The sequence below is a fragment of the Pteropus medius genome, unplaced genomic scaffold (assembly GCF_902729225.1).
Source record: "Pteropus medius unplaced genomic scaffold, Ma_sr-lr_union100, whole genome shotgun sequence".
NCBI lineage: Eukaryota > Metazoa > Chordata > Mammalia > Chiroptera > Pteropodidae > Pteropus > Pteropus medius.
In genome coordinates this window covers 23136058-23208146 of record NW_024351730.1, presented here as the reverse complement: position 1 = coordinate 23208146, position 72089 = coordinate 23136058, and the positions used below count along the sequence as shown (strand labels likewise).

Sequence of the window (72089 nt, the reverse complement as noted above, 5' to 3'; positions counted from 1 at the left end):
GATAGTATAGTCTTCCTCATTTAAACTGGGCAAGAGGATGCATGCCAATTCCCTACAGTTTGAAGCCATTCACCAGGGAGTGGCTATTGAGGAGTTTGACCCCATTTGCTGAAAAGGCTATATACGGGTGTGGTTGAAGATGGTGAGCATATAGGTCTGATGGGGTTGAATCTCTGGCATGAAGACAGAACCACCTGGCTGTCCTCCAAATTAAATATAGTGAAGCATTCCATTGTATTAGCAATGATAGAGGTAAGAAATTTTGAACTTTACTTATATATTTAAATAAAAAAAGACAGTATAATTTGAATTCTGGTTTTCATTGTTTTGGACATTAAATTCTCTGAAAATATAACTTTTGAACTTTAATTTCTCCCTGGTAATTTGACAGAGAAGAAGGCTTTTAAATGTTGACATTTTATTAATCGAATATCTCAGTTTTCTTTAATTTATTGAAGATTAACAAGCTATTTTGGACAATAGATATCAACATAATTTGGAATACAAATTAAAATGGAGGGTGAAGAGGCATGAGTATAACATAACCTTAAATTTAATTAGTGACTGCTCTGACCCAGCTCAACACTGACTACTAGAGATTTTTGGAGAATATAGAAAGGAATCGTGGTTGGAATTGAGAAAGGGACCTTATGAAGATGGAAAAAGGACTTCCCTACCAGACTGCTCACTTCTTCACCCAAATGAAATAGCCATGATTTGAGTATGTTAGGGGTGAATGTTTGTTCCCCACTTCTCTGGTTTTCATGAGGAAGAATTTGCCTAAGTACAGCTGGCAAATTCACCAAAGGGTGAACAAAGTACACCCTTTGTTCCTCCTCAAGAAGGTGGACCAAGTTACCTGGTTGGTGAAAGACAGATCTAACACTAGGCCACATTGAAAAATACCATTCAGCTTTGTCAGTGTATTAGTTAGCTTTTTCTGTGGCAACAAACAATGCCAATATATCAGAGGCTAACATCCACAAATATTTATTTCTTGTTCATGTTGCATAAGAGCTACAGGCCAGTTGTACCATTGCTCAGTTCTGCTGTGCTTGACTCAGCATGGCTTGGTTATATGTATCTTCTCAGCCTAGAAACCTGGGCAGTTAGAGTATCCCTTATCCAAGTCATGCTATTCTAATATAAGAGGGCAAACACAATGCAACTTGAAGCTGCAACACAAAAATGGCAACTATCACACCTGCTCATATCCCATTAGCCAAAACATTCTCCAGGACCCAGCCCATAGTCAATAAGGTAGGGACATATACTCTTCCCACATGATGCAACATTTCACATGACAAGGAGGAAGAACATATAATCCTGTCATAGGAAAAGAAACAAATAATTGGAAAATTATAATTTAATGTTCCATAATGACATATAAAGGCAATATGTCTTTCCATCTTCCTGAATACTAGGTCTATTATCTAAAAGTAGTGGAGACCATAAGGGTCGTTTATCGAATCTTTTAAAAACAAAATCATTTTCGTCAACATTTCTTAGATCTTTTATCTTTTTGTCAATTATTATTAAATTTAAATATTCTTAATTACACATGAGGCAGAACACATTTTCATATACTTTTTAGCTACTGGAATACCCCTTCTATTGAGTTGCCTGATCATATTTTTTGCCTATGTTTCAGCTTCTTTTTCTTTTGCTTAATGATTTTTGTGTGTTCTTGGCATATTCTAGATATTAGCCCTTCATTAATTAAATATGTGGCAAATAACTTCTCAGACTAAGGCTTTATTTTTTCCTTTTTTAAAAATGATGTATTTTGAAGCACGATATGTTTCATTTAATGTAGTATAATCAATAAATATTTTTATTTTTTTATATCTTGTTTAAAATACCCTTCCTCACACTGCGATTATAAAGGTATTGTACTATATTTTCTTCTAAAACTTTTAAGTTGTGCTTTTCACACACACACAAAAAAATGGATTTTACGAAATTAGAAATTGATGCTCAGTGATTAAGAAACTTTCCTAAGCTCACAGTTAATAAATTAACGAGCCAGAATTTTGACCCCAATCAGATAGCTTAACTCTATAGCAACATGTCATTTCTATGCCAAGTTGCAATTTTTATAGCGGGACATCTACTTATTTTTATTTAGGTGCCCTGCTGGGTGTTCCTCCAACACCTAGAACTTTCTTTACCTTATAACAATTTCTGTTTAATTATCTGCCTCTAATCAAACTCTAGGGTCTGGAAAGGCTGACTGCATCTACTTCCTTCGTTATGTCATCCTAGCTTGTAGTATAAGTAGAGGGGATTCAATTTGCATTTTCCAAATGAATGAATAAGGTAAAAAAAAAAGACCTGTGTAAATGATGTGTTGAGGAGTATGTACTTTTAGGATATTCAAGTCATCTGGAACCTGTAGGCCCGAAGCATTAAGAGGAGGCACCTGTACCCCATATGTAATACCCTGATTTTAATAACAAAATAAAAAGTTTTATAAAAGCTATTTTCATTACTTTAAGTGGAAACACTGTAAGAGTCTTTATCTCATGTATTATTTCCTTGTTTCAAAGGAACAAAGAATGATGTGCATGTATTATAACATTTATCCAGGTTAATAATTGCTGAACTGCTCCAACGACATATTTCCCCAAGTCGTTTGCCACAGTTCCATCACACCGTCATTGGAAAACCACAGACCTGGAGCAGCAAGCAGGACTAGGAAGGGGGAAGAAGTTATTTCCAGCTATTGTATATCTCAGGACTTTAAATGGAAAACAGGCCTTCTAGATGAAAATAAGCACCGGCAACTAACTCTCCCATAGGAATAGAGCAATGTTTTCTGGGCCCTGCACTGAAAAATACCTTGTTTCATGCTTGTGGCTAATGCCACCCAAATGCAAAACTCAGTTTTACTGTGGCGTCCTGATTATGAGCTGTGCCAAGGATTTAATTAGGAATGCGGCTGTGTTTCGACTCTCTGTCCTTGAATCTTAAAATAATTAGTGTGCATCTCTAGCAATCAAAGTTTATTATTAAAATAATTTGATTTGCAAATCAGTAAGCATATATACAGAAAGGTTTATCAGCTTCCATAAATACAGGGAGCATTTAAGACTATCCAACGTTATAAAAACAAAGACTCTGTCTTCAGAAAAAGAAGGCAAACATTTTTTTCAATGGTACTGGTCTTTATTTCTAACTTCTAGCTAATAAACATTGGTATTAATTAGCAATTCTGCACTTTATATCGAATTGTAATTATTTGAATATCTGTTTCTCCTAGTAGACCCTTTATTACAAGAAAGCATCTTATGTATTTCTATTCCCAGCATTCAGGATTATGCCCTGAGAGGTCAACGAATCTTCTGTGAATTTGAGTCTGTAAATATATTTGCATTCTTCAAGCTTTAGTTCACCATAGATTAGAAACTCAGTGTCTACACATGGGAACAGAGGAACTCCTAGTATGACAGGTTATATAATTGCAGATATTGGTGGAAAAATAGGAATGTTTTATTTCGATTTGCTTTTCAGATACCCATGCAAGATGAAGAGATTAGCTGGATTCATTTGGATATTTCTTTGTTGCTTTTTAGAGAGTCAGAGAGTTCGTATGCCTATGAAACTGCTTACAAGAGGATGGAGATTTCCAGGTGCTTGGAAGAAAGAGAAGCTTCTTTCACTGATGCTTGGTTAGAATCTTGCATGTAAAAACCAGAAAGAAATCTTGTCTCCACTGTCTAAATGCTTACTGACTCCAGAAAAAGGTAAAATTTTAAAATAGCAATGGAATGCATTTATCATTGTAGAACACCTATGCAACTGAGGAAATCTCTGTTTAGGCTCCATTACTTTTCAGGCTTTCCTTACATTTTTGTTGTTGAGTTTTGGTATATCTTAGAAAAACTTTAGCATTTTCTGGTTGTCTGATACCTAAAGTTAGAGCAGAGACTACTCTAGATTCTTCTCAATCTAGATTCTTATCCACAGGCTTTGTGTCTTATTTGTGTTGAGCCACAATTGACTTCAAAGTGGACTTTAGATGAAAAAGAGAGATAGCCTGGAGGGGAAGGAGGGGGTACTTGGGTGCCTTGTGTTGTGAGAAGTTTCTCAAATTTTTCCTAAAAATAGGAATCTCTCTATCATATCAATAAAGTATCCTTTTCTGTCATCTCTAAGGAAATAAATTTCCCCAAATCAAAAAGAGAACATTCCTTTAATTTTAAATGATATATTTGCTCTCTCTTACTTTAATTCTCAGTGACCATATAATGTAAAAAATAGGGGCCATCCTTTTATGCTTATGAACTAATCTTAACTTTTAATAAACATCGAGTTCAATTACTAATCCAGGGAAGACATGGGAACAAAAGGAACAACTGTTCCTTTTTGTATTCTGGATGGTGTAAAATGGAGCGTTATCCTGATTTTATGCTCTCATGTCTTCAGTCTCAAACAGATGCTATCTGTGTAAAAGTGCTTTGTAGATTTGTTATTCTACTAGTTCTTCTAGTAGTTAACAGATAATCCACGCCACAAAGAGGACATATTTATTTTTGTGTATAGCTATATCCTGCATATTGTCTATATTAATTTGGGATAATTATAAGGTCTCCACTTCAATTGAACATGCTTATTTACAGCCGAGATTATGGCTTCTTTGAATATATACACATGCTCAGAGAGCTCCAATACAATATCCATAAACATTTGTAATTAGGTGAACTGGTGACGTATACAGGAAAATACATCACTTTATTTGACCAGATGTCCAAAAATTTCACCTTCTCTCTTTCTAGTCTATGACTGTTACAACTGCTGATTTCTAGGTATGTTGTTTCTGAACCACGGTTTGGTGATTTCTGATTTATTAATTAGGTCTCTATATTATCTAGAATGAGATTGCCACACTTCTATGAGAAAGGAGATTATATTGTTTGACAGAGGATTGCATTTCCTTTGCAAACAATACCTTGATCTTAACAGAGCATGGTCTCTTTTCTTGAGCGATACCAAACTTCCAAAAAGCATTCAAATGCACCACTGCTTCATGAGATTAGAAGTCTGTGAGTATAGTTTATACTGTTTGAGGCAAATGCTGGGAAATACAGTTTTCTCTCACTCTCCATGCTTCAACTTCCACTTTACACATGTGGGAGGTGTGATGAGTGACAATTATAACCAGCCAACCTGCTTTGGGAAAGAGTTCCTGGGGGAAAATAATCTGCCTGTTGGGGAGGCATGTGATGTCACATTACTTCTGTCTGAGACAGCTCTTAGTGTCGTGGACTCTACCTGCATGTATCTTAGATGTGCTAGCAAAATCATCTCAGACCACTTGTGACTCATCTCTGCTTCTAGACAAGGCACGTAGATTCTAGACAAGAATGAGAGAAAAGTGTCTCACATTAAAACATCATCTGGAGAAAAGCTAAATGTGCAGTTGCAGCAATATGCTTTCTCAATATTGAAAATCTCTGTCCCCAGTAAAAAAAGACAAGAGATTCTTATCTCCATTTCCCCTAGCCCTTTCTTCATGATTGCCTTCAGTACCTGTAGCTCCTGGATAACTTGTTCTTTGTAATGTAGGGAAGAGGCATGAGAACTAAATGTTAACTCAAGCTATATTCAGAACCTGCAATGTGCTAATCAGCACTACAGCCAGACCATGAGGAAACCTACAGGAAAAAGGAAGATTCCTGCTGGGATTACTGACAAATCACTTACCCATACAGTGAAGAGAAAACAGAGTCTTTAAGTTGTACCTTACATTCATTTCCTATGGCCAAAACTATAAGGAATCTATGGAACAAAGGGTAGCATACCTTTCATACTACATACCTTTACTTTCACACTGTATGCCCATACTGTCAAAGGAAAATAGGTAAACAAAGTCTTTTGACTGTAATTCATAGAAACTAAGAATGATATATAAACTGAATTCCCCAAAGACTTGTCTTTATCTTTTGTCTTTGTCTGTTTGTCTTTCTGTCTGTCTTTTTCTCTCGGTGTTTTCTCTCTGTCCTTCTTGTCTCTCTCATTCTCTGCCTCTCAAAGGAGACTGTACTCTGTCTGTGGAGCATGATAACTTCTCTAATGAACATTCCTTTTGACTCTAACTCTGGCATGTGCTTTAATTCTTTCCTGCACTCAGTCAAGAACCTCTCTCTCGATGCAGAACTTGAATCTCCACTTGCGGAGAGTTGCCCTGCCCTGCATCATTTGTATGAATCAAACCTCATAATATAGATAAGCTCTAGTGTTGGCGAGAGACATACTTTACATGGTTGTTGGAATTCGAAATGGTACAATTTGAAGATTGGGGACAATTTATCAAAATGTAAAGTGTGTATATTTTAGGTATGGCTCTAGGAATGTCCTCAAGAAATGGGGTGCTAGAGCTAGCCAGAAGCTTTCCAGAGCTGACTGTGAGCATTTTGACTCACTTCTAGGTATCTAAAATACTAATAAGCTACTGTGAGTCTGTAAAGATACATACAATGAAAGTTAACATTTTTTGAGTGTTTTTTGAGTGCCAGGTATTGTTTTAAGTATGTGTATCAATTTACTTAATTCTTATGACAATATTAAATACTATTATTATCACTTTCAATCTGCAGATAATGAAATTTAGAGGATAAATAACATGCTTAAAGTCACACACATAGTAGATGGCAGGCCAAGATTTCAACTCAAAAAATGTCTTCCAAGGAATCACTAAACTTAACCACTTTCCTCTTCCTGACCAAGTTGCTTATTTCAACATGTTTGTAATAGGGGAAAAAGTGAAACCATCTAAGTAGCACCACTTCCAAGCTATTACTTGGAATTTTAAGCATCCATTAATATGAGCTACATAGAGCTGAATGAACTAATTGAAGAGATAGCCATTATGTGATTTAACTTAAAAAGCAAGTATTAAACTATATATACTATGTTCTCACTTTTATACATTATCAAAACAAACAATAAAAACAGAAGTAAAAACCCTATATCTATGTTCGAATAAGAATAGGAATAGACCTGGAATGATACACAAGAAATTGTTAACAGTGGTTAATTCTGAGGTGTGCAATTGGAGGTGGGAAGGAAGGGGATATTACTTTTACTTTAAAGGTCTCTATATTGTTTTATTTTTATTTCCATGAGCATTTCTCACTTTATGATTTGAAATTAAAAAAGAAAAGATGAAAATATATCCAGAGAGAATCAATGCACTGCTCAAATATTGAACTTCTGAATGCCATGCTTAAATAAGCACAAAGTGAGATTTCTATATCTCAAAACCCTTTGGGAGTCCATCCTAAAAAAAAAAAGCCTGTATCTGCATTGGTGATTGCTCACAAGTATTTCACACAAGCCAACCTCACAATGTTGAATAAAGATGCAACTAGCCTCCATTTCCTCAACCTCAGGACCCAGCTCAGTCCCTCTGATGATTTTAAAGTGGAATGAGAACCGTGATTACTCACAACAGCAGTGACCGCAACCGGGTAGAAATGAAGCTTCTGAAGAGCTCATGTAACTGGTGGCTAGGCTGCACCTGCTACCTATGACCTCAGTCAAGCAGCGCTTGATCCAGAATGATTAGACTCTGGCGGTTACAGCCTTAGCACTTAAGAGGCCCAGTGAGTAGCTAAAGGTGATTCTGGTTTGTTCTTTCAAAGACATTCAACTTTTCATCTAAGTGGACCACCTACTTTGTTCAGAAAAGGACATTAGAAATATCCTCAAGCAGTGGTGTGCTGAGCCAGCTAGGACTCATTTGTTAAAGCTAGTTCTATGCATTGCTTCCAACTTTGAGTTTAGTGACCTCGCAACACTGAAATTGGTCATAATGGGAATATTTACACCAAACAAGTGTAAAAGCTACAAATCAAGGCTCCCTCAACCAGTTAAACATTCATTTGCATACCACTGTCCTCAAAGCATTCTACATCGTTAACACAGGAACTCTAAAAGTTGTTCGAAGGCTTCAAAGCCATACTACCTATCTTGAGAAGCTCAGAAGATTTGACTTCCACTCTCTTCTTGTAAAGAAGTTACATAGGAATAGAGAAAACATTTAAGTATTGCTTGTCCAAGAAGGTAGCAATCATTTTCCAGAAGGCTTAGAAGTAACACCAGAAGAATTCATCAGCTTCGTTCTTACTTTACAAACTCTCCCACAATGCCTTACAAAGCCTCTATTCCTAAAATGAAAGAAGAAAGAAAAATACTAATCACGATGACCTGGGTGGTAAATGAACTTGGAGGAAAAGAGAGTATGATCATAAATCCACAGTGAACTCATCTGTGCACACCTGAGCCCTGTCCCTCTTGAGGTCCACATACACTCATGAAAAAGTCCCACTCAGAATATTTTCTCCCAATCTTTTTACTCCTCTTATTTGACATTAGTTATGGAGCCCTAACAGACGATTCTTGTGAGGAAATCTGTTTATTTAAAAAAACAAATCATTAGGCAATAGCAGCCAGCACTTTGTATTTTCTCCTTACTGTGAGTATTTAATAAGAAGTAAACAACTTTAAACCAGCAGCAACAGACACTACACAAGCAGCACTTCTCCTCACCAAACCTGTCTAGGAGCCCAGCCTGAGGGGGTACTGGCTTCAATACACCTCTTCACCTGGCACACAGTTCTCTTTGCCAACAATATTCTACATCTCATAGTTTTTATCCAATCAGTCTAAAAAGCCTTAATACCCACCCTTAGATCATTGAGGTAGATAAAATCAGAATAATGAAGTTTTCAATTTTTCAAGTAGAAAGGAACTTGAATCACCTTGCCAGCCACTTCATTTTATAGATAAAAAAGTAAACACAGAAATGTTAGGTGACTTGCCCGAGATCATGTAGTGAAGTAGCAGAGCCCCAACCAGATCTGGGGTTTACTCACTTCAAAGACATGAGGCCCCAAGCAGCTGAAATCTTTATTATCCCTCAGAGTTCATCTGGAAAGACTGCACCTTTTATTTCTTGGACCCCCAATAAGTATCACCCCTGCCTCCACTGAACCATCATTATACTTTGCATACTTTTATCATGCTTTGTCTTATATTAAAATCATTTTTTCTTCATTTTTTTTGTTGGTTTTTTTTTCTTCTACTGGAATATTATTTCTTGAGCTGGAACTGGGTTTTATTTTTCTCTCTCTCCCCAGCAACATCCAGCTTAGTGCCTTCCTTGAACTTGGTAGGTGCTTAATAAATATGTACTGAATGAAATTGAATTAACCTAATATTTGAGTTGATTTTTCTGCAATAGTTCTCGATTACGCATGCATAAGAAGCAACTAAAAAGCATATTAAAATGTAGAATCCTGGAATTCTGATTCAACAGCTCTTGAGAAGGTTCTAGCAACCTCTATTTTCTTCAAACAAGTGATTCTACAGCACAGATCTATCTATGATTTCTTTCTGAGTCTCTCTTGTGACAAAACATATTTGTGAGATAGTTGGCTAAGATTAGAGGCATCACCGGGTTCACAGAGCATGGCAAAAAGTACAGGTCCGCACAGGGTTGAGCCCTAAAATCTTAGCGTGATTACCAGAGATCTCTAACTCAAACGTTCTCAAATTGGCTATGAGGTAAGGAACCTCCAAAGCTGAGATAAAGTTCTCTAGGAGTGGAGAAGGGACAAATAAAGGCCTTCTGTCCACTGAAGTCAATGTGGAAGTCATACCTTCCAAGAGTAGTCAGGCATTTTAGAAAGAATAAAGAGCTCAAAGACAGACTCATTACAACACTGACACTCTGCAATGTGATATGCTCAATTAGTTAATGTTTGCAAAGTGCTTTGATCTCATAAAGCAGTGAGATAATCCCAGGACTTGTTTACTGAGTGCCTCTCTTCCCAAGGGCTTGAAGAGGTTTATAGTCAACAAGCTCAAGTCTTTGCTATCCAGTTCAGAGTGGCACTCAGATTCACTGGGGAGTGGTGGTCGCTTTGGAGCTGCCCTGAAGGAGGGCATCAGGGGTGTAATGGTGGTCCATGTGGAAGAAGATCACAGACTCCTGTCAAGTTCCAGGAGGCACAGCCGATCTTCCATGCTCACTTATCACCCGTAGGTTGCTATCAGGGCATTTATCACACCGTAGTGTAGAGTAAACATTTGTCAGTGAATCTGCCCCCTGCACTAGATGATGAGTTACTTGGGGAGAGAACCCAGGTCTTTTAGCTTTGTATGACCCGGCTATTGCCCAATTCTCCAGGTTTAACTCCTACAACTTTCCTTCTCCAACCTCCAACCAGACTGAGTTTTTGTTGTTGTTGTTGTTGTTGTTTTTCACACATATCAAGGCTGTTTCATCCTTTTGGGTGTTTTATACCAAAGTTATTCACCACCATGGCTGCCTTCTCATGTTTCATATTTCAGCTCATCTGTCACTTCCTCATGTGACTCTGACCATTTTTATCTAAATATGCTACTTCATAGTCATCCTCAATCATATTACTCTGCTTTATAACAGTTTGCTTTCTTCACAGCACCTATATTTTCTGACATTATCTTATTTTTCACTTCATATTACTTATTTATTTTTCGACATTTTGATATTATCATTTTGGGGGAGTGGTTGCTATTTTTTTTCTTTATTTCTTTTTAGTTTATTTCTTCCTTTGCGATCTACAAAGGAAGAATTGTGTAATTTCACTGATTCTTCAAACAAGTGAAGTGCTATTATATTTACTTTTAAAAATTAGCATTGCACAACATAAACATGGATGGTAGAATTCAAGCTAATAATATACAATTTTTGTTTTCTTTACTTTGAAGGACATTTTAAAACACTAATAGGTCAAAAGAGAGACTGCAGAAGAAATGAAAAAGCTTTATGCTTTAGTTCCTTTAATGAAGTTTTCCCCCTGCTTTTTAAACAAACGGCCCCTCATTTTCACTTTGCACTTGGCCCCACAAACTATGTAGCTGCCCATGATGAGTATTAATATGTAACTTCATTTGGAACTTGAGAATATTTAGATTATATACGCATTTTTACTCTGATTCTTATGATATTGACTTATATGACTCAGCGTTTGGGGTAAACTTTAGAACAAGCTTTTATCTATATGTTCTTGGTTTTAGCAGAAAATGATTTTAAAATACGGTTCTTGTTTAGATTTCTTGTTTAGAAAAGAAGAAATCATCTTGTTTATTTTTCTCTTCCTTATTGTCATATTTATGTTCAAAGGGTTATTATATTGATCCTAACCTTACTACAACAAACCCATTGCCATTTTATCAACAAAGCTCATCAAGTCAGGACTATACGTTCTCTGCAAAGTAAATGAGGTCTTTGCTGGACCACAGCAAAGCCTGCTGAAGTTGGATGGCTCTTGACCTAAAGTAAATTCACTGTGCAAACATATGTAAACGTGCCCAAACATAGAAATCAAAGTGTTCAGAGCTTCTGACCTGCTCTTTTCCTCTCAAACATCCTTCTTTTGCAGACCATTTATAGGTGGCATATGTCCTACCTACAAGTGCCAGGCCCTGCTTATGGTACCATGCATAGGAGCACGGCCCCTTTGATATCTTGTATTCTATGACTTCAAAACTATGAACTTGGTTCACTCTTCCCGAAGCCACACCTTCCCCTGGCAAGGCCAAGGACTCAGGGCCATAAGCACAGACTCAACCTGAGGCGGATTATATGAGGGCACATTGCCCTGTTTTAACAAGCTGTCAACAACTTAAGGAGAATTGCAGAACATTTCAGTTGGCAAGGTAAAGAAATCAACCTAACCTGTCAGCTTGCCCAGATTAAGGGAGTCTTAATTACATATATAAAACTGAAAAGATCATAGGATCTTTTCTCTCTTCATCTCTCCCCCTCCCCTTCTCAGGTGTAGCTGCCAAAAGGATTACTGTTGTCTCTTTGTTGACAGCTTGGTTTCCCTCAACCCATCCTTACAATATCTTGCACTAGGTGAACACTGCTAAGTGTTAGAATATACTATTTGAATCAAGGTATATATCTCTCCTTATAGATCACACAAAAGTGGGCTAGATTTGTGGGGGATGAGCTGGAATCAACACTAACAAGCTCTTTTACAAGTCACAACCCAGGTCTGGGTCTGGGTCTGGCTCGTAGAATGATCCATGTGTCTTTAGAGGCCTGATTAATGTTAAATCATTTAATTGACCAATTCCTCCAAACAGAGGAGGGAAAATTCTAGTTCCTCTTCTTCCTCAATGCATGTTACTATTTACAATCACTTCTCTTTTTGTGTATTGGGTCAATGAAGAGCCAAATAATCCTGGACATCAAGGAGAGACAGTAGGCAAAGTTTTTCTGTGAAAACATAAATTACACAAATGGTCACCAATACCAATAATTTCATTGAATGAAAATGAGCCACAAACATGTTATTAAAGACCATAATGCACAAGTATATGCCAAAAAATGTATGTGTATATGAACTCAAAAATATATCAAATTGTCATTTTTTACTAATGTGTGACATTGTAGTAATTAATATTCCTACTTGCATGAATTCTGTACTTGCAAGTAATATATCTACCTACTCCTCACTAAGTGAAATATCTACCTATATGAAGAAATAAGCTGTTGTGGACAACAGTATAATCACATCGCATGCTGCCTTATGGGCTGTGATGCAGCTTTCCATCCACTGTCTTCCTTCCTGTGAGCTCCCATGTCCCCTTGCTCATATATCTGTCACAACAGTGTTTCTCAAACACAATGGGACCTCAACTCTCTGGGGACCTTGTTAAAACGCAGATACAGATTCTTTAGGTCTGGAGTAGGGTCTGAGATTCTGTGTTCCTAACAAGCTCTCAGCTGTCATAGTCAAACAAATATTGTAGTTAGTTTACAATTAGTTGTATGCAAGCCTTTCTCTCCTGTTAGATAAAGTGTGTGACCCAGAGCAGAGAAAAATAAATGTTTATTATTACTTATCATTAAGCTAAGCTTTGAGCCTTTGAAATTCCATTTCATTATTTATAGTTAGTCATCACTAGTTTACTATTTTTAAATTAAAATATGATGGGAAAGTGTGTATTCAGCTCACTAATAGCACGTATGTATCTAGCACTTTTCTTCCTAATGATGCAGGACAGGGCAAATTCTCCCGAGTGGGAGGCACCCAAGCCTTGCTCTGAGAGAGTTCTTGGCTGAGTACAAGAAAGAATTCAAACGTGCACCAGAATTAGAGTCAAAGGGAAAGTTTATTAGAGAAAGGGTAACATTTCACAGACAAAATGTGGTCTCCTCTCAGAGGCTGAGAGTGAAAGAGTCTAAGAGGGACTCAGAGAGATAGACAGAGAGAGACAGAGACAATGAGACAGGCAGAGTGAAACACTGAGGGGGACTGCGAATGTTAGGGGAATTCAGTTTATATAGCATTCTTAGTATCTATGAATTAGTTTAAAGACTTTGTTTACCCACTTTCCTTTGATGGTATAAACATACAGTGAGAAAGGATAAGAGTATGTAGCGAGAAAAGGTAAGACTATGTAGCATGAAAGACCTGCTGGCAATTCTCAGCCTTTGATCCATAGGTTCCCTATGGTTTTAGATGTAAGGAATAAATGATTTTATTTTGTGTATGGAGCTTTAAGAGTTTGTTTTTGTGTTTTTCCTTTATGGTGTGGGGAAATGGTTTGTTAGCAATCTCAGCGGAAATCTTCCTTTATTCTCAGGTTTCCCTGTGGTCTAGCCATAGGGCTAATCGACATATTGCAATCTCTGAATATATTTTGATTTAACATTTTAGTTCTCTTGCCTCCTCCCTACATTATTAAGATTTAAAATAACTTTACTCATTGCACATTATTACATCCCTAGTATACCAAAAGGACAGTGGAGACGGCTTCAGGATGGTGTCTTGTCTGTATCTGCCTCTGTGGCTCCTACCACCATATCCAGGGCTCAGTAGCACGTCAGTAAAAAAACAAAACAAAATGCAAAAACAGACTCCTCTGTCTGACTTTTTTTCTGTTTATTTACTTTTTTTAAATCGATGTATAGTTGACATACAATATCCTATTAGTTTCAGGTGAATATCATAGTGATTTGATATTTATATATATTATGAAGTGATCCTCACAATAAATCTAGTTACCATCTGTCACCGTACAAAGTTATTACAATATAATTGATTTGACATTTAGATTCTGCATCTGGCTGTATTCTTGCTATACAAAGATACCACCCTACCCACTCTAAAGTATACAACATACACCTCTATTCTTTATTGACAGATCCTGCCTCAAGTTTATTTGTACAAATAGCACAGGAGGACACCAGCGCAATGCAGACAGGAACTCAGGGGTCACACTAGTCCTTTCGTCCTCACTTTGGCAGACAGACTTCTACTCTGGAAACTTTGTGGGTCCTGGGCACCTTTGAGAGCCTGAGCCTGAGCTGGAGGTGGAGCTGTAGCTACAGCCTGGGCATTGTTTTGAGCCTTGGCCTTAAACTTTGACTGACAGAGCCTGAGACCCTTGGCAATACAGGCATGAGCACATTTCCCAAGCTTGGGGTGAGCTGTGTAGGCAAGTCAACTGAGCTTGCAGCTGCCACCCTTTGGGACCTTGGGCTTGACCTCCTTGGGCTTTACGAGGGCTTTGATAGCCTCAGCACGTGTACACATGGCCTCGGCATTGTTGGCTTCATCTTCATCAGCCCCTTCTTGTTGTTCTTCTTGGCAAAGTACATGTTCCTCAAGGTTGGGGTCCACCCCCTTAAGAGATTCATATCTTTGTGATCGGAGTTTCTTTATGCCATTTCTGTGCCATGTTTGGGACTGGTTGTGCATGGTGTGATTCTTGGACTTGGCCATGACTGCACCGAAGCCCACAGCTTCCAAAGTGCCTGGGCTACACTTCTATTCTTAATCAATAATTATTCAAGTAGAGAAAAATGCTCTTTAGTAAATATTTGGAATTACTATCATTTTAAATCAGAAAATGATTACAAACAGTTTTAGCGTTGCTAATATTACAGCTACTGTTTCTTTTAGTTTTCATATCTTGAGAAATCCTACTTCTTTTACAATCACTGAAGTACTTTATAAAAAAATGATCCTATAATTTGTGCCTAATTTTTAATAAATTAGAGACTTAAGGGCAGTTTATAATTCAAGATATTTATTTTGATGCCAGTACAATAAGATTACGTAGTGTCCATTCTTACTGTCAGTTTGGTCTATCAGTAGGTGGCAAGTATGACAAAACATGGAGCATTTCTGATTTGCCTTCTCTTTAGTCCATTATCATCATTTAGATGACATTTGATGACATATCATGAGGTAAAATGCTACTCTATTGACACTATTTATCACATCATTCAACAGGTAAGACTTGAGTCTTTAATGAATACTCTCTTTCAGTGCCATTTCTATGGAAAGGGGATAGCAAGAACTAACATTTAGTGAACTCTTATCATGTGTCAGGTCCAGGGATAAATATTTTATAACCTTTTCTTCCCTTATTAATCCCATAACAACCTCATGAAGTAGATTTTTTACCATTTTACAACTTTCCCTAACTGTGGAAACTGAGATTTAACAAAGTGGCGTATCTTGTTCATAGTGACATAGCTAGTCACAACAGTTCAAACCTGTTCAGCCAGACCATTGGCTTACGGTTTCAGTGAGTTCACTAACACTTATTGAATGTCCACTATGTGCATGAGATTTAATCACAACCATCTTGGGTAGTAACCATCATCTGTTTTCAAATGAGGGAGGCTACTGGACTCAGCTGGGTCACTTAGCTGGAAAGAGGTCAGATATGAGGTTATAATTTAGATCTGTCTGACAATAAAGGTATTATTTCTTGTCATCTCTTGGGAGAAATCATTCCTTTAAAAAACTACTCTTCAATTGCTACCCCAAAGAAAATAGCAATGGAAAAATTGGAAAAAACAAGACTTGAAAGTCAATGAACTTGCAACAAATATTGGAACCAAAGTAGTTTCCTTGGACAAGTTTGGTTCAGGTTAATCGGATCTTTTTCTTTACCCTTTCTTTCTTCCTGATTGATATCTTTCCTCCCACTTCTCCCTCTCCCACTCCTACTTCATTCTTCTCTCTATAACTTCTACCTACGTGCTAGTTGTTAGTTCCATAACTAGCTCAAATCCCCTTGCTGAGATCCCATTTTTTTGTTATCTTCTCAAGTCCTGAAACTAGTTGTCAGAGGACTTGGGTGTGCCCCAATGCCACAGGCAATTTTTGCTTTTAAATAGAAAGATTTATCCAGAGACTGCAGTTCTACCCTGAAGAGCTTTTGTGTTTTTTTTGAAAAACAGCTTTTTTACTTTTGAAAAAATAATCGAACTAATCAGCTGGGCCCTCCCAGAGCAAGTTCAAACAGTACCTTTCCCTGAAATGTCTTGCTGGATCTCTGGGCTTTTCCTCTCACTTCTCTCCTACATCTATTTCTCCCAAAGGAAATATGTTGATTGTTTTCAATAATTTTCAAAGAGATCTTCTAACTAAGAAGATAAACTTTCAATAAGAATTGTTTTGATTTATTTTTTTATTACCTGCTATAATTATTTCCTACTTTTGCTTTAAAGAAAAATACATAATGAGCATGAAGGTGCCAAAATCAAATGGGGATTTATAAGCTACATAAGAAAGGGTTTTGTTTCTATAAAATAAACATATCTTAAAATCCTTAATTATGACTCTTCTTTTAAATAGTTTTGATGGAACTATATAATTTTATTCTTTCTCTTTCCAAATGAAGGTGATATACTGGTTGATCACAGTGTCTGTCCAAGGTTAAAAATTTGTCTCTTTGGCAGTCTAATAATGTATATATCTTTGACTAACTTATATTAAGTTATTGGCACCTTGAGCTTTCTATTTTCTATTTATTTTATGAGATAATGATTTAGATGTAAAATGATATTAGTGATTTTTAATTTTTTTAAGTTGTAGAAGAGTTTATTCAAATGAGAACCTTCTTGGAAGGCCAATTCAAAACACCAGTGTAGGCATAAATTTCTCATTGAAATGGAAGTAGAGGACATAGAACTTTATAGAATTGCCCTCTTCTCAACTCAGAAGATAATTCGAAAGCAACTCCCACTTTTATGTTTAAAAACCACTACAACAAAATAGCTTAAAAATGGCATGAATAAAAACTGTCATACTAAAAACGAGGACAATAAACTCCACACTGAATTTTTAGCTGACAAGATGCTCTGCCATACCATGACTTGACATGTGTATCAATTGATGCATAAATGTTTAAATAAGATTTATTAAAATTAGTTTAAGGATGTCAATTTATAATGCATTAAAGCAAAGGTTGAAAATTAAATGCATAGAAGTTCAGGACTCCATCTTTATAAGATGAAAAATTAAACTATTTATTTATTTATTTATTTATTTTAAGCTCTTTATTGCCTTTGTATAATTTCACTGTCTATCAGGGCATCTGGCATATAATAAGTAATCAGTACATGTTTCTTAAAGTGAGTAATAAAATTAATTTCATGCATTTTTACAGTATTGATGTGTAATTTTTTCTTCACAGATTGTATTAATGGAGCATGGGATGCATTTAATTTCATTTTATTTGAGGTGAGACCAGAAAATAAAAGAAGTCTAATTTCTCCAGTCTTTAATAGTGTACAGGCTGAATGATCACACCAGTGACATCTTGCATTATACTTCAACTTGTAGTTCCACTATGCATCAAGGGAAGCCTGAAAATCTTGAAGTAACAGCAAAGAGGATAAAAGGGCTGGTGCTTCATGTTCTAGTAGAAATGTATATTATTTAGAGCAGAGTCTTCTGATTAGATTTGAGTAGTGTCAAACAAATTTTTGAAGTATGTAAATAAAACTCTTTGGAAGAACGTACTACCCACAATTGGAGTTTTTGGTGGCCACATAATATATTTAAATGTTCTTTTGTCCATGGCCACAAAAGCCTGTCCATCTATGGTTGTACCTTACTGTTCAGACACCTGATAAAACAGAAAAATGCTGAAATTATCAAAGATGTCATCTATTCAAATGGACTGTTAATTATGAAAAGACAGCTAAAGAGCTAATTTTAATTTAAGATAAAACTTATTCTGAAAGAATTTGATAAGAATAAAAAGTTAATATATGAATAATAAACAGAAATTGAGAAAACATGACGTGTGTTCTAATTTTTTTATTGGATCTTGAGCAAAATAATGCTGCTTTAGATGTCCAGAAAGTTTTGATTGGATGCTGGACATTTTGATATTACATTGTTGCATCACTGAGTGTTTGGATTTTGTTGTCTTTCTTTTAAGATTTTTTTCCCTTTTGTTATGTGACTGTTACTTCAGATCAATTTGATGCTTTTGTGACTTGTTTTTAAGCTTCATTTGGGTTTGTTTAAAGTAACTTCCAGTCTAGTGATAAGACATGACTGTACTGAAGTCTCTATTAAATGTCTCAGGTGTTTAACAAGGTTCACAATAGATAATATGAACTTGAAAATCTCCCAGCTCTGTTGGAGCCTTGGGAATTGTTTCATTCACAGATATATAGCAGTTGTTCTTTGCCCACACTGTGCAATGGCATCCTAATTATAAAAAGTTTTATATTCTATCAAAACCTTAGGGAAACCCCCAGGCAGTTTTCTGGACCTTTTGTTTTCTGCATATTTTTCACCTATATGGTACTCTGCCCCATAAATTTCAGCTGTGTTGGACACCCTGTACTCAAATCTGTGTTTCCTCAACTTAGTGAGCACTCCTTGCACTGCTGAGGTTTTTCTTTCCAGTGCTGAGATTCAAAAAGTACCTCCAGGCAGAAATTTGAGATGATAGTAAGCCCCATCTCATATGCTTTCCTTCTCTCAAAGATCGCTATCCTGTACTGTCTGTTGTTTATAGTTTGAAAAGAGGTGTTTCATTTTTTTTCTTAGTTTTCTAGTTGATAACATCAGGAGGGCAGGTTTAATACTAGTTAATAAATCATGTCTGGAAGCAAAATTTCCACTATAAATCAGAAACAAATAAGTAAATTTTGCTATGGAAAATTACGCCATTCCAGACACAATCGTTATTATATTCAAGTAACAATGTTTTACGTTTATGTTTCCATAATCCTATTGCTTATCGTTATGTCATTTCATAACATCTAATAGTCTTATAAGATAGAGATTACAAACCTTTTGAGAGATTTTGTGAGTTGTGAAAAGACTTATTACAGACTATTTTATTAGCTTCTACCTTGTCAATATTCCTATTTTTTTTTACAACAATAACAACAAAAATGTTAATATTTCGCTCAGCTTGTATGCCCACTTTATTCATCTGATTTTTTTTTTTTTAATGATTTGGGTTGCCTCCAAGAATGTAATTCATACAAAAAACATGAAGATATGCTATCACTGAGGATTTTCAAAGGCATATGATGTAGTCTATGGTAATAACTTCAGTGAGAAGTTTGAGTACCAATGGGCTAAAAACAGAGCTTCCCAGCAAGACATCAGAGACTTTAGTGGTTAAGTTCTGATATATTTCCAAGGAAAAAATTTGTCTCCAATATGCCTGAGCTGCTGTTATACTTTCATCATTTTCTTATGATAACATGAGCCCACTATCTCTTATCAGAAACTTTTGAAACCAAATGCGTTATGAATATAAAATTTTCTGGTTTTGGAAAGACAATATCTTACATATCTCATATATTTCATATCTCCAGCTGGTACTGAGCAACACAAGGAATCACATTCCATGATATTTCTGCAATGAAATGAGTAAATATTCTCACTAGCTGGAATAAATAAATAAAAACAAAAAAAAATGCTTTTTGGAGATTTTTAGACTTTGCAGTTGAAGATACATGGTTAAGGGTAAGTGTTTTAAAGGCTTTAAGGAGCCTCTAGGAAATAAAATATATTCAGATATCGATGTCATCATAATGTGCTCATATACATTATTCATTAGATTAAAATGTGTTTTAGATAAGTAATTATATATTTTATTTGAAAACAGAAAAAGTTTTGTAGAAAACACTTTTTTCCTAATTTATGAGTTTAAGTGGCTTACTAATGAAACATTAAATAGATAATATTGAAATAAATATAACTAAATATAAGGGGAAGTAATCCATAGCCAGTAATTATCACACTGTTCAGGGCATTATGACATCTAATTTTTTATAACACTATTGTTTGCAAAGCATCTCAGATATTATTTGATTCTTATCAGAATCCTCTGCAGCATATGGGATGGGTATTGTTATTGATCTCAATTAGCAAACGAGAAAAGTGAGCGTAGAAAAACCATGCACCTTGTCAAAAGTCGTTCAGGTCTCACACCTTGGATTTCTGATGGCAAATCGAGTATTCATTTCACTATATTTCATGTCAATCCACCTGCAGCAAACTTTTATGGTAATATATTTCATATTGCAAAAAAGTCATTCATTCCTTCTACATGAGTTAAGAAGCTCTCATTTATTCATTTACTATTATATTAAAAATAAAATATATTGGGTGTGTACTGTTTTAGGCACTGAGATCATAAGAAATGTCCAAGCCTGTATAGAATTTTTATAATAGTTTATTTGAGCCAAATTTACAATAATGCTGAGAAAGATCTCAAATGTTCTGGAAAATAACAGTTTTGCGTACATTTGGAATTAAGGAGGGAACATAAGGGAACATAAGGAAGATTAGATGAAGGAGGGAGAAAGCAAGGTGGTGATTGAATTATAGGATAGTTAACAAGATTATGTGCTTTATTGAGGGTGGTTATGCTTTTGAGGGGTCTGAAAAGAGGTACTTTAAAGGGATGTTAACATAGATGCACAGAAACAATTACCAGAGATTGCTTAAGGCAGAGATAAGTCTTTTACTAAAGAAGTTATATGACTACCCACCATGACCTGCTCAGTTAGGAATTTATAATCCAATCACCTTATGAGGTTACTTTTGGTCACTGAACTTATCAGATTTATTATAGTGCCCCCTTTTCATCCACAGCACTCTTCTAAATACCATAAGAAAGAGCCACTGCTCCATTTCAGCTAAAATAAAGAATTCTTAATTAGCTTTCAGGAGTGGCCTTTTGGATCTGCCCAAAGAGTGAGACCGAAGAGTTAGTTTACCAGGCCCAAGTCTCCTGACTCAGGGTTCCCTGTTCTTTCCAGCATTTTTTTCTGCAAAGTTTATAGTATTTTAAAGATAACATTATCTTCTCTCAGTGGAGAGGCCTGTACCTTTATAAATGAGAGAAAATGGCACACGGAAGGGAAAAATGCAAAATCACACAACAAGTCCAAGATAATCACGAATGGACACAAAATCCGTAAAGTCTCTCCTCATTATATTGGGCCTTTCAGTGGGCACACATGGCAGGATAAACAGAATATCAATAGAACACTTTAGCACTGTGCCTGTGGTGGTCCAGCACAGTCAGCTACTTGGTCTCCATGAAGTCTTCTGAGTACTTGAATGACAGAGTCAGCTGACTGAGATTGAATTAGGTACTTTGTTTTCCTTGTCCATGATTTGTCTCTGATCAAATCCTGGCCGATTAAGATTCTCCCTGCTTTCTTTTCACTGAAAGCTACTCAATGAGTCACATCTCCAACCCTTATCCCTAGCACTGAGGTTATTGGCTCTAAAAGCCTCCATGGAATGAGTCATGTGTTTGGAATGATACTTGGGAAAAACCCAACGGGCAGGCTGCCAAGTCACTTGCAGGTGACCTTCAAATAAGAAAAGTATCTGAAAATTAATGGGTCTCTGATACTTGGAATCCCAGAATACTTTTAATTAATTAAATTAATCAATTAACTGATTAAATAATTAATAATCAATCACTGGGGGTATTAAGGAAGCTATGTTTACATGGATGACACGGTAGAGTCATTAGGAGCCAATATCCTGGAATAAAGCTCTTGCTGATGTGTCCTCCCTCTTGATGGATATGGATCACAGAGGTATACTGTACCTTGTTCTAGAGCACATCTATTAATATTTCAGAAATAAAGTCAGTATATATTCCCACTAATTTGGATATGTGTAAATGTACATGTACATTCATGTGTATGTATGAATGTAAAATGCTTTTCAAGAAATATCGCACTCTGGGTATATATACAGTTATTTTCTTAACAGTGAAGCATGATTTCCATCGAATCTTCAGCCTGTAAAATTAGAAATCTGCAAGAAAAAAAAGTTCAGGAGTTTTTTTACTTGTAAAGAATACTCATCAAATGAATTAGGAAGAGGAAGCAAGGCTGTGAAAAGATCTCACTGATGTATGCAGAAGAGGGCTTTTGTTTTAGGCCTAAGCAAGGGTTCATGTCGGCCCTCCTGATCTTTGGATTGTGTGCCCAGACCTGTTATTTTTCACAACAAAGTACCTTGCACATTTCCAATAGTAAAAAGAAAAGCTTCTTCATGCCTTTGAGAGTCCAGTGCCATTCTTATCCTACCAATCTTCCTACACTGATTTCCTTCTCCACTTTATTGGTACTCTAAACCACTAAATTGATTATTTTTCCAACTGCCATCCCTAGTCTTAGAAATTTCCTTTAATCTTTTTTCCATGAATAGAGAAACTTGCTTCTTGTGCGTTCCACCAAACTTTCCTATGTTCAATAGAAGGTTCAGAACTAAGATTGAAGTTTTTATTTGCTTACCAACCCCTAGAATTGGAGTTGTGTCTTTGAGAATACTAAACAATTTCGAGTGTATTAGAGAGTTAAAAAAAAAAATCAAGGCACATAAGACCTGTACAGAATTTTAAATCCAGAGTTTCTTAATCCTGACTCATAGGTGGCTACAATATGGACTTTAGAAAGTCTTTGGGGCCCTGTCATTGGAAGCAACAAAAAAGTGTAAATGGGTGGGGAAAGCTTTCATTTATTTTCAAAGGATTTTGCTATCCCAAAGGGTTCCGCAGTTGGCCTCATCGTAAAAAATTCAGCAAACATGAATGGCTGGAGGTTTGGAGTTTTAATCACTCTCTCCACCTATCTCTGGGCCTCGATCAACTGGAAATAAAAAATTTAACCACATTGGGCCCCAAGAATTAGTGGTAAAGAATGGTAAACCTGGACAATGGTGGTGAGATCTGAGCCACAAATGGGACTTTTGACTTCCTCTTTTTCAGAATTAAAGAAAGGCAGAACTAAAGATGTGGACTCACCTGTCCTACCCACTTACTTACAGGCAGAGAAACTGAAATCCAGCCTGCTTGCTCACAGTGTCCAAGATGAAGGAAGAGAATAGAGATAGAGCAAGTCAGGGAACCTTGTCTTTGCAAGCCAGTGACCACATTTTCTGATAACCATGGCCCAGTGGATTTTTACTTATTATTACCAAGTAAATAAGAGGGAATAAATAGAATGAGAAAATATCCGGTGTTAAGGGGGAACCACTTTGCTTCTGTTGAAATGCAGTGTGGGAATAAGGGTCCCTGGCAAACAGGAAACATGATATGTGTCACTCACAACCCACTTTTCATTGAGCCCTGAGGAAGTAGATTCAGTAAGCTCGGAAATGTAACCTTTGCACTAACCAGATGTGAAGGCTACTAATATCTGTTTTTTACCCCTTCCAATACTGTGCCTAAGATGGCACAGCATGAATTTAGTTCCACAGGTTTGGAGCCTTACCCGTGCATTCCATTCGTAGATTCATCACTTGTGTGGCCTTGAGCAAGTTACTAAAACTCTGTTCTTTAATATTTTCATGTATGATAAGGGCAGTTATTATTTAATAGAGTTGTAAGAAATGAATGAATTTGTACATGTATAGTGCTTAAACCTCACTTGGCACATGGTAAGCACTCAATTAAAATTAGTTACTTGCTAAGGCTTTGGAATTTGTCCAAAAAGAAAAATTCTTTAAATATTTTTCTCCTATTCATACAATTTTATAGTATATGTCATACCTTTTATTTAAAAAGTCTTATCCACACTGTGTCCCATCATCTCACTTTCAAAATTATCCACAAAATGTTCGAGCATTAGCTAAACCGATGGGATACTCTACAGTATTTAAAGTCGTATTATAGAATGATATTTAATTATATGGGAGAGATATTTATAACACATTTTAAATGAAATAGAATTATTAAAGCAATATGAAAAGTATGATAAAATTTTTCCTAGATGACAGATAAATGTTGGTAAAGTATTTGGAAGAATTTGCACCAGAATATTGTGTTATTTCTGATTGGCGAAATTTGGGGTGATTATTTTCTTCCTTCTTAAAATTCTACAATGATTATGCACTTCTATAAAAATAATTGAAGTTATTTTTAAGAAAATAATTCAAGCTCAGATGCTTCAAGAGGATATTTGAGACCTGATTCCATTCATTCCAACAGTAGGCACATTACCATGATGACAATGCTTTCATCATCCTAGGATTCAGCAATACTATTGACTATCATGCATTTTAGTTGGTTATATAGGTTTCTGCTTTTCACTGAATGAATGCTACTTAACACTGAATGAGACCAGGTCATTTAGCCCAACTTCTCCATACTACGCAGATTTCACTATTGCTCCCTATTCCTTCCCACCACAGATTCAGTCATATTATTGGTTTAAATATTTTCATTGACTGGGAATCCATAAATTCAGAGGCAGTGAAGTCTATTCTTAGATAGTTCTTAGATATTTCTTACTTACAAAAAACAAAATCAACCTTTAAAGGATTGGAACAATAGAAACATTTTGTTTACTCTAGAATAATAATTTTATTTTAATGAATAAAGTTCAAACACTTAACTAGAGTTTTTATTTCTCCCGAATTCTCTGTCCTCCAAATTTTGTGTCCTTCCAAGTTCCTTATTTCTCTCCATTGCCAGTGCCATAACTGTAGTTCAGACTATCTTTATTTCCCTTACCGGATCCGTTCAAAGAATCACCTCACCAATTGATTTCTTTGCTTCCTCCCTGTCCTTCTTTAGTTTGTTCTCCACATAGCAACGTGATATGTAAATCAGATCACGAGACTTTCCATTTTTAAGTCAAACTCCCCATTGCACTCACACAAGAATCTAAACTTCATCCTAAATCTTTCCTATGGAAGATTTGGCCGACCTTCCCTCCCTCACACTATTCTTACACACCTAGTCAAAGGGGCACCTTCCCACATCACTGCCTTACCAAGTGCTCCACACTTCTCACACTGGTCCCTTCTTAGCCTTTAAGTGTCAGCTAAATGACACCTCCTCAATAAAGCCTTCAAATGGTCTACAACAGCCCTCCCCATACCCATAATTTAATCATGATTTAAGCCTCATATTTATTAACTTTATTTACTTATCATCATTTTATGCGTATGATTTTTGTCTGCTCCTTATTTTGTTTTTGACCTCAGGTGCGTAGGGTTAAATTAAATATTTTTCTCAGTTTGACCTCCTGTTTTTTTATTTAGTTAGTTCTCAATAACTTCCCTGCCACTTTCCTGCTCTTATCATCCTTCCTTCACTGTTAGGCAACTATTCTTATCTGGTTTATAGAAACTTTTTTAATATTTAATTAACATAAGCATTACTTAGTTAATATAAGTAGTTTGTGACCTGTATAAACTGTATTTGATCAACATAAAGAAGTAAGAAGTGTCCTGGCTTATTGCTTACTTGCTTCAGCACCACCTTTGTTTCTAATGGATGTACAGTGTTTCCCAGTGTGAGCCCACCACATTTGACTTTTACATTATCCATTGATAGAATCAGAGATTGCCTCTAATTCCCCACTCTCATAAACAACACTGTAATAAACATCCTCATGCAAGTCCTTATATGGGCATAAATGTCTCAGGGATATGTTCACTCTGGGCAATAGGGTATATTTATTTGTAATTTGATTAAGTACTACCATAATGGGAGTTACAGGCTGACCTTTAACCAGTAATGTTTTAGAGTCTCTATGTTCACAAACTTCTGCCAACATTATTCATCCTTCTATTTTTGCAAATCTGATAGGCATAAAGTAGTATTCTATTGTTGTTTTGATTTATATTTCTGTATTTTAATAAGTCTGAGCATCTCTTTATATGCAGGGCCATGATGTATAGATGCCTGCTAGGTACTTACGAAAGAGTGCTCAGTTAAAGATGTGAGTGGGAGCTGAGATCCATCCTGTGTTCTGCATGCCCTGCCATGGGGCCATAGCTATCTAGAAGAAGGGCCGACTTTTGCTAATTCTCACCAAAGCACCACATGAACTATCACTAGTCTAAGTCACATACTATTAGTCACTTAGGCTTCAAATTCTGGGAATTCCTCACTCATATCCTTTCCCCCATTTAAGTTGAAAGTCTTGTTTATTCTTGTTGATTTTGTCATTGCTTGTGTATCATAATCCCTTTGAGATTTCAGACATTGCATATTTCTTCTCGAATTCTGTCAACTGTCAATTTTGTCCATGACATTCTTTTTTCAACAGAACTTCTTTTGACACAATCAAAAACCGGTCAATATTTTTCTGTATGTTATTTAATTGTGGAATTTTGCTTAAATCCTTCCCAACTCTAATTTATGAGTATATTTTTCTGCATTTTTCGTATTAACTTTATAATGTTACATTTCACATTTAGATATACAATCCTCGTGGGATCCACCTTTGACTGTGATTAAAGGTAGTTATCTGATTTTATTTTTCTCCACATTCTAAGATGCTTTTCTCTACAACATTTACTAAGCAGTCAATTCCCTATTGATTTACAGTGCTATCTTTATCACGTAATAAATTGTCTCTGAGCTCTGTGTGTTGTTCCATTGGTCTATTTGTCCATACTTATGCTAGAACCATACTATTACTACTTTAGTTCATGTCTTTATATACAAGCTTTTATGCTTTTTTTAATGGAAGATTTTCATAGATTATTATTTTCCTGGGCAACTTTTAGAATATGATGTATAAAGTGCCTCAAAATATCCAGTTAGAATTTTGATTAGAATTTTGTTGAATTTGAAGATTTGGAAAGAGAATTAACCTCTTTCCATCCTAAAGTCCAAAAGAAAGGAATGTTTCTCCATGACAGATTTCTTTCTTTTTTAAAAAACAGATATCTAAATTTTTCTTAAATGAAATCATGTATTTATTGTTAATACACATTTATCTTATAGTTTTCTAGCAGATGTGAATGTTATTTTTTTATTTTATTTTAAAATTGAGCTAAGTTGTCATTAAAGAAAAATACTATTGATTTTGAAATTTTGTATTATTTCTGGCAATCTCATGAAATCATCTTATAAATTCTTGTTGTTGGCATAGTGATTCTGTTGGCTATTTTAATAGACAATCATATTAACCACAAATAAGAACACATTTATTTCCTGTGAATTCTTATCTCTCTTATGTATATTTCTTTTCTTTCAACTTTAGTTAGAATTTTTGTATTGTCTTCAACAGCAGTAGTGATAATGGGCATCCTTGCCTCATTCTTATCTTAAAGGGGAAGCATCTATAGATTTGCTACCAGGTATAAATTCTACTGCAAGTTCTAGTATATAGCTTTTATCAAATTCAGGAAGTATTCAATTCCTAGTTTTAAAATAATTTAAATTATAAGTAGATTTTGAACTTAAACGCTTTCTTTGCCTTATAAGAAAATGCTTTTTAACAGAAAAATTCCATTTTTTAAACTCTATTGTATTTAACAATGATATACTGTATGATGTTGAATCATCCTTGCATTCCTGGCAAAAACTCTACTTTCATGATATAATTTTTTAAAATACACTTTTGAATTTTCACATCTCTGCTTATAAGTAAAATGTTCCATGATTTTTTTTTCTTACATTGCCCTTGTACAGGTTGGCACTAGCATCATATAATAAGCCGGGCAGATTTCACTCTTTCTTTACATTCTTAACAGCTATAAAGCCATTTGCATTGGGAACCTTTGCAAAGGGGTGGACATGAACTCTGATCACCCTTTCAGTTTTTTATGGCTTATTGGGTTATTTAAGCTTTTTATATTTTCCCATTAAACATTTTGTATATTTATTTGTGTTTTTGTAGAAACTTATCCATTATATCAGGGGTTTTTATATATATTAGTACCATCTTGCAACCATGAAGACAGAACATCAGCAAGAGAGAAAGAACCTGGATCTTTAACAAAATTATTGGACTATCAAATTAAGTAAACTTTAGATCATCCTACCTCTATATTTAATTTATTAGAGATAATAACTTATCTCTCTAAGCAACTAGAATTTACTTAGGTATGGGGATTCTAGTACTCTCTTTTTCTTACTTTTAAATTGTTGTTCTTACAATTATTTCTTTTTTTCTTTTGACCTTTCGTTTTTTGTATCTTATCTTTATTTTGATCAATTTTAATGAAGGCTTATCTTATTAATATTTCCAAAAAAAATCATCTTTGGTTTTGTTTTCAACTGTATCATTTATTTCTGCCTTACTTTAAATAGTTACTTCTTATCTTTATTGGTTTTGTTTTACTAATCTTTCTCTAAATTTTGAGTTAAATGATTAGCTTAAATCACTTTTAAGCTTTATTTATTTTCTGATAAATATATTTAAGTCTACAAATTGTCTACTAAATACTATTTTAGCTGTGCCTCACAAATTTTGAGAAATAAATATTTTCATTCAGTTCTAAGTATGTTTTAATTTTTCATAAGATAATTTTTAACTCAAAAGATTTTACATTAGTGTCCAGACATGTGATGTTTTTGCTATCCTTTAAAATTTTTCTAATTGTGTTGCATTATGACTCTATGACTCAAGCTGCCAACCATCTCACCATTAGCATACACACACATACATGACCAGAGAAGTTTATTACAAACTTGGTCTTCCCACAAAGACCTGGAAGAAGGTTTGATTGCACTGTCCAAAGCATCACTATTTTTACAGCAGATAGTCAATAAATATTTATTAAATTAATGATTAAATTGACATAATATATTTGTAATTTGTGAGATTGTAGGTTAATGTAAACCAATTTGCATGAGATATTACTAAGTAATTATTTTGATTTCTAAGACACCAAAGAAAACCAGCATCATTACTTTAGTCAGACCTCATAAAGGTCAGATCCATCTAAGTGAATTATTAATTATTGAGAAGATAATTATCTAGTTTGGTGCTATCTAAATCTTATACTCTGTCATTTCTCTTCTGGTTAACTTTAAGGATACTTTCTAGAATTTATGAAATGTTGCTTTCCATAACCTATGCTTGCCTTGTACACAGAGAGTTAGAGTTTAATAATTACTTGTAATTGTTTATTGACTGTATCACAAAGTAGCCAAAAAGTACAAGTTACATTGTTCAGCAATAAGCCAGCTACTTCAGCAGATGTTCTGTGCCCCACCCATATACCTTAGGTTGTATCTGTTCCTAAGCACATTGTGGCCCTCCCTACAGCCCACCATTGCCTAGGTCTTTCTCTGGCCACTAGAATTAACTTTGTTTATACATGAGCCAGGACAAAAAATTCCAGGGAATTGTTCTCTCTCACCCCAGGTGCAAATCCTAACCAAATATTTGAAAATTTGTGGATAAATCTTATAAAAAATTATTCCAGCTTTTTTACTCCTTGGGTGGGTTAACTCTAAGATGTGTATTTTATACTGGGAGGGAGGGTATAAATTGGAAAGTTTTGTGAAGACAGCGCAGGTAGAAGGTGTCATCTGAGTCTTGAAGAAATAAACTAGTTAATTAACGAAGGTCAGTTTTAAACCACGCTAAATTGGTATTGAGATAGCATTCTCCAAACCCAAAACAAACACCTTGACTATAGAAGAAGTAGTAGAGAATAAAGTTTAAGTGGATCAGCTTTGGTGCCAGAGAGCCTGACTCTGTCATTTACTAGCTGTGCGACCCTGGACAAGTTACTTAATCTCTTGGAGCCTTACTTTACTTTTCTATAAAATGTATTTACTCTAAAGAAATTATAAGGATTAGATGACTTACTATGTGAAAAGCGCATAGAACAGTCCATGGAATATCTGAATACTCAATAAATTTAAGATTATTATTTATATTATGAAATTAGTTTTTTTTTCCCTTCTATTTCACTGTAATGAACTTTTATTTTAAGGGGTAAAGTACATGGGATAGCAAGTGCCTAGAACCTCCACAGTGGCTGTGAGTAGCCAGGGTCCTTCCTCCAAGTGTTTGGTAATGACTGGGAAGATTCGTCAATACAAATATATTTTCTTCAGACTCATTACAACCTCCTTAGGTAATCTTGGGCACTTTTGTGGTTTCGGTTACCATACACATTTTGATAACTCCCAGTCTATAATTCTTCTCCTCCCTGAACTTCAGACTTGCATATCTGTTTACTAGATATCTCCTGACATCTCAAACTCAACAGATTCATAGCTGAACTCATTATAACACTTTCAGACCTGGATTTTTCATTTCATTTGCTCAATCTGAGATGTGAAGTAAAGACCAGGGTGGATTCAATGGACTAATTGGCTGTTTGGCACTTATTTCCTCATAAGTCCATTACAAATTAGAAAGATTGACTTTGCAAAACAGGGAAGAGCCATTCTTCAGTCAAGAATGAATAAAAAGCCAGTCTTCTTATCTATAATATTCAACAAACTAGTTCAAGAGATTATCTCCTTAAATTTTGATGTCTCCATCTGCTTAGCCACCAAAGCCAGGAACCTGAAGATCATCTTAGATGTCTTCTTTCCTCCTCATCCTCTCATTACCTGCAGCCTTGCTTCTATAATTAATCACCTCGTTTTCGTGTTTTTAATCTATAAAAAAATCTTCAAATACACGTTGAGTTTCTCTTCATGCATTCGAAGAAACTCCCCAGCTTCAGGTATTCTTCATTTCTCATTTGAAATATTTCAACTGCTTCTAAGTCAACTTTCTGCCCCTTGGCTTTGGCTCAAGTCCCTCTCCCACATGACTGCCTGTGACCTACTTGAAAAGCAAATCTGATAAGTTTCTACCCCTGACCAACTGGCTCGAATGGTTACTTATGGTCTAAGTATCAGTTAGTGGCCCTCTGTGACCCTGCCCTTACCATTCCAACTTACTTCATAGCCTGTTGATTTCATAGTTTCTGTTTCAGTAATACTGAACTACTTTATGTATTTTCCTTTTCAGGTCATACTGTGTGATGAGTTTGTAATTTTGCTTATAATGATCTACTCTACATAACTCTTACCCATCCTTCAAAGATAATCTCAGGTAGCATCTCTCCAGGAAGCCCTCCATGATTCATCAGGCTGGGCTTGGTGAGATCTCCTTGGATTCCCAAAGATCCTGGTACACACCTCATCCAGTCATTTACTGCACTGTATTGACAAGATATACTCTCTCCCACCAATTAGATGGAAAATGTCTCAAAGTCAGGGATTTCTGTTTCATATCCTTAGCACTGTACTTGGATCATCCATAATAAATATTTCATGAGTAAGGTTGAGAAAAATGTGTGCTATAGATGTTCAAGTGTAGTTAAATCAGAGGTTCTCAAGACTGGCTATATATAGGAAACATCTATGGATCTTTTAAAAATACAGACACCAATAGCCCACCCCCATCCATTTAAATCGGAAGCTCTGGGACAGGACACCTGGGAATGTAGACATTTAAAACCTAAGTGATAATGTGCAGGTGAGGCTAAGAAGCAATAGAGAGATGATCACTGGGCAAAGATTGGGTGAATGGTATGCTAGAGACAGATGGAAATGTTGATGAGTAAGGCACCTTTCATTCATGCAATTCTATGAGATGATTGCTGGAATTATGTTTATTATTGGTTAATTTCCTCAAGGTATTCCTCATACATTATAAAGGTGTTTTGTTTTGTTTTGTTTTGTTTTGTTTTGTTTTGTTGTTGTTTTACATGCAGGTAACTTAGTTGACCATCCAGGAACCAGACTGTGAAGATCATCTTGAGAGAGCACCCACCCCACCACAAAGACACATGTATTTGTTTAAAATAATGTAAGAAAAATAGCAGCAAGAGAAAGAAAGGGAGGCATGGGTTTTAGATGCTTTAACCATTCATGTCATGATATTAGGGAAAGAAATCTCAAATCTAAATGTTTCCCGATTCTCTTGAAATGCCACATTGTAATATTCAAGACTATTCTTGTCTCATTCTTATTTATAGTGATAATGATAATGAGCAGTGGATTTTTAAAAAATAATATCTGTGTCTACTGTAACAGAAAGGTAGTACCACATGTTTATTTTAGAAGCTTTTATAATTACCAGGACTTGGAATAAGTTCTACATGAAATAAGAAAGGCCCGTTTGAGATATTAGTATTTATGGGAGGACTAACTGACTCTAGCTTATAAGTTTCCCATTAACAGTGCTTTCTAAGAAAAGGAATAAGTTGTGAAGAGCAACACAAAAACAGTAAAATATGGAAAGGAACTCCTTTCAAAATGACCACCTAAGTGTTGGGGGAAAAATACCCTAGAGTCTTGCAATCTCAAAACTAACATTCAAACTCTCAATCTGTTTGATTAAAAAACTTTAATAAGCTATAAAATAAATACACTTCCATTAAATATTAAATAAATTATTTACAACTTGAAAAAATACTTTTTCTCTCTATGCATCTTTATGTACAGAAATAAGACTTAGCACAAAAAGTGACAATTGAAAGTTTTAAACGATCAGAACAAAAAGGTTCTGGTTTCTTAAGACCCACTGAAAAGAGGAACCAGCTCATCACTCATAGTTGTGACTTGGCAGTGACTTGGATCTGATACCCTGTACAAAAATAAAATAAAGTGTTAGAAGCTCAATTCCAATATAACTTTAAGAAAATGTCAAAGAATAATTAAGAATCAGAATTTCTGTCAATTTTTTTTCTAGGATGTCTTATGAAAAATGCTGTTTTTCAGAGACAAACTATCGCTTTGTGAATTCCCCTTTCACATCTCCTTTGCTTCTATGCCTACTTAGAAGACTGCATATGCTCAAACCTGTTTCATCAAATTCTGCTTTAAAAAAAAGCAACAGTAGTCATGATAAATGATTTCCACAACCAAATTTATGCAGTGGACATAATTAAAAACAAAGATTAAGTGTCTTAGTGTATTTGTGTTATACAGTTAATTTAGGATAATTAGTACTGAGGGCATAATAATAGTAGCCACCAGTTAATAAGCAGCCACTATGTGCTGGCACAGCATATTCTTTTTCCTAAAACCAGCTGGGATCTACTCTGAGAAATCTCGGTTGCGCTAAGTAACCAAAAATCTACCTTTATTCATGTTGGTGGTCTTAGCTTCAGCACATTAAGCCCATATGTTAATAAATTTTGATGCAATAAGTACTGAGTATAGCACTGGCATGGATAATTACCCATTTCATGAGGTTTTGAGCTAATTCTATAATAGGCTCAGAACATAATACCTGTGCTTAACCCATGCTAAATGTACTGGTTCTGCAAGCATCTAGAGTGGTAATTAAATATGGAAATACTGATTTAGTCAATTTAAGATTTGGCTTAGGACTATGCATATTTAATAAGCATCGCAAGTAATTCTTAACCCACTGAAGGTAGGAAATCAATGACTTAAGGATGTGACATCTTTCCTGAATGTCTGAGGAAATGGGGTTCCTTCTCATGACCAATTTTAAATTTGTCCTTGAGCTCTTTGCCTCCCTCTTCCTCTGGATGTTTGCTTCATTAGCTGTTCATTTTGTTATCAATTAAGTATCCCTCTGCATATCTGCTTACTTTCTCCTTACAACATGCTCAACTCTCTCTTTACAAATAATTAAAAACAAAAACTACAATATATACTCTAACTGAACTCCCTCAAATTTGTACCTCGTCTCCCTTCCTACTTCCTTTCTGTAGAAGGATGTTCAATGTACTGTCTCTACCTCAAATCTGTAGTGCAAGCTTTCTGACTTTGGCTTACCCCAAGTGAGTGCAACCTATCATTCCATCTTATCTCCCCCAACACCCATGTGAAACAGACCATTTTTGACAAGTTTCAAAAATTATCTAGTGCCTCTCACAGTATTAATCTTCCTCTCATAATTGCTTGTCCCAATCTCATCAGTCCTTTGAGGCTCACTTTCAATGCCACCCAGTATATCCATCCTTTCCTACTGTCTAAACGCCTTTCATTGGATACTTGCTATCTTTCATTAGAAACTCCTCATATTCCATTGGTTTCTTCCTTATGATACGTATTTTACTTCCTTTAGTATTCTGGTTCCTTACCTTATTTTCTAAACTAAACTAAACTAAACTAAACTAAACTAAACTAAACTAAACTAAACTAAACTAAACTAAACTAAAACTAAACTAAACTAAACTAAACTAAACTAAACTAAACTAAACTAAACTAAATTAACTAAACTAAAAAACAACACACAGAAGAGGATGTCTATGTCTCCCTCATCTTTAAACCCCTTATAATATAGTCCTTTCTCAATATTAAACTTCATCTCATGCTCAAAGAATAACACTTTAATGTAGCCAGTGTTCACAGTGTATCCATAATTAAGAACACTTACTTTCCTCATTTCTCTTGAGATAATGGATGCTGTATTTTTCAAAATTATAGGATATGAGCTAAAGATATCTTTTAAAACACAAACCTGTAATACTATCTTCATTATGCTATGGCTTGTGCATTTCCATTTTCTTGTCGAAGTTTCGTTCGTTCTTCAGCTTCTCTTTCATAGTCCCTGAAGTATCGTTTTCGAAGCCTTCAGAGAACAAAATATGCTACTGTCATCAAAGTTCTATTCATCCATGTATTAGTTAGGGTTTTCATGAATACAGGGAATTCCTTTTTGTGAGTCCTTATAGATCATTATCCACTGTACTCTATGCCAAATCAAAACCCAAACCCAGTTGTAAAATATTACCAATTTTTTTAAGGAGATGTTTATGGTGACTTTATATCAACATATTTCCAGAGTATTAATATTTAAATAAATGTGCCTTAAGATGCAAATTTTCAGAAGGCATGGAACACATCAATATGTTTTTATTTTTCAAAATCTAGCAGAGTATATGCACAAATGGAGGCAGAAGATAGTATAGTTTTACCATAGAAGGACTTCATGTTTGAACAAACTAATTTAAATGATTAGAATTTTTTAAAACAGGCTTACAAAATAAGTTGAGCATTATTTCTAAATATAATACTTCCTTCTAGTTTTATTTATTGCTGCTTTTTATTTTAAAAAACTCAATAATAAAAAAATAAAAAATTAAATTAAAAACTCAATGATTTAAAAATGTCTTGGTGTTGTAGAAACAATTTTTAGTAGGTCTTCAATCCACCTACTAAATGTTATTATTAAATCATAAGAACTTTTGTTGTGATGCATGGGAAAAAATTCACTTCAATAATGAAAGAACAGCAATTGTGGCTTAGGCTAGTGTTTTTTATGTGTTTCAAATACAAGGAGAATATAGGAGAAAGGGTGAAAAGTCACTGCTTAGTTTTAAGAGTGCCAACATGACAAAGTTTTCCATGATTTTCCAAAGAATTAAATATTTCAACTTGAATATATATATATATAAATATTTCAACTTGAATATATATATATATATATATATATATATATATATATATATATATATATTGCTATTTTATGTCAAAGAATAATGGCTTGTCTGATGTATCTTTCCTGAACACATTTGCATTAATCTGGCTTGAGGTATTTAACAGGTCAAAATAATTTCTGGGGTATGTGAAGCAAATTTAAACTACAGATCAAACTTTATGTGCATCATAAAACAGTTTTTTACATGCCATTTTATCATTATCTGATCTGCATTTAAAATAATAGTAAACAATGGCAGAAGATAACCCCTTGTTTCCTGAATGGCAAGTGTGGTAGATCATGTACACAATCCAGTTGTTAAAGTAATTTACCAAGACCTAAAATTAGAATAATGAGTCTATTGCTTTTTCCAAACTCTAGTAGCACATGAGTCATTATAGAGCCATTCCCTCCCTCGCCCAATTTCCTTAATTCACTGACTTCTGTTTGACAGACAATGCCATTTTGACATACCCACCAGTGTCTACAAGCTGGAACAGCCTAGTTCTGACATTCATTGGTCATGAAATGAAGTATGTGATCTGTTATTATGAGCATAGGGAAGATATTGCAGGAATGAAACAGTAATAGAGTTGTCCCTGCTTCCTACGCCATATCATATGGAGGAAATGTGTGTGATTTTTTTTTTTTTTTGAGTTCTCATATTGCATGTGACAATAACAAAATAGGCATAAGCTCTAAGTAAATCAGTACCATGCTATGAAATTCCTAATTCAGAATTTTGCATTCTAATAGGGCAGAAGACATATCTTTTATGGGCTCCTGTTCTGAAGCTCTTTGTGTCAGTATCTCTGACAACCAGCCCTTAATTAGCTTCTGGGAGGCTTGCTTAAGCTTGATATTCATAATAGATAGCAATACTCTGAGACATGAGAAGAAATATGACATGAAAAAAAACATTTTTTAAGTTCAAAAAATTTCTAGATTCTCTAAAAAAGGGCTTTATGTATTAAACTTCAGTGACCAAAATAATATAAATTTGGACCATATTCCGTGACCTTTGTCAATGAAGTGTAACGATGTGACCAAAGACCACATGCCACCAATAGAATAATTCATCTAAGACATGACAGTACATTGTGACAGAAATACTAAAAACAAATTAACCTAGTGTTATTTTGTGAAGAATTTTTAATTATGCCATACTTACTGAATTGTAATGATAACGGCAATAGCTGTGAAGCTCACAGCTGAGACAAAGGCAGCTATGGCTGCTAACGTAATTTTCGATAAATTACCATCAACCATGCTGTGAGTCTTCATGGACTTTTCTCCACACCGTTCACCAAAGTAATCCTGATGACAGCTGTAAACAACCCATATTCCAAAATTATAATAACTGAAAACATTTTGTATATTTTAAGCTTACTTTCCAAGTCACAGCCATTTAATTCTAACATTTAAACAGAATCAAAATCATGAGACATAGAATGCATTCAAGTCAAAGATCAATTCGTATAAGAAGAAGCGATTAGTTTGGTGTGATACTCTAGGAAGACACAAATTATTTGGGCTCCTTTTATGACCAACTGTTGAATTCAGTGACTTGTTATGCAGCTAATACATTTCACTATCATTTCATGTGCTAGCAGCTTTTTGGTGGTAAGAAGAATAGAACATTATGTGAAAAGTATCTGTAGTCCTTTGTTAAAAAGAGGTTTTGTAAAATACATACTGTAAAATGATGGTTTATACCAGGGGTCAGCAAACTACGGCCCCATGGGTCGAATCTGATGATTTGCCAGGTTTTTTACAGTGTGAAGCCTAGAATGGTTTTTACATTTTTAAATGGTTAAATTTTAATCGGTTACATTTTAACCAGTTATATAAGTATACACATAATCTTGACCCAGGAAGCCTAAAATATTTAGTATCTGGTCCTTTAAGTAAAAGGTTTGCAGACCTTTGGTTTATACATTGGAAAAATAAATGGTTTTCTGCAGCTGAGAATTTTAACGTGGTATTAGAAATACGGAATTCTACATAATTAAGGAAAACTTACTTGCACGATATTATTTTCAGATGCTCTATATATTTGCATTCTCCGTGAATGCAGAAATTTTGAAACTCTGCATCACATGGATTTTTCTTCTTTCTGTTTCTTCTATTTTTTCCATTTTTGCTTCCTTTATTCTTTCTTTTGGACTTATCTGAAGTCTTTTCACTTTCTGTTTTATTTTTCTTCGGTTTAACTACCTGTTCAACTAAAATTGAAAAAAAAAAATTGTTGACAGCAGTCTCTCTTCATCTTGAATATCATTTTGGAGACATGAGAGAAAGAAGTCCTAGCAGTGAGAGCTCATGGAGATAATCACCATACTTGTCTCATTATTAACTCAGCTTATATACAATAAGTGGGCAAAGAGAGTATCTGTATTGTTTAGCACTTAAAAATCTGAATTTCTCTATTATTTTATTAGCTAAGAAACATTTTGAATTTACTTCTATCAGTTTTATTATTATTAATATGAGTTATCTGTCTCAGAAAATCCATAAAATATTTTAAACATGTCTTGAATTTCTAATATATACCAAGTTCTTGGTAATAAGAATTAATTAAATTAAACTCAAATCACATTTGAATGTATTGTTACTGAAATGAAATAGATGAGGACACCGAAGTTGAGTGAAGTAAACCAGTTACTTGTCCTAGGACATACGGCTAGAAAATGGCAGTGCTGGGTTCTTAAAGTCTGTTATTTCCCCCACTTTATTATGTTTTCTCTTGGACGAGGTCAATGTCATTAGTTAAAGTGGGATGTGGGCATAGTTGTGGATTTTATTTACTCATATTGGTCTAGTGCTCACCACCATAATCGAGAATTACTGCATATTACTTGAGGGTGGAAAAAATTGAGACTTACACATTAGAGTTAGTTTTCTTCAACTCTCAGATTACAACATATTATAATTAATTGATATTTTTTAGGGGATTCATTTATGTGATCAATCTGTTTGAAAATATAGGAGACAGATATATTTAAACTTGATACTTTAGAGATTCATCATAATTTTTTAGATCCACAGAAACATTTGTTCAATATAATAGTTATGCAGGGTATATTTTACCACATGCTAAATATAAGAAGGGGGAGTTTCCACCTTAGAGTTACGCATTTTGTTATACTAATTCTTGAATAAGTTAATCTGAACAAGTAATTAGCAAACAGCCTGGTGAAATGAAGGAAATATTATAATGTCATAATCCCATTAGTCATAATAATCCTGTAGCATCCATTAAACAGAAAACATTAGAAACACAGGGAAGGGTATCCAAGATAGAACCCTCTGATTAAGGAAAGAACAAATAAATATTATGACTATTTTAGCAAGTTATTATAACATTAACAGTAGTCCAATTAGGAGTAATGTTTAACAGAGGGGTATGCAATTTTTATGTTGACGCTTTCCTCTAATGATAAAAAAAAAGTACCACAAGTTAGAATAAGTCCACCAATAGAAACATTTTAAATGGCTATTACTGAAATTTATCAGACATATTACAAAGTTTAGACAGAGTCAAATAGTCACTACACTGAAGTGCTACACTAGACATTAACCCCATGGGTTTTAGAGCTATTCAAAGAAATTCGACCAACATTTTCACCCTACTTCACAATGCATTGCAATTTTAAGCACTAGCCATTTTCACCACTAACGATTTATTTGGCCTTTTGAAATGTTAACAACTTGAAACACCTTTAAGAGAATAGTTTTGAGAATCTTGACCATCTAATCATTCTTCCAAAAGTAAGAATTATAATGGATCCTTTCCCCACATTACGTAATAGCATAATTTCCAAAGCAAGGAAGTAATGTGGTGCGTTCGCTTAAGCTTTTCCCACCTGCTACTTAACCTCCAGTCACTGTCACTATGGTATCACCTGCTCTCCCTTCACTAGTTCTGGGAGCCACTCAGAGGAGGAGGATTCAGGAACACTAAGGCCAGGAGAGAAGAGGCCTCATGTCCTGCCTCCATAACGATGCTACTAGGATATTTTGATCTGATTTACAGATGACCTCATCTGCCCTCAAACTCCAAAGTAATATGAGGGCACTGAACAGTACTTACCTATTACTTTGATACCCTCAGAAAACAACATGAGAACAAAACTATGGGTCACTATTATTGAAATGACAAATAGGATTTGAGGCTAAATTGTAATTTAGCAATATATAATCCATTAATATTTCCAGAAGGATTATTATTATGTTTCTCAACACCTAGTACTTACAGCTGAAGCCCAATTGCTCCTTTCCCATTCCTTCCTTCTGTTCTTCTACTTGTGTTAGAACGCATTTTAGGGAAGAGTGGTGGTGGGGAGTGGATACAGAAGTTGAGACACAGAGTAGATAGGACTGGTTGGTGTCTACGTCTGTCTCTCAGAATGAAGGTCATGTGGACAGTGGGAAAAAGCATAGCATCTGGAATCAGGGGTTGGATTTCTCCTTTTGGCTGTGAACCTTGGGCAGAACACTTAACCTTTTTGTGCTTCAGTTATCACACCTGTAAATCAATTCCTACTTCATGAAGTTGTTGTGAAGATTAGACATAATAGACATAAAATATTTGTTAGCGCTCCAGACATATAGGATGTGCCACATATAGCTCTTTTCATCTCAGTTTGTAGCCTACCTACCAGGGTATACACCAGATATACACACCAGAAAGCCACTGGAAGATCTGAGGAGTGGCTTTTCTTTTAAAGCAGCTTTGCTCGTACAAACACACATCATAAGGCTACATTTTCATCTTGTCCTCTACTCACCTCTGACTGAATCATCTACGATATAGCCAGATATTTGTGGTTCATTATCATACTCTTCTTCATAGTCATAGTCGATCCCTGAGGACAGTTTGCTAGCAGAAGGCATCTCACTCACAGGGGAAATCTCGCTTCCTGAGGACATCCCACCTCTTGAGGTAACTTCAAATTCATTAGCATAGTCTCCGGAAAATGGTTCCCCTTTCCCAGAGTAGGTGTCATTGACGTCCAGTCCAGCAGCATAATGAGCTATGGGAGAAAAGAACAAGAAAAAAGGTAGAGTGCCTTTCTCACCAGTCAGCTGCAATTCAGGAGAAATGTTTATCTTCTGATATCAAAGCAGTTATTGCATATATGCTATTGTTTATGATTGAGTCACTTATGAAAGCATTTTGCCAACAAGCAAACTCATCTGTTCCAATTACAGAGCTTCTTTCATCAAGGTTTTCTTTTCCATAGATACTCTACATTAATTTATACATCAAAAAATACTGCCAAATAGGCAAATTAACCTAATATACATACTTACTTAACAGGTATTGTCTAAATGATCCCATCATTTCACATACCAAATGCATCTGTTTGCTAGTATGCCACCTGTTCCATTATATCTAGAACCATAGACAGGTTCTAGATATAAATATCAGATTTTCTTAACACATGCTCACATTTAAAGAAGGCTATGTATATAAAATATAAAAAGTAATATAAATGGTTAATAATAGTAATTACTATCGTTATTGTTTCATTATTATGTTCTTAAATAGGAAAAACAAAACAAAACAAAACTGGAGCATAGTTAAGATTTGGTGCCCAGAGTTTGAGGCCCCTGCTTTACCCTTTGGATCTCAATAAAACAGTCAGAAAGGTGCTTTTAATTTCTCCCTGGGAGGACGCCAAACCCTCTAGGAAGGTAAAAACAAAATCAGTAGACAGAAGAGATAGAGAATTTAGGCAGGAGGCAGCACTCCTGGGTCCAGGACTCAACGACCTCGGTTCCTTTACCTGTAAAGCGAAGGGCTTGGATCACATGATCTCTAAGGGCTCCTTCGGCCGGACTCAAGTTAAGAGTACGGGGGTTCTCCAGCACCCTCTTCCTGGCCTTGAACATCTGGGACACCTGCCCGCTTTTCTCTTCCTCCCAGGGAGTAATCATGAGGAGGGAGCTACCGTGAGCACCTCCCGCGGAACAGAGTTGGGGGCGCCGAAGGGCAGTTTTTGGAGAAGCAGCAGCAAAATTCAAGGGGCGACAGCTTTCGCCCGCAGTGGGAGAAGCGCCCCGCAGCTCAGAGCCGGGATGTCCTCACCTGAGGCGAGGATCAGGAGCGACAGCACCACGGGCGCCAGCGGCAGCGGCGGGGCTCTCATTGGTCCCTCGGCGCGGCGGCGTCGCGGTCTCTGGGGCAACTCGGCGGGGAGCTGCGGCTGGAGGAGGAGGCGGTGGAAGACAAGGGCCAAGGCCGAATGAGCCGCTGTGCTCGCCGGCCCGGCCGGGCTCGGGCGCCGAGCGCAGCTCAGGGAACTCGCTTCGGGATCTCTGGCTTCTGACTCCCGCGCAGGAGGAACAAGGCGTGAGAACATTCCGAAGGTGCGGCGCTCACCTGCTGCTTTATAGGGCGGGCGGGGACCGAGGCATCGCCCGTGACGTCACGGCCACCGCCGTGGGTGGAGGAGGCCGCCGCCCCAGAAGAGGTTACTACCCCAAAACCATACACGGAGGGCAGACACCCCGCCTCCCTCGAGCCTACGTAGAGAGCCACTGGGAGGAAATGGAAATTAAACCCCAAGCTGCAAGCCTGAAAAATACGAGATCCATAATTTCGGGTGGTAGTGGTGTTTGGGACCTAGTATCTGACAGGCAGTCCCAATTTTTCAAACTCTGTAAAGCACCTCCATACACTTGGGTTGATTTTAATATTACAACAGACAGGGATTAATTAGAAAAGTTCCATATTAATATGTAAAAGTACTTTAAGACCAAGAGTGACGTAATGATAGCCCAATGTCTTTAACAAGGATGAATGAAATTCATTAAATGACCAGAGAAAACACAGCTCCTCACGAGGAGCTTCTTTATTTTTGATGGGCCTATATCTCAACCAAGGGCCCTTTCCCATCCACTATTATGAAATGGCCACAATTTCAAACCATCTTCTTTCCCATTTTTTTAGGTGACCCAGGGTCCTCATCAAAATTAATATTTATTGACCATTTACTATTGCCGAACTACACACTTAAAATATTGTTACACCATCTCAGTCAATAACCTTGTTCAGTAAGTATCATCTTCACTATTTTATAGAGAGGACAAGTTGCAGCTTTACAAAGCAAGGACTTGACATATCTGATTATGGCAGAAGCTAGATGGATTTAAATTCAAGTTGACTTATAAAATCTCTTTCCTGTCTGATAAAGGAATTTAGACTAAACTGATGTTTGAAAAGAGAGTTTCGGGGGAGAACAATACTTAGCATAAAGGAACACTCTCTGCTGGATGAAGGGTGATGCCCAAGACCGTGCCTTTCAAAACCGGTGATAAAGGGGCCAGCTTTCAAGGCCGGCTTAAAACCTAGGAGGGTTCTAATCCTGACAAGTAGATAAAATGAACAGGAGGGAACTGTTTAATATAACTAACCTTGATGTAGAAACAACTCCAGAACTAGATTTTTCTTAACTTGAGGAAGAAAAAAAGTACTGTTCTAAGTGTTTCCTTGTCCTGAAGATACATATCTCTTCCCTGACTGAGTAAAGCAGCCTTTCTAGCAATGTGGGTCACCAAGCGACTGTCCTAATTCTAGGAACCTTTTTTAAAAAATTTATTTTATTATTATTATTATTATTATTATTATTATTATTATTATTGGCAAGGCAACCCTTGATTGACTTCAGAGATTGCAAGGACTTTCTCAGCTTACAATCCCTTATTATTTTTTTTTTATTACTTTTTAAGCCTACAGCACCTGGTCTTCTTAGGTGGTCTCTCATTCAAGTACTAATAGGTGGTCTCTCATTCAAGTACTAATCAGGCCTGACCCTGCTTAGCTTCCGAGATCAGACAGGTTAAGGCTTGTTTAGGGTAGCATGGCCGTAGACTGTGAAACTTTTTAAAAGCTACTTACTTTTAATGGCATATCATAGTGAGTAGTGTAAATAATACCATTGATTTAGTCGGATGAAATAAACAGTCATAATTCATGCCTTCTCTCTTATTCAGTGTTTGTTGAGAGCATATTTTGTGTAATCCACTGATTTTTTTTATGTGTGTGGGGAGAGGGGAATGGGGACGGTAAGCAGGGAGATTAAATGATGATTAGCTCTCTGCTGTCCGGGAGTTCAGTGTGCTGTGGGCCAGATATATAGAAAACGAATTCTGTTATATCAGATGAGAAAGATTCAGAGTGCCATGGAAAACAAAGATGCACTTCAATTTTGCCCATATATCATGGAAAGCAATGTGCAAAGATGAAGAGACCACTCACTGGTGTTCTCAGCAGAAAACTTAAATGGAAAGAATACCTGATGACAAGGTACGACCAAGAATGGAAAATAAAACTAGAAAGGTGGCAATGCCCATTCGAGGATGAAGTAGGGGCCTGCATCGTCATCTTTTTTGGTGGATGAGGCGATTGTGATTCAGAGATATTCAGAGCCTTGCCCGCAGATTTCAAAAGATGGTGATTTTGTTTGTTTAGAGTTCAGGCTGTCAGCCTACACTTTTGTATTTTTCTGCTCTCAGATTTTCATTTTGTTCTCATCCTGTTCTTCCCTTTTCTTACTCTTTCTGTCATCAGAAATGTTTAATTTGTTTGAAATCAAAGTAGGCTCTTTACATTGAGAATTGCTTTGTCTTTTTCCAATTGGAAATTTAGAGGGTAATAATTTACGTTAGTGTGGAATATAACATAGCGTCATAAGGGGACAATAGCTAGTGCTTAGTATGAACTTTAGAGTTAAACCAATTAGATTTTAATACACAAATTCCACCACATACTAAGTCACTTAATATTGAAAGATTTGGATTTCTCATCTGAAAATAGGAATAAAGGTACCTACCTGCTGCCAAGCAGATCAAATGAGATAAGATACATAAACAAGTAGCATATAGTGAGTGCTCAAGAAATGGTACTATTATTACTAAGCACGATATTATGATACATTATAATAACCTCATTAAAGAATTAAGTAACTCTTATAAATGGAGCTACTCACAGAGCAAGTGAAATAATCTTCGATATTTTTCAACCATGAACTTTGTACCTACTTCACATTAAGACTAACCATTTTGAACATTTTATGGTGCATCATAGTATAACATGGGGTATCATCATAATTGAATCACAATGGCATTACCCCTTGGTGACTCATGGCATTCTGGAATATATTCATGAGAAGCAACCCAACCCCATGTAAGTGTGGGATTCTTTACATTCTGTATGTTAAGCTGAGATAAAGAGGAACAATTTCAAGAAATTCAAGTAAAGAAGTAACTCACCTAGTTTGAAGTTAAAGGCAGCCCTGAGGGCAAATACTCCTAGCCAACCACTTATTTTGGTGCCTAGTATCTGGTTCCTGATAATATTTTATACATGTTGTGGAAACAAACTGACTTTGACTCTGCTAAAAGGTGTGCTACAGAACCAAAAGTATGATTGCATGTTTGTTATATAATTGATCTTGAGTTTTTACAGATAGTGCCAAAGTCTGAGAAAGTGTTACATCATGGTCATTTTTATGAATTAATACATAAAGCTCCAAACTAAAATTAAGAAATTTTCTAATGTATAAGTAACATTTCCTATGTTCTTAGCAATTGCTTTAGCTCCATTTAAATGTCTATAATTTTTTACTTTTCACCTTGGAATTTATCTATGCTAAAGAATATATGATTTCTAGTTCCTTTAAAAAGAGGCCTACATGAACTTGATTGTTAGGTATCTTGACATACTAACAAAATATACTTATTTACCCTTAATAGCCTTAGCATGATGGCTTTTACAGAACAAGGACTAGCAGATGAGGCTGAAGGCAGTGGATAATTTGATACAATGGAAACTAAGTAAATGTAATATGCAATTAACTACATTCACACACACAAAAATGAATCCTCTAGGTAGTTCATTTACTCATTGAGTATATTTGGAGAACTAGATAATCTAGGCACTAGATAAACTAGATAATCTAGGAATAGAACTTTGAAAAAGTCATAATGTCCCTTTTTTAAGGACCTTATATTCTAACTAAGGAGAACACATAATAAGGAAGAAACAATATATAAAATAATTTTCAATAGTAAGAAGTGCTAGAAAAGAAATAAAATATATGATATAAAGGAGTTGGAATGGTGAAGGAAGATGATAAAAAGAAATGCAGGATAGTCCCTCCACTTAAGTAATTCACAGGATAAACAGATGGCAGGATAAAACAGAGAAGATTATCCTATTGAACAATAATAACAGTGTGGAAGAACCAAGATAGGCATGGACAAGAATGAAGGCTAAATAAGCATAGGCAAGAAGAATGAGGGATGCTGAACAGACTACAGACTAGAATTGAGCCCTGAAAATGTAGAGGATTTTAGGAGACTGTAGAAGAATTCATTTTATAACTTTCTAAAATACCCGTCTTAGTACTGCTAGACAAGAGTTCTCTTTAGCTGACCAAAGGTTAGCTCATCGGAATCGCTTGAGAACCTTTTCAAAATGTATACTCTATTCTCCTCACTTGATTCGGTAAGTTTGGTGTGGGCTCTGGGTCTGTGTATTTTTTAAAAAAGAACTTTCAAGAAAATTCTTATGTGTACCTTTGATTAAGAACTACTCCACTAGGGGATACATGGGTGAAAAAAGTCAAGGTATATGCAAGGAGATTATAAACTGGTGGGCTTGCACATTCATGTAGACGGAAGATTTGTTGGAAATATGAAAGATGGAGAAATGAATTTCAACAAGAAGTGTGTGAGTTAGTGTGTTAAAGAGATTTACCTCTAAGAAACTTATGTTACAAACTGATTCAAATATTATTCCTTTAAATAGGGAACTACTTTAGTGTAATAATTATATGTCTGTATATATGAAATAGAGAAAATTCACTTTGCACTTAGTTCTTCAGGAACCAATTTATCACATAAATAGAATCAGATTTACACTGAATTATTGTGGGTCTTCCCTAAGTCCATTCTGAATGTTAAGACCAGAAAACAGGGTGTCTGCAACCATCAGACACTGAATTAGAAAGCATGTCAAATTTTGGTATGCTATTAATTCTTTATAAAATTAAGATTTCAGGATAAGATTTAGCATTGTATTATTTCAGAAAAATAATATATTGAAGTCAAATGGTTGAAATGGTCAGAGTCCTCTGAAAGATTTTTACAAACTACCAATTATAGTCATTAAAAAATTATATCTTTGATATTTTATTATTTCCAAAAACTTAATCCTTCTTTAATGCATTTCTACTTTCTTTATTTTCTTGCGATTTATTTTGTAATTTATCACTTCAGTTACCATACAGTCAATATTGTATGATGACCACTTTTCAAAGTGGCTGAAGTCTTCTATTTACCTTTTTTTTACTTAAAAATTTATAATATATGCATACTACTGAGAATTAAATGATTCTCTTATTAATGTTTCTCATTTGATATGTTTCTATTTTGAGGTTAGATAGTCTCTTTAAACATTCACGTATTTTTAGCAAAGCTAAGCTAAATTATATTTACATTTTGTTGTATTTCCCCATGGACACAGCAGGATTTTATTTCTGAGTTCAATGAGAATAGCAGTTTTTAAATATCATAAGTGAATAAATTACTAATTTCTTAATAGATCACTCCTGTATATTCTGTCCTAGGTAGGAACAGGTCGAACCATCAAGAAACTGGTCTTTGTATCTCATACTTCCCAAAGCTTTCTGAATGTGTGAGCTGAAATTGTATGGCCAGAGTAAAAAAAAAAAAAAAAATGTATTTGTAAGTTAATGTGAAAAATACAGACACATGCAGAACTCATAGAAAAAGAAGAATTGAAAATATAGAATTATAAATTTTATAAGCATCAGGTGTATCTCTCAATATTCTTCCTGAAAACAATATTTTGTCTTAAACCTGGATTTATATATTTCCAAGTGATTTTGCCATTTGCAGAAGATGTAATTTCATTCCTAGATTTCTTTTCTTCCACAGAAATTCCCAAAATAATTAGTTTGGGTCACTTCTCAAGATAACAAAAATGTTAGTGAGATACTCAATATCAAATTGCTGGAGAATTTTGGGATTCTCAAGAACTAATTTGTGTGATAGAAGTTTTCAGCAGTACAATTGGCCCGAGCAAATCCTGATACATTGGTGAGGGGTGAAGGTTGCTACTTACATGATAGGAAAAAATTGTAAAGGGCTTTTTTAGTGGAAATATAAATTTGATCAAATGTTCCCATCTCAAAAGTGACATTTACTAAAATTCTTATAGTTATTAAAATAGAAACTTTAAAAATATCTTGCCCAAAATTATATCTTTGAAAAAATTATGTAATTTGCATGCTGAAAATTTATTTTAACTTTCAGATAACTAAGGATATTTAAAAATTCTATGTTAAATTTTATGTTTCTAAATTTGCCCAATTTGGGTATTTCAAGATATGCTTATTTTAATTTGTAAAATATGCTTTATTTTCATTATCCTTATGACAATATTGAAATCTGCACAAAATAATTAGTTTCTGGAATTTTTCTAGGGAAAATTAAAAGTGCATATTTCTGCATCCATAGATTTTGGGTGTCATCTCTATCTCTCACACGCACACACACACACACACACACACAAGAGGAAAGAAAAAATAGTATAGAGCAAGTTCTACATTTTAAAAAATTCATTATTTTTAAAAGTAAAACAAAGAAAGAAATATGGACATATATTTATTAATATTTTTATAAATGTATGATACCTGATATGTAAAAAATTAACAAAAGCGTATACAGTATGAAACTTTTAATGTATTTACAAGTATTTATGTACATAGATAAATATGTATATATAGATATACATATGTATATATAGATATACATATGTATATATAGATATACATATGTATATATAGATATATATACATATGTATATATAGATATATAGATCTATATATCTATATATACATATATACATATATACATATGTATATATAGATATATATATACGTATATATATATAGATAGATATATAGATATATATATATACGTATATATATATATACATATATACATATATACATATATACATATGTATATATAGATATATACAATAGTATATATCTATATATCTATATATACATATATATACATAATTTTATACTATAAAAAATAGTATAAGAGCAAGTTCTACATTTTAAAAAATTCATTATTTTTAAAAGTAAAACAAAGAAAGAAATATGGACATATATTTATTAATATTTTTATAAATGTATGATACCTGATATGTAAAAAATTAACAAAAGTGTATACAGTATGAAACTTTTAATGTACTTACAAGTATTTATGTACATAGATAAATATGTATATAGATATATATACATATGTATATATAGATATATAGATCTATAGATCTATATATACATATGTACATATGTATATATGTATATATGGATCTATAGATCTATAGATCTATAGATCCATATATACATATATACATATGTACATATGTATATATAGATATATATATACATATATATATAGATAGATAGATAGATAGGTAGATATACATATATACATATATATACATATATACATATATACATATGTATATATAGATATGTATATATCTATATATACATATAGATATGTATGTATATATAGATATACATAGATATATATAGAAATATATATATAGATATAGATATATAGAAATATTTTGAAAGGATAAAATATAGAATATATATAGATATATATAGAAATATTTTGAAAGGATAAAAATTTAACAATGTTTATTTTTGGTTGAAGAATCAATTGCTTATCTCTATGTCCTAATATGTGTACAAAGATTGTGTCTTCTATTTTTTTAATTTAAAAACTCTAATCTACGCAAGGTGATTTCTCAAGCAAACTGATTTTGTCATGATTTCTATAATCAATTACATCATTTTTTCCAATGAGGATGCAATTGTGAAAGAAAATGATCATCTGAGTCATCTGCTTTCCCCTATTCTTTCGTACCCTTGTACAGTTACTCTCAACATCTGTGCTGTTTTTTGCAGTGTACTGTAAGAAGTAGGTAGATGTAGGGAAGATTAAGGTATCTGAGGTTGAGACTCTTGGATTTAGTATAGCTCTTCCCTTTACCAGCTGGGGTAAATTATTAAATGCTTTGTGGCTCTAGGTTTCTCATCTCTAAAAAAAGAGATAATGATAATAACAGTACCAGAGTCAATGGGTGTTTGTGAGGTTTAAATTTGATAATGCATGTAAATCACTTGGAGCAGTATCTGACCTTTCATAATTACTATAAATATCTTATGCATTATTATTATTATTAATATTGATACCAATGAAGAAAGCACTAAGGATTTCAATGAAAAAAATTTCTAATGCGTATTTGTGGATAGAGATAAATAAGTAAATATTGTTATAATGGATTTCATAATTTGAAAACCTCTGCTTACTGTGATAGATAAGCTTGTAAGAATTCAAACCTTTTTTAGAATGATGAAGGTCACAAGAGTGAGACTTGCTATTAAGGTCTTGTTTCAAATTGCTTGCACCACTGACTCCACAGACATGACATTTCAGATCATTACTTGCTTTTAAACATCTAAATTCTGTATAGAAGATTCCATTTCTCACTTTTTTTTTTTAGCTGTGTGACACTTTCCTACCATGTGATGTTCTCATACCATAATTTTCTACAGAATTAGGCCATTTCTACTGTTAATACATTGTTAGTGAAATTTCTTTTTCACCATAAACTAACCCAATTGACACTGAAATAAAAGGGAGAGCTATTTTTTTTAATACTAACTACCTTATCAATAATTTTGGCATAAATTCTACTTAATATCCATTCTTATCTCTTTCCTTAGTAACAAAACCTTGATATTATTCTGACTGGTAATGTGCCCAGCTAAAATATAACATTTACTAGGTTTCCTCAAAGATAACGGTGGGCAAGTAACTAAGTTCTGCTAGCGAGTTCTGGTGAACTTAAGCGGAAGTGATGTGTAGAATTTCCTGGAAGGCTTCTTGAAGGGAGCTGATGAAAGTGGGAGCTGCACTTTTATCATGCTTCTCCCTTTACTCCTTTCTAGTTGCTTAAAATATGGACACTTGGCTGCATCTCCAGGAATCATACTGGACCCAACCCTGAATCTGGAAGGCATGTGCTAGAATGGCAGAAGAGAAAGACATGAAGAGCTTGAATCCCTGATTGGAGTTGCCACATCAGCCCTCCAGCTCTTTGCCTTCACACTTTTTTTTATATGAAAAAGAAAAACTTCTACTTTGTTTAAGCCACAGTTGTGTTTGTTAGGTTTTCTGATGATTTGGTAATAAGACACCCTGTTGTATTCATTACCCTATTCCCTTCTATTTCAATACCCCCCCAGCCAAAAGACCACCAGGAACACAGCTGAACAAGTTGCAGTGAGGAAGAAGGTACACCATGGAGAACCATTGGGTATCTCAGTAAAAGATGAGTATTGAGTAAGTGTTAGAAGGGACATAGAAGATTTAGATTTGTGTTAGGTGACTTAGGCGAGGGTTGAAGGAACAACATTTTGCTATAGATTGGATGCTGTCAGGAAATGGGCATAATTCTATGACTGGGTATCTTAATAAATCTTCTATAGAAAGAGAGAGACTAAAGCTATAATTGTTAAGGAATCAGCAGTCACCTAGTTGGGATAGAAGGGTGTTTGGTCACAGTCGTGGCTTGGACAGCGTTTATGTTTTATCTGTGTTTGGTCATGATTATGAAAGGTCTTTTGCCATAATTCGTCATGGCCATGCAGTGGCCTTGTTCAATGTTGATGTTCTGAGAAATTGTTTATGTTCAATAGGAGAACATAAAGGCCAAGGTAGTAGTACCAGACTAGCTCCTGGATGTCAGAGGCTGCTTTTTTCTTTCTCATCTGTAAGAATGCTTGGCGCAGGGTAGGGGCTCGATGTTGGTTAAATAAATAGAATGAATTAACAAGTGTTAGTAAACACTTAAACATCCAGTTACTATCTTCATTTCACAATTGCCAAGATAACATTTGAATAAACTTATGTCATTTTTTAAAATAATTTTTTTCATATAAGAAAACTGTGTAGTAATTAGATTAATATGATTATCAAAGTTAAGTGAAAGAGATATTTGAAAAGCTACTGAGAATGAAAATTAACTATTTCCAACATGGAAAATTTGTAAGAATAGGGGAAGGGATGTAGTCTCTTCAACTGTTCATTACCTTTCATTCCTAGTGCAATTTTGTATGCATTGGATGATCTTAGTAAATAACAGTATGTATTATTGTATACAGGTCCTGAAATAAGAACGAATCCATTATGTTTCTTATTCTGAAAAAAAAAGTACTCCTAATTTATTGTTAATTCTGAAACCATTAGCTTGGGTATCCAGTCCTTTTACAGTAACAGGTGTCTCTCATTGAAGGAGTACCTCTAAGTTGTAAATATTATCATATAATTTAGATAACATTTATTGAGTCTATGTTCTAAGAATTTCATAGATTCCACCTCATTTGAGGTGAAACCCTATAAAATGTTACCATTCCAATGTAACAGATAAGAAAATTGAGGGTTCAAATAACTTGCTGCAGGTCACATATTTGATAGAGATGGGATCCGAACTAAGGTCTCTTTGACCCAAAGCCCATGCATTTAGTCACTACTACATATAATGGCTAGCATAGCACTAGACATACAGTAAATGCTCAACAAATTTTTTAAACGGATATTAATAAACTGAAATACTAATGATACCATAGTGTAAAAGAAACTAGAAATAAATTGACCTCTGAGTTTATAACTAATAGAGAAGAGCAGACATGTGAAATAAAGATAAAAATGCTCATAGGCCTATGATACATTGTTTAAAAAAAAGAAAACTGAAGGACAAATGTATCAATAAAAAGGGAGATTTAAGAAGGCTAAAGTTGGCTCTGTTCATCCCAAACATTTCTAGGAAAGATCCTCTGGCTCAAAGAGTCCATCTCTTTATTCTGGCAGCTGACACATCATTACTGGAAAAAAAAAAAGATATATCCATCTCAATCAGTCTAATGCCATTGCAACCTTCTGACTGAAATGTCTCTTCCTCTCTAGTTGTCCAATATCAGTGCAGGCTAGAAGAAGTCCTATAAGTTGGCACATCAGCAACTATAATTCTCACTGTAAATTACTAAATCGACGTGCATTTCTACCTGCACTCTGTGCAGGTTTGGTTAGACCACCTCTGAAAGTCAGCTTTATCCTTTAAGAATGACCGTGGTGGTGTTCTGAACTTGCAAGTTGTTTGTTCATTTATTCAACACCTATTACCTGTTACATATTAGTATGTATTATTTATTACCTGTTATAGCCCAGGTGCTATAGTCCCTAGTGATACAAAAATGAACAAGACAATTGTTTTAAACAGTTTACAGTGCAGAAATAGATTCAGATGACAACTGTAATATAAGTGGCATGATACTAAGGAAATGACATGGTACCAAGATTTACATAGTGTGGGAATGTAGCCTAGACTTAGGAGATTCAACAAGGCTTCCTGGAAGAAATGATGTCTGGGAAGGATGTATTGAACTAGTTAGATGATGAGTAGGTGATTGTGTATATAAGTTTATTGTGAGAGTGGGGGTGAAGGTGAGGAGAACACTAGTGTTATGGGTAAAGTGGAGAACCTCATTTGCAAAGGCCTATATTTAATCAGGAGCCAGGGACTAGAGAGTTCTATTACCTAGCTGGGCCTCTGTCAGCAGCCTTACAAAGATTTTATGAAATAAATCTAACTCTTAAAACATACTTGATTTCTCATCCTTATGACAACAAATACTCTTCTTCATTGCCCTCTTTTCTTTGTCACCAGTCATACAGACAGGAAATCAAAGCCCAGGCCGTCAGCGGCACTCCTCTGGACTTGATCCTCTATGACATCATCTTGCTTTGTTTCCTCATGCTTTGACAAAGACTGTTACCTACCAAGAACTGTTGCTGTGCCAGTTCTATTAAACACGAGTCATTCCAGAGAACTTAACATATATAGCACCCTTCATGCATTCAAGTGTTCTCAATATGTGTACAGTTTGCAAATGACACACAGTTTAGAGATTTAGAGGCTGTAGTCGGAAACCTTTAATATTATTCTGTAAAAATTTGTGGAAGGAACCAAAGAATAAGATTCCACAGTCCAAGCTGAAGATAATATCTTTAAGGATTTCAACATATTGAGACTAGTGTAGAATAAAAGGGAATATTGACATATCCTGCATGCGAAAGTTTAGGTATGTGTCATAGAATGTTGATCTGCCTTCTGCTCAACACAAGGAGCATCAGTGGTGAAGTAGGAGAATGGAGATGTGGTTGTCTGACATTTCCTAAATCATTAGCATGTTGCCTTGTAGCAACCATGTATTTGTTTTAAGGACACTTTATCTTCAACTTCTTATATACTCAAGATGTCCAAAGCATATCCTGGAAAAAATACATTCAAATGTTTTGTTTACGAGAGAAAAAATTTTTAGTAAACATAAAAAAACTTATGGAACTGAGCCTACTTAAATTATTTTTAGAATGTCAATAAATAAAAATAACTGACTAGATCACAGAATTTAAAACAAGTTATTTCATTCATTTCATTGTTAAATTTTCAAAGTCATATTTGGACATAATTAAATTAAGAGTAAAAGTGTGCATAAAATAATTTGGAAAGATCTTCTATCTCCATTACCACTTCCTCCAGTGTTATTTCTCAGATGTAATCACTGGTATCCATTTGTTTTTGGTTCTTCTGGTGGTTATTACAACTTTCTATAATTCAGTGGTAGCTCTATTCTTATCAGTTTTAGACATTATTAAATTCCCCCAGTGAAGGAAAAGAAATATAATATCTAACACTGTCTTCCAATTCCATTTGGTTTCCAGTTGTTTGTAAATTATAGTATAGGTCCATTTTTCTTTATTCGGTTGCCTTCATGACTTTAAACAACATATTTAAAACACTCTTTTGAATTTATTGACTTTACATAGAAAATATTGACTCCTTTAAATAAAAAAAAATGGAAATAAATTCACTTTACTCTTTTTCATTTCTTCACTTTTCACTTCTGAATCTCTTTCCAATAGTTATTTTATTACATTAACCTGACCCTATTTCATAACCCTAACATCCTATCCTATTACTATAATTAATGTCATTTTGCTTTTTTATACACATGATTTAAAAATTGAAAATTAATATATAGAATTTTCAACATTATAGAACCAACCAATATATTTCATCTGTTGAGAAAAATATCATTTAAATTCTGCTTCTCAAAGGAGGATTTTCTAAGCATCTCTATTAGTTCATCTTAAAGTGTCTTTCTATTTAGTTTCCTTTGCTTCTTGTGGGTTATATTCTCTGCTACTCTTTTTTATACCATGTGTCATTCTCTTTCACGTTCTTCCATTTAGTTTTTTTCTTTCCCTAGAGTATCTCCTCAAATAAACTTTTTGCAATAGGGTGTGTGAGCTGTTAATTTTCCAAGTTCTTTTTGCAATAGGGTGTGTGAGCTGTTAATTTTCCAAGTTCTTAAAATGTATTTTCTTTTACATGTGCTTGATAGTTGTCTGTGTATCACATTCTAGTTTCAAATTATAGTCACTACTTCATTATCTTTCAATGCTCAGTGTTGCTGCTGAGAAATTCAACATCATTAGTCTGACTCTCGGTCTTTTTTTCATACACCTTTCACTTATTTCTGTGAACAGTTTTAGGAGTTTTTTCTCAAGGCATATGGTTATGAATTTTAGATATTGTTTTTAAATTAAACAGAAGAGCAACATTCTATTCTCATATGAACTGTTAACACTATCAAGTGTAAGTAAGTTTGAGCTTTCTAGATGTAAGATGTAAATAAGAGAAATTCTAGTGCAATAAATAAGTTTAAAAATAGCAATGATGAAATGCAGAAGGGCAGAATTAAAATTTCTTGATGTATCTTTAAATGGGAAATGTGATGTATTTTTTTCCATTTTTATTACCAAATATTCTAAACAAGCAAAAATATATTTATAATGTCCAAGTAATTACACAAGAAAAATGTTTAAAAAGAGCACACTTGTGTATCCATTCTCTAGCTTCGGTATAATTGTCACTTGCATGATGTTAAGAAATCATTTGAGATAGAGACCTAATCAGAAGTGATTTTTTCCCCAAATGATTATTACCTAAACTACTGGCTTTCACATTTACTGTTTTCTTTGACATGTTTCTTAATGCATTTCCATCACAGAGCTTTAATTGACTTCCAAAGAACTTGGCATAAAGAGGAAATATGTGGGATACAAAGAAAGAGCCAGACTTGGTTTTCTATAAACATTCTGTGTACTGTCTGAGTCATAACCATTTTGTTGACTGTTTACTTTCTCTGTTGTCAGCACTCTAGAGCTAACACCAACGACCTGGAAGTGAGTTACATGCTATTCTTAGTTTATTACAACTAGCTCTTGATAACTTGGGGACTCATTACGTACTCTGTGAACTGGGTATTTTCCTTGCTGTGGCCTGAAATATGGCCTTGCCCTGAGCATTAGACTCTTTCAAACTTTTATCACAGTGTCAAAGTGTGAATAAAAGGAATAAGAAAAGACTAAATTCAGACTGCAAATTTGATACTGACTTAACTCAAAGATTTGACCAGTCTTCAGTGGGCATAGAATTCTTTACCTCTGTGGTACATTCTAACTGAAAATTCTTTAATATTATTAGAGAGGAAGCTTAAGCTTGTGGTTAAAGCGAAGATAATTACTAGTCAAGAAAAAAGATACCTCGATTCTTGATGAAGAGGATCTAATAATTAGAAAAGCTTATGCTTTTTATTTTTCTTTAATATATACATTTGTCTAAATAATATAGCATATTACTAATAAGTAAGGAAATGCAAATCAAAACTTCAATGAGCTATTACCTCATACTTATTAGAATCTCTGTTATCAAAGAGACAAGAGGTAACGAGTGTCATCAAGGATGTGGAGAAAAGATAAGCCTACACACACTGTTGGTGGGAGTGTAAATTGTTAGAGCCACTATGGAAAACATTATGAAGGTTCCTTAGAAACTAAAAATAGAACTACTATATGATCCAGCAATTCAACTTCTGAGTATGTTTCCAAAGTACTTGAAACCATTATCTCAAAGAGATGTCTGCACCCCTTGGCCACTGCTGTATTATTCACAAAAGCCAAGACATGAAAGCTAAGTATCCATTGATGGCTAAATGAATAAAGAAAATGTGAAAAAATATACACACACACAATGGAATATTACTCATACATAAAAGAAGAAGGAAATCCCGCAATCTGAAAAAACATGAATGTAACTTGAGTGCATTATGCTAAACGGAATAAGTCAGACAAAGACAAATACTGTACGATCTCACTTATGTGTGGAATTAAGAAAACGGACCTCAGAAACAGAGTAGAATGGTAGTTTCTAAGGGCTGGTGGGTGAAGAAAATCAAGAGATGTTGGTCAAAAGGTTTAAACTTTCAGTTATACAATGAATGAGTTTTGAAAATCTAATGCATAGCAAAGTAAATCAATACAGAATAATTAAATATCAAATAATATTAGCATTATTGAGTAGTGGATAAAAGCCTGGCTTTTGGAGTGACAGCCTGTTTTCAAATCTTGGTATTTCTACTTATTACATATATGGGTTGAAAAGTTACTTAATCTTTGATTGCCTTAATTTACTTGTCTACAAAATGGTGACATTGTTTCTTAATAGATTATTGTGAAGGCTAACTAAAATAACCCATGTAAAGCACTGTGTTTGGCTAATTGTAAGCACACAAACATTATTTTTTTCTTAGATGTTTTTCTTTCTCTTCTTTTGACTGAAACACATTTCTCACTCATTGACTACATTTTATTCAGCATATTAGACATTAATTTCTCTAAGGAAGGTTTCTATGACTTTTGCCCCACATCCAGATTGCACGCCCTTTGTACATATTTCCAATGCACTCTGTATTTTCCCTACCATACTGCAATCCCTCGTGACTGCCATGTGTTCCTAATTGCACTGAGATCTTAATGAGTCCAGGGACAATAGTATCCTGATTGAGCCTTCAGTGAAGGACTCTTTATTTCCTTAGGTCTTAGTATACTCCTTAGCACATGAAAGTGCTAAATGAATAATTATTCAATATTTATATAGTTCATTAAAAGTCGTTTTTCATCCACACTTATACAGTCACCTGATTTTCCACGAACATGCCAAATCAATCCAAGGGAGAAAGTAAACTCTTTTTAACAAATCTTGCTGCCATAACTGGATATCCACATAGAAATAAATGAGCGATAATACTTTCTTACTCTGCTTATGAAAATTAATTTTAGCTTCATCTTAGGTTTAAATATAAAACCCAGAACTTTAAAACTTCTTAAATTATTGTGTCTGGTATAGTAGTCACTAGTCACAGGTATCTACCTAAATTAAATTTAAAAACCTGTTCCTCAGTCATATCAGGCACATTCAAAGTGCTTAATAGCTAGATATTGCCTAGAGAGTACTGTATTGCATAGTGCAGCTATGGCAGAAAGTTTCATCATCAAAAAAAATTCTATTAAACTGTTCTAAAAGAAAATGTATAACAATTCTTTAAGACTTTGGCATGGGCAAGGATTTTCTGGACAGGACACAAAAACCGTAAGAGAAAATAATTGATATTTTGGATTTTCTTAAAATTTCTGATTCTTAAAACTCACCATTAAGAAAACAATATTTAAATAATATATGAAAATATTTAAATAATAAGATAATAAAAATATATTTATGGCACATACATCTGACAAAGAGTTTGTATCTAGAATATACAAAGAATTCAATCAAACTAACAATACAAAAATGAAAAACCCCAAAAAAACAATGGGCATAGACCTGAAAAAACATTGCACAAAAGAATATATGAGTGGGCAATACATGAATGAAAAGTTACTCAATATCATTAGTTATCAAGGAAATAAAAATTAAAACCACAACAAGATATTATTTCACATGCATGAGAATGGCAAATTGAAAACACTGACAACAGAAAAGATTGGTGATGATATAGAACAGCTAGTCTTGCCTTCATTACTGGTGGGAGTGTAAAGTGGTACAACTATTTGGAGGACTGTTTGTAGGTTTTAATAAAGCTAAACATACATCTAACATATGATCCAGCAATTCCATTCTTATGTATTTACTGAAGAGAATGTACAAGGCTATTCATAGAAACCACGTTCATAACTGTCCTAAACTGGAAACAATTCTATGTCCATCGACATAGGAATAGATAAACAAATTCTAGTATATTCGAAAAGTGGAATGCTATTCAGCAACGAAGAAGAATGATACATACAACAACATGGATGACCCAAAAATCATTATATTAAGTGAAAGCATTCAGACATAAAGTTTAAATACAGTATTATTTGAATTATATGAGATCCAAGAATAGGTGAAATGAATCTGTGTATGTGTTACGTGATGTTGAGTCTGCTCCGACTCTTAGAGACTCTATGAATGCTGATGTCCACAATGTCCTGTTCTCAATAGCCCTTCTCTGCTCCAGTGCTATCAATACCTATGGCTTCTTTTATGCAGTCAATCCATCTCATATTTGATCTTCCTTTTCTCCTACTGCCTTCTATTTCTCTCAACATTACTGTCTTTTTCAAAGAATCCTGCTTTCTCATAATGTGTCTAAACTAGGACAACTTCAGTTTGTCACTTTTGCCTCTAGTGATGTTTCAGGCTTAATTTACTCTACGACCAAATTGCTTATCTTTCTGGTGGTCCGTGTTTCAAATGAATCTATAATAGCATCATTCAGAAAGTGGATACTCTAGGAACAGGGAAAGGGTTGAATTCATTAGAAAGAGTACTAAGGTGGTAAAAACATTTAGATCTCATTTTGGTGGATGACTACATGAATTTATTGTCATGTCAAAACTTTGCAAACTGAGATCAGATGGGGATTCTGAAAGGGTATAAATTCAGAGTCTCAGGAGAATAACAAGATAAAGTTCTAATTCCTGGAACTACATAAGCATATAGTTACCATAATCAGGGAGAGCTGGAGGAGGTACCAGTCATGGAAGGACCAGCAGCAAATATGACTTGATATTGAACCACCATACCAGTAGTCGAATATACTTTTTTAAAAATATTAATTTTATTGGTATAAAAATACTGCAAGTTTGCAAGGAACCACATTAGACACCATTACATATCATTATAAATAATTTCATATTATTCTTTGTAGTTCTAATCTAATGATCCTACAAAGTTAAATTTTATCTCTTTTTTTGTTTTGTTTTGTTTTATTTTAATTAAGTTTATTGGAGGTGACATTGGTTAATAAAATTGTATAGATTTTGAGTGTACAATTCAATAATATATCATCTGTATATTGCATTGTGTGCTCACCACCCATATTTCCATCTGTACCAATATTTGACCCCTTTATACTTATCTACCTCCCTCTCTCCTCCATTTTCTTCTGGTAACCACTAAAATGTTGTCTGTGTCTATGAGTTTTTCTTTGTCTTGTTCATTCATTGCTTTCAGTTTTATATCCCACATACGAGTGAAGTCATATGGTTCTCAACTTTTTCTGTCTTATTTCGCTTAGCATGATTATCTCAAGATCCATCTATGTTGTCACAAATGTCAATATTGTATCTTTTCTTATGGCTGAGTAATATTCCATTGTATATATGTACCACATTTTCTTTACCTAATCATCTATCGAAGGACACTTCGGTTGTTTTCATGTCTTGGCCACTGTGAATAATGCTGAAATGACCATTGGGGGAGATGCATTTATCTTTACAAATAAATGTTTCCAAATTTGGGGGTAGATACCGAGAAGAGAGATTACTGGATCATATGGTAGTTTTATTCTTAATTTTTTGAGAATTTTCCATACTATTTTCCATAGTGGCTGTACCAATGTATATTTTCATTAGCAATATATGAAGATTTCTTTTTCCCTATAATCTCTTCAACACTTATTATTTGTCTTGTTGATAATAGCGATTCTTACAGTGGGAGGTGGTATCTCAATGTGCTTTTGATTTGCATTTACCTAATAGCTAATGAAGTTGAGAATCTTTCCATATGTCTGTTGGCCATTTGTATTTCTTCTTCGGAGAAGTGTCTGTTCAAGTTCTCTGCTCCTTTGTTAATTGGACTGTTTGTTTTTCTGTTGTTGCGTTGTATGAGTTCTTTATATATTTTGGATATTAGCCCCTTTTCTGAGGCATTGTTTGCATATATCTTCTCCCATTCAGTTGGTTGCTTCTTTGCTTTGTCGATAATTTCTTTTGCTGTGCAGAAGCCTTTTAATTTTATATAGCCCCATTCATTTATTTTTGCTTTTACTTCTCTTGCTGTTGAAGTCAAATTCATAAAATTCTCTCTAAAACCAGGGTTCATGAGTTTAGTCCCTATGTTTTCTTCTATACAATTTATTCAGATCTTACATTTAGGTCTTTGATCCATTTTGAGTTAATTTTGGTATTTGGTGACAGATATCTAGTTTCATTCTTTTGCATGTGGCTTTCCAATTTTCCCAGCACCATTTATTGAAGAAACACACAGAAAGAAAAAGATATTGGAAGAATCTACATAGTTAAAATGCTCATGTTATTCAAAGTAATATACAGATTTAATATCCATTTTTTAAAGAAATAGAACAAAAATTATCAGATTTGTATGGAATCAGGAAAGACCTGAATAGCCAAAGCAGTCCTGAGAAAAAAGAACAAAGCCAAAGATACCACACCACCTGACTTCAAGTTATACTACAAAGTGATAATAATCAAAAGAGCATGATATTGGCAGAAAAATAGATACACAGACCAGTGGAACAGAATTGAGAGCCTAGAAATCAACCCTCATATATCTGGACAAATAATTTTCAACAAAGGAGCCAAAAACATACAATGGAGAAATGAATACATTTTAAATGCCTTTGACAGTGCTAGAAACACAACTGGTCCTAGTACATGGTACAGGGATGGGGCTATCATGGAAAGTGGCTGTGAGAGCAAAGTGCTGGCCAGTTACATTTGGACCTTAAACTTAGATCCCACACTAACATGGCAAGAGTTACACAAATGCCCTTGCCCATTTTAGGTAACAGTCCCTCCTACTCCACCTCTTCTTTTCTTGAGAGCTGAGTTGAGAGGAGTGAGGTTACTATGCACTCCTTTCCAAAGTTTTTCATGTAAAACTAAATTTCAACATTATTTCTTCCCCTCCTATCTCATTCTTTCCACATCGCATACCCCAAGTTCTCTCTAATTTTACTTAAAGATATGATTATATCCTAAAAAAATAAAGTTATAAAAATAGTAAAGAAAAAAATCTCACTGTTAAAAGTTATTCGGCAAAGACCATAAAAAGAAAATCAGAGGCCAGAAACTGAGTGAAAGGAGAATGATATCTATGGTAAGAGAAAAACACAAAATTTAGATTGATGTTGAGCCAGATATTTTGGTGCAAGATGCAAATGGAGTAAAGGTGGCTGTCTATTTAGCCTAATTTTCTGCAATAGGAAGTATTGATTCCTATATAAAATAGGCCAAAAAAAAGACTAAAAAAAAAAAAAAATGATGGTCAGAATCTTGGTGCCTAGAGCCTTAATATATTTGTTTTCTTCCTTTTGTCTTTTCCTTTTCGTCTCCCTCCTTTTTTTCTCCCTTTCCTCCTCCTTTGCCTTTCTTTTTTCCTTCATAATGGTGATGGTAAATCAAGTCAAAGTCACAATGAAAATGAGATCTCAGGGAAAGAAAAGTGTTCATGAAGAGATGGAAGTGAATGATCCACGTTTTCCTCCGTATTTCAAAGAATTTGATCATTGTCACAAGCTATCGTGTTCAGGTACTGTATGTAATGTGGAGCAAGAAGTGGGGACAGTGGTAATAGAGTTGACTTTTTCCCCCCATGTCATTGCTCTTCTGGAGTATCACGGTATAAAAGAAAGCATTAGCTTTATAAGTAGAACTAGTTTTAATTATAAATTATGTGATCTAGAACAGGCTATTAAAATCTCTTTCATTCTCAGTTTCTTCATTTGAAAAATAGGAATGACAGGAAGTATTTTATAGGGTTATTTTGAAAGCTGTGGTTGCACCTGATCAACAATGGACTCCCAGTGAAGGTTGGTTCCCTTCTGTGTCCTTCACCCTCACACAGTTTATGTCCATCAGTTCCTCTCACATAACACATATTGTTTTCTTCATTTTCAACAAAAAAGTAGGATGAAGGTAAGATGACTCCAGTAATAGAATTTAAAACATTTTATGTTATAAAGTACCTCACAGTATACAAAGTGTTTTCACATGTGTAAATTAAGAGCATCTGGAGAAAACAAATGAGTAAGAACAAGAGGAAATTCTCGGGACCTATTCATCTGGGTTTCTGCTCATAGAATGACCAATGTGCATATTACACATAGAATTCTTTACTTTTATTTACTTCAGCTTTCAAGTGACTAGTTAGATAGTTGCAACATCTAAGCTTCCTTCATTGCTTTCGATAAAATTGTTTTATCAGTATAATTTGCATCACTTGTTTATTTTATTCATTTGTTATTTAATAAATATTTGTTTAATATAAATAAATATACTTAAAACACCACGTGCCAGGTGCTTTTCTAGACATTGAAGATGAATAGTGAAATAGATATATGAAGTCCCTTCTCTCATTATAATGTGGGGACTCAGACAATGTACGATTAAATAGATAAATAAAGACAATAATTTAAAATGTAGATAAGACTATGAAGAAAATAAAATGAATAAAAGAGGACTGGGGTGATCATGGCTACTGCATGTTGAAAAAGTCAGGGAAGTTCTCTTTGAGTATGTATTTAACCTTGGATGAATGTTGAAGAGACAACCACACAAAGATTTAGGAGGACAACGTTCAAAATAGAGGGAATAGACAGCACAAAGCCCCCCCGAGACTAGAACTGTTTGAGGGCAATATATACTTTGCTAGGAGCCCTTAAGAACAAGTGTATAGTGGAACTAGTAATCATATGGAATTACTTGATCTCTGAGAAAGTAGATTTACAAACATTTCCAGTTACCTGGTCCCAAATTAATAGAATAGACTAAGATTCTTTCAGTATGATCACCTCACGTCCACAAGGAGAACCATGTTTGTGTGTCCCCAGAAGATATTTGGTGAATTATCTAATATAGTAGTTTCTATTAAATTTTATTCTTTGACCTTTTCTACTATTTGGGTAAGTGTCCAGAGGAATGTAGCGATAGATGAATTTTGTTCACATACCCTCCTCTGCTTTCACTCCCACTTCCTTTCCTACTTTCTACAGAGGCAGCTGTGACATTCTGCACGGATAAGAAAATGATGTATATCTTCTACCACCTACTTAGAAATATTTTGGTGCCATTGGCCATGATTGTTTTTCTCTCATCCCCATCCCCATCTCTATCCCTGCCTACCCAGTATGAGAACATGGAAACTCATTTTGGAAAGTTCATTTAGAAAGTGATCTAAGAGGTCTCCAAACTTAACCTTGCTTATCTTTGGGTGATTATTCTAAGGGTGATATTTTTCATTTTATTCTATTATTTTTTTGCAATAAATAGAAAAAGTTATAATTTTCATATTTTTAAAAGATATGTTATCTCACAGAACTAGATAATATCAGAAAATAATGAGTGGGTAGGACTAAATCTTTACTTTGTTTTCTTTATTTTAAAGCATTCTTCAGAGACTATTTTTAGTAGCAAAGATTTTGTAGCTCTTTTAAGATAAATTTGATTCAGTCACAAATGTTAAGAACATCTCTAGTACAAAGAGAATTAAACTTGCTGGGTATAGCATGAGCTAGGGATAAGATAAACAGTTTGAAAAAGGATGTGATATCATTCATCTCTTTAAGAAAACATTTCTCTGTTTTAGAGTTAAAGCTCCAGGCAGAGGAAATGGGAAGGCGGGGAGAATATGGACCAGTTCCAGAGGAGACAATGGGTCATGGAGAATGAATGAGTCAACTGGCATCAGAGGGCGTGTAGTGAGGGATTGGAAAGAGGGAAGAAAGGAAGCAGTGGGGCCTTTGAATGCCCTGACACCTACGCCCATGTCCACACATCAGGCTCTTGGGGGACATGAAAAGTTCTTAGTAGTCTCAAAGAGTGACTGCATTCCCCAAGTAGCCAAGTCACTGCCAGAAACAAGCTTGGCTCTGAGGGAGAATCTGACACACCAAAATTAGGGAGGTGATGAAAGCAGAATAATCATTGCAATAGAAGAGCTTATAAATTGTCACCATTCTGTTTAGAACAGTTGGGAAGAAAATGAGAAATCACTTCTTGAAGCAAAGCAATGCAAGTAAAATTGGTGTCATTTAGTTGCACCAAAATTAGTTGTTTAAGGTGCCCTAGAAGTCTCTCTCTATCATCTGTGTGAGGTATTTTAATTTCCTAGTGGACCACTGTTTCTGTGAATAGTTAGTATTTTTGGACCTCAGGTCTCTAGCGTATACACCGGACATTTACCCAAGTCTTTTACTATAGCTTTTTCATCGTATTTACATTCCCAGCATCAAAAATTCTTTAAATTTATGTCACACTGATATTCCAAGGATCTCAAACTTTTTTACAGAAATTTCTTACTTAATGCTTATTCACTTTTATTTAAACAAATGGAAATACTATATAAATTCATGTGTCAGATATAGTAATTAAATCTTACGTACTCACATGAAACAAATAAACAGACAAAACAAAAATATGACCTTAGTTTTTCTCAAATTAATCTTCCATCTTTTTGACACTGTTTCTTCTGAAGTAAACCGCAAATGCTTGAAAATAAAATGACTTTGATTTCACTATCCCCACAGCTTCCAGAGTGATTTATTAAACCATAAATGGGATTGTTACTTCTATTATGTAGGAGTCTTTCCCATAGAAAGAAAAAAAATAATAACAATTTTATTAGGGCCAAAAGCACCTGTGTGATATGGCCTTCACCTGCCTGTCCGCACTAGGGTGCTTGCCATACACCTTGGTTTAAACCTAATTGTCTTAAAGTAATTCAAATGCATTGTGTTGCTCTCAAAAATAATATTTGATAATGAATTATGTCGTTCCTCAACTCCGGCCTCATTTCTTTGAGCTTTAGGTTCCCTGTCCACAATATCCTCCTGCCTGGAACACTTTTCCTTTCCCCTTCATGTTAACATTTAGACCTCTTTGAATCTACTGAAACTCACTTTTTCCCATCCCACTATAAATCTTTTAATCTCTTTCATTACACTATTCATTGCACATGTCACAATTTATGATGATATATTTATGTATATGCTTATTTTTTAATATTAAACACAGGATTCTGAGGCAGGAACAGAACTGGTATCCAGTTGGTTCTCATTACTACATCTTATAAGGGTTGCTGTGTGCCTGCTTTTCTCACCAGGGATACCGGTGCCTAGCACACTGTCTGGTATGTAGTAGGCACTTGATCCATTTATTCAATAAATAAAGGAATGACAAAGTCAAAGCATGCCCTCATGAAATAAATTTCCTGAATTTGATTAATCCAGCCTCTATTGAACTCTTATTCTCTGTAAGGCATGAACAGAGTAGCTCAAGAACATCAGCATCAGCGTCAGCCACTGCTTGATAAAAAGACCGAATCTCAGGTCCAAATCTACTTATCTGCTGTTTCATAAGATACTCACATGATTCAAATTGCACATTAAAGTCTAAATGCAGTGACTTAATGTACGTTTATGTAATAAGCATGAAAAAATAGAAAGCTAACTGACTACTCACATTTTTTTTCACTTTTAAGCAATCTTCATGGCCTATTAAATGGGCAAATTTCAATTTTAAATGTGAGTAAAAATTTTACCCATTCTCTACACTTCTTAAGCACTATCCTTGGTCTTATAAATCATAGATAAAATAGATACTTCTATTAGTCAGAAAGTTTCCGATTTTCTGTCTTGGCATGTTTTCCTGATCTAAGCAAGAATAGTCAGATTTGGGATCTAATCTAAAATAAACATAAAGGTACAAAAGGTACTAAAATTCTACAAAAGTTTTAAAAATACAATTATCTCATGTGACAAATATTTGTGATTAAAGGTAAAATCATAAAGATATATAATAAACTTATTCAGGTTGGTGACTCACATGTCATTTATGCATATCTTCAAAGGCCCCGTGGACTTTTTGGAATTTTTGACCTTTACTTACTTCAACAGAGTTAATTGATTTCCTGTTAATTAAGATTTTAAAACGTCAACTGAGGTACACTTTAGAATAAACTAGGACTATTTTGGAGGTCTCAGGCCAATATCCAGAATGCCAGAGATGATCGAATGAACTTTGATTCAAAGCAAATAATGTTACAAGTTCCTTAGCTGATCTGGCACTTGCATTGACTTCGGAGACTTATTTATCAAAGGGCAGAGAGAGAACACTCATTTGTACATGTTGAGACATGCTTAAGCTTACTTAGCAGTTAGCATGCTAGGTAGCTGCCAAATAAAAATCTTGCATATTAGGCAAATCTTAATATATATAATTATCATTGTACTCATTAAAAATTTTTGACTCATAGTATTGGAAAAAATAAGATAAGGTATTAATTTGTCTTACAAAGTCCCAAACCCAGAATCTAAAAACCTAACGCCATACATGGATTACTAAATTAAGTATTTGATTGCAATGTCTATTGATGAAGTCAGATGCTTTAGCTTACTTTAGATTCTGTAAATACCCAGATGAGCAGAGAACTAAGTTCCAATGAATGTGAATTCAGGGCTCTCCCTTCATATAAAAGTGTCCAAGGTTTCCAGAAGGAACAAGACTCCTGTGAGAGCCTCCAATAGTGCTGAGGCAGTACAGTGTAGAGGTTAAAGCATAGGCTGTGAAGTCAATAGAACTGGATTCAAATTCTGGTGCCCATTATTTGTACTAAGCTTCATCTATGAATAAACAATGATAATTACTTAAGAAAAATTTTAAAGGATTGAATCAAATCATCAGATAATGCACGAAAGTTACTATTAACAATAAAAATATGACAATAAAATTAGAATTAAACTATTAAAAAATCATCATGCTTTCTGGGGACTTCAAAAGCACTTATAGTGGTATAAAATAGCTATATATTAATACTACATTTGCTAGTGGTTAGCTTTGAACAGTTCATTCATTCATTCATTCATTCATTCATCATATATTGATTGAGAGTCCACATTGCATTGTGCCAATGACGAGAGACACAAAAAGAACACTAGGACCCTGTGAAATGGAACTCAAAGTTTATTTGAGATAAGATTTTTTAAAAAATAATTACACTATCAAAAACTATATGAATTGTGATAAATATGAAAGGAAATCACAGGATACTATTGGAAAATATATCAGGAAGAATTGACATATATAGCCAGATCAGGAAAGGCTTCTGAAGAAAAGTGTCATTTCACCTGAGACATGAAGAATGAATGGGAGCTTGCTAAGGCAAGAAGGTATGGAAGCAGCCCAGGTGGAGAGGTCAGCATAAATGTAGTTTTGAGTTTGGCAGAGTTTGCACTTTGTCAGAGTTTACGCTATGGGAAGAGTAGTGGAAAAAAGTGTGAAACCCTGGGAGTCTTTAATCCTGGACACAATGGGCTACCTTTGACGGGTTTTAAGCAGATCAATGATGTGAACTGATCACTCTGGGCTTCAGTGTGGAGGATGAATTAGAATGTGACCATAGAGGAAGCTTAAAACATTGGAACATAAATTTACCTTTAGCACATTCTTTGTGTGAAGCAACTTTGCTGGAGCTTGAAAAGCATGGAGCGAATTGGGGTTTTACAATCTCACATTCCAATTCCCTTTTAGACCAAATATGTATTAGCTGAGGGATTAACTAATAACTGTGTAAACTGGCTCATCCGCTTCCAACAAATATTTGTTAAGATTTCTCATGAGTCACTTATTGTCTTAGGGACTGGGAATAGAGCAGTAAACAAAACATGGAAACACTGCTCTCATCACTCTTATATTTTAGTGGAGGAAAAACTTAAACAAGTAAACAAATAAATTCATAATATATAATAGGATAATATGTATAAAGAAAAATAAATCCTACTGAAAGAATAGAGAGTAAAAAAGGCTACTACAATTTTAGGGTGATCAGAGAAGATCTCTCAGATAAGGTGATTTTTGAGCACAAATGAAAGTTAAGTCACTCAAAATCTAGAGAATAATCATTTCAGGCAGAGGGAACATAAATGAAAAGATCCTGAGATGAGTGTTGTGTTTAATATTTTTAAGAAACAACCTGGAATTTTGGTTAAAATTAATGTAATTACATCATCATCACCACCATCATCATCATCCTCATCATCATCACCACTACTACCACTACCATTGTCATCATCACCACCATCATCAGTATGCCATCACTACCATCATCATCATGATGTGATCTTGGAAAAGCTTCCTAGAGGCTTCATAGAACATGCTAATGATACAGCTCAATCAGAGACAGTGTATGAGGCAGAGCTTAGAGCCTAGCAAAAGTCTAAATGTTTAAGTACTTCCAGGTTTTATAACACTTTGATTTTAAAAGTTAGGAAAAGAAGTCATTTTTAGGAAGATATTTTCAGTCTTTAGCTTGAGTAAGAATCAACTGAGACACTTAATGAAAATTGCCCATTCCTATATCAAGTTTTTTATTTATTAGGTATAGAATGAGGCCTAGGGATCCACATATGCAAGAAACAGATGGTTTCTTGATGTAAGTGTTCAAGGACTGCTTTAAAAAAAATGCCATTTTAATGCCTTTTTAGTGACTGAGATCTTATAACTTTTAGTTTATAATCACTTCTGCCATTGCATATCTGTGCTTGAACTTAATAATTGGGAACTAAAATATTATTCTCCAAATCGCAAAAGAGAAATATCAGCCTTAATGAGAAACTATCTAATATCTGAAAATTGATGGAAAAGTGAAACCAATGAGTTCAAATTCATTGTCACTTGAAGTATGAGACTGATGACATTTATTAATAATTTTTCTGTAATGTAATTAACTTTTCTAATTGGCCTCAATGACAAATCTTTTTCTACTAATATAACTTAAGAGGGAAGTCTTTAAGTAGATGTTATTTATAAAAAGTCTGTCATCTGGCATTCCTAGAGAATAATTTTATCGTTAATTAAGATATGCCAAACATGATTTACATAAGTTATTCATTTTCAAGTATTAGAGTATACTTGGCCTTTAATTCTTCACAATATTTTAACATCTCATATTTCTTTATTATAGTAATGAATAAAAAGTATTGGTGCACTGGAAATTTTAAGATGTACCAGTAAATGGAGAATTCTGTTAATAAAATTCTGTGTAATAGAAAATGGATATAACTATATTTCTTCCTTTGAATATTAATATTTGCAACATAGAGGTATTGTTCTTTTAATAAAATATTTCTTGCATTTATATCATGCACCAATGGATAACTTCGCCTTGCTTAATTACTTGGTAGTGGCCAAACACTCTACACAACCTTCATGCCAAGATGATTACATCAGTTTCCAATTTTTAAAGGTAGTCACTGTTTCATTATTCTGTTTTGCCTTAGAAAAGGAAAGTGATACCTAATATGGGTCAGCTGTTTTGATGTAGTGCTTTCTTTTTCTTCCTTAGTACTTAGCTCTTTTTATTATCTCACTTCAAAAGAGTTATAAGGCACTCAGATACATCTACTATTTTTGAAAATATAAACCCAAGATTAGCATGCAGAGAAACATAGTGAGTAAAAATTAACAGAGAATATGCTAATTTTAGATTAGACTCTGAGAGTCTGACCTTCCGATGACTTACTACTGTGAATTTTTTCAAGGTGCTTTCAAAATAATTAGGGTTGTTATTATAATTTTCGTTGGAAGTTGAACTCGAAAACAGACTAATATTTTCCCATCTGTGTATATAACTTATATTTGGACTTAAATTCAAAAAAAGCTCTTCTCCCCACCACCACAGCCAAGGTCTCAGGATAATGGTAATTCTTTTATCAATTGTTTGCACTGAATATTATTTTGGTTCCAAGTTAAGCACAAAGAGATTTTTTAACAGAATCACTGTCATCACTCCATTAATGGCCTGTCAGCCTTTCCCAAAAGACATTTTATTACAATATCCAATAACTTGAATTCTAAAATCCAAAGCAAAATTTTGATAGCTGCAATCAAATTTAATTTTGGGCAAATGTCACCCAACCCACCCTACAGTGTAGGTGCCAGTGAATCTGGATGCGACTTTAGTAAAGTAGAGGCATTTATGATTTTTCTTCTTCATTTCTCTTCCTCCTTCCCAAGGGGGGTTTCGAAATCCTAAAGACCTGTGAGTCTGATTCTGCAATCTCCTGTCTTTAGATCCTGTTGTAGCCCCCATCCAACTCTCTGATGAAGCCCCATTTCTTTTGAAAGGAGAGTATAGAACTTAGTCTTTGCTTCAAAGGACGAAAAAAATAACATCTGACACTGGAGCTGTTGAGGAGAGGGCAAGAGTTTATATTAACAGCAGACCTTTTGAGGCTTTTCTTAATCATTTCTATAATCTCACACAATCTAAGGAAAAGCCGCCCTTATCTTCTTCAGAGTTGTCAATGGGAGATCATTACATGTGCATGCATCATTTTATTTTGATTGAATGTTGAATGCTTTCTCATGCTAGCACATCTCATGGGCACACTATATCCATTTTAAACATTGCAGGTGTAAATTACCAGTTCAGATAAAAGCCTCAGGTACAGTCCTTCCAATGGAAAATTAAACATAGGTTACAGAGCAACCTGAGGCATTTGAATCACCTGTTAAGATATCAGGTTTCTGTTCTAAGTATTGCTAATACATTCTTTTGGTTGTGCTTTTCAAGTTCCCTGTGTGGGAAAGGTCAAAGTAATAAAAAGTTGTTCATTTAAAATGATAAGATTGCAACAATCCGAGACAGGCTGATTCTTGACTGTCTGTCTCTTAACAAACAAAAGGGCACATGTCTCCTTAGTTTTTTAGCTTGTGCCAGTCCAGAACACTGCTGTGGCATGTCAGTGATGATGCAAGGCCTACGGGGTAGCCTCAGAAGTTGAAATCTTAGTATTTCATTCATTCCCTGGAATGTAAGCTCCGTAAAAGCACGAGCTGTGAGCATAAAGTTTATTGTATCTAGAAAGCCTAGAGAGAAGTGGGCACGGAATGGGTGCTCAGTAGTATTAATGAAAGCAAATGAAATTATCTAATCATTGATTCAAGAGAAATTTATTGAACACTTACCAAGTAAAACATTTATTGAACACTTTTGTGGAATATAGAGATAAATAAGATACAGAGGTTAACCTAAAGGGATTTTTAGTTTACTAGAGGAGCTAAATATGATAATACAAAGTAAAAAATGTTAGAGAATATTAAGAGGTATTGGTTTTATATTTTAAAAATTATTTTAAAAAACATTTTTATACCAATTTAATATGGTCTAACATCATGGAAAACACTCTGAAATGCACTGCATGCTAAATAAATGTTAAGGATGATTATAGTTATAAATAACTCTGCT

General features: G+C 34.5%; 1 protein-coding gene and 1 pseudogene across 1 annotated transcript; both read right to left on the bottom strand.

Annotated features, from left to right (window-relative positions):
- Positions 1 to 14282: 14282 nt before the first annotated feature.
- LOC120588187 (60S ribosomal protein L29-like) lies at positions 14283 to 14802 on the bottom strand (annotated as a pseudogene).
- Positions 14803 to 32402: 17600 nt separating this feature from the next.
- Positions 32403 to 41887, bottom strand: AREG (amphiregulin). The gene is made up of 6 exons (XM_039844967.1): positions 41568 to 41887; positions 40264 to 40509; positions 37497 to 37698; positions 36645 to 36800; positions 34514 to 34624; positions 32403 to 32662 (listed from the first exon to the last, which is right to left on the bottom strand). The coding sequence occupies exons 1-5, from the start codon at positions 41839 to 41841 to the stop codon at positions 34531 to 34533; spliced, it is 972 nt and encodes a 323-aa protein (XP_039700901.1). The 5' UTR covers positions 41842 to 41887; the 3' UTR covers positions 32403 to 32662; positions 34514 to 34530.
- Between the last annotated feature and the right edge of the window lie 30202 nt (positions 41888 to 72089).

What these genes read in the sequence shown, in the direction of transcription:
- AREG (XM_039844967.1), bottom strand. Translation starts at nt 41,841, where the DNA reads ATGTTCTCACGCCTTGTTCCTCCTGCGCGGGAGTCAGAAGCCAGAGAT. An exon ending in GCTCCTGATCCTCGCCTCAG is followed by an intron (nt 40,510 to 41,567) that starts GTGAGGACATCC and finishes TTTCTCCCATAG; the next exon opens with CTCATTATGCTGCTGGACTG. An exon ending in CTGAAAATAATATCGTGCAA is followed by an intron (nt 36,801 to 37,496) that starts GTAAGTTTTCCT and finishes GGTTGTTTACAG; the next exon opens with CTGTCATCAGGATTACTTTG.